We start from the raw sequence: 72,089 nt of genomic DNA, 5'->3' as shown, positions 1-72,089 counted from the left end.
TGGTACAAGAATTGCCTAAAAACACCATGGAGATGAAACATAATAAACAAGGTTAAAATTCGAATAACCAAACACCGAGCTGACAGTATTTTAGCAGCATTTACACCACATTCTTTAAAATACAGCACAGTGGTTCCTCACTGTAAGAAATTTCTACCAAACAATGATTCATGATGCCACTGGGATAAATCGCTGTTTAAGATCTTTGTTCACAGTTAAAACTCTCTGTCTGAAGTATAAAGCTTCCATAGCATGCGAATGAGTCCCCAGGACCATCTTCTCCATTTTAAAGGATTTCCTCTCTATTATGGCTCTTTTTAGCCATTTTTCTGAGAAAGTTAAGCCTTTTGAGTTGGGCAGTCCCTGTCTAGGAGAGGGTTTCAGTTTCAAGGACATTGTCAGAGGCAGAATTTAAAAAATATTAAATGCCTCCCAGTTTCAGGGTAATGAAAGGAGGCCAACATTAGGCTCCCCAAAGGGGAAATGCAAGCAGAATCTGGTGAAGAGTCTTGAACCTCTGGCTTATCAACAGGCATGTAATTTCCTATTATCCACTGTATGGACCATGTCTTGCACAGTTAGCAGGCCAAAAATGTGTAAACAGGGAACATGGGTTGGGGAGATTATTGCAGGGAGCTATTGAGGAAGCTATGACATTGTGGTGAGGGCCTGGGAAGAAGCTGAGAGTAATGTGGATATGCAGGGACTGTGGAAATCTGTGGAATAACTAGTGGCATAAGGGAACAATGTTGTAGGGGATATAAGTCACGATTTCATACGTGTACAAGGGTCCGCTTGGGCAGATCAGTTGAGAGGCCCTGCAAGCCCTGGCAGTTTCCCTAGATCTTTCTTGGATTTCAGCTTCATTCTGAATCAACAGAAAACTAACTTTATATTTCTGTCTGATTTCAACTCCTTTGCTAACTGTGTATGTAAGACTCCTCGCTGAATACAGCCTTGTCTGAAGTGGAATATGGCAGTGACTGTGTGCTTTAGTAGGAGGTGTGAAGAATAATTTTGACATTCAAGACTATTGGAAACAGTATGTAATTCATTGCCTTGAGATGGAACATGGCCATAGTTAACAACCTGAATTTGAGAAAAGAACTGCAGAATCTCAGTTTTAAATCCCTTTTGGAAGGTAGCATCTCTAGTCACACACTGCTTCAGCACCAATATAGGTCGGTTGCAGAAGAAGCAGTGCTATTTTTTAAACAACCAACGTTTACATTCCCAGAGATGTTGTATGATTTATACTGGCAAGAAATCTCAGCTGCCTCAGAAGATCTGCCCCTTCCTGTATTCTTCTTTCTGTTCTCTGGAGGTCTCCCAGATAAATATTGAGCAGGTCAGACCTGCTTAGTGTAGAAGATCTGATGAAATCATGCCCTGAGGTGTTGTGACTACTATTTTTGTATTTGCTTGAATTGGCAGTGCCTGAAGGTACAGTTGACAGATTTCAGAATGTGAAAATGATTAATCTGGGGGGAATGCCCTGAAACACTGCCACTTTATGGCAGATCTAAAGTAACTTGGATTCCAGCAACCCTTTAAAGAGTTATTTAAAAAGAAAACCCGTATGAGCTACCCAGTGAGTAACATTCCAGGAATCACAGAGGCACAGACCCAGGCTGTCCCAGACAATCTTTCCTTTTTCTCTAGGCCGTGTTTTCTCTAAGCACTAGCTTAAGGAAGCCATCATCCTACAGCCATACCACAGCACAGACCGATTGAAATCAGGCATAAGTACAGCAGAATGAGGGAAGCCTGAAGGAGGTGTGATGAGAGCTTTATTAGAGAGGACATATGGCTTTTAAAGAAAGGGTCTTTGGCAGCCAGCTGGAGGTGGCATAACTATTCGTCAGGAAAACAACAGCAGCTACAAAGATCTTCTTCCTCCCCTGCTGGCTGAATAGATTTGTTGCAGCCATTCAATGGGCAACTGGTTTTAACCTACCCTCCATAAACAGCATTTGATGTTAAGCTGATTTAGGAGGAAGCTCTTAGTGTAAAAGAAATCCATAGATACACAGAAACACACACACACATTCAACTCAGCCTTTCCTTGCAGCCCCTGCTTTCAGCTAGCTCTTTGCTATAACCCCGTAAGACAGTACCTGTGAACACAGAGCACACATATGCATGTATGTAGACCCATGTGTTCATGTACATATGTAGCTACACCACAGATTCTGAAATAGCATAATTTTTCATGCAAATATTCTTTCAGCTTCATTAGCTGAGAGTCTTCAGCCTGTTTTTACACCAGATTGCGTTTCACTTTTTACATTTATCCTTGTATCCATGAGGTGTGTCATCAGAATTCTTTGCCCTCATCCATACAGGTAAGGTCTGATGACCCTCATCAACAGCAGGGGCACAGTGGCACCATATTGAGTAGGGAACTATGTGCAGCCAAGAAAAGTAGACTTAACTCCACGTTATCTGTTAAGTGGCACTGATACCAATACATGTGTTGGATATAGGTTTTTTTATCTGTGGGTGAAAGCAACTTGCAAAGCAGGTATCCTTAATTCCTTTGTACAGGTGTTAAAACTGTTGCAAATCGAGTGATTTACTCTGGTTCATGATGTAAACCATTAACAAAGCCAGCACCCAGATCTCCCAGGTCCTGATCCATTAAACAGAGTAATGTTTAACATAAAGAGCATCTGTACAAACTGCCACAGCTTCTGCAGAGTCAGTCCTAGACAAGTGAGCTTTTTCTCGGTTCAGAGACAAGGCAGTGGGATGAAATTAAGGCTATTCATTCCTCCTCTGTATTTATTTATCACATGAGATTGTTCCCCACTTCATATCAAGAGCAGATACTGAACAGCACAGTAGTGGTGGAGTTCACAGGTCGGAGAACTGCAGGCAGATTCATTCCAACTCTCACCCAGCCTAAAGGTTTTTCTATAAACACTGCTTGTTGGTCCGTCCCTTCTGTGGAAAAACTCACAGGAGATGCTCTGAGAGGGTGGATCCATGAGCAATCCTTGGCAGAGTTTCTTCCTGATCTTTTGCTCAGGAATGAGGGATTTTGCCCATCATGGAGCAGCCTGTAAATCCCTCATGGCAGATTCTTAGGGATCTCCGGGCATCCAGAGGCATCTGTGTTTCCCAAGGCCGCTTGCATGAATGCCTTGTGCAGCTGCTAGGTTCTGGGATCCAGGTTCGGCTCCAGAGCACTGTCCATATTAATAACATTAGTTTATTTATTTCATTGGTGCATTCTTTATCAGTCCGCAGCATGGAAAGATATATTCAGCCCCTTGGGAAAGCTTTTGATGGATTAAGCAATGAAAATGAACAGGGAGAAAACTGTTAAAGAGCAAAGGAGTTAGATATAGGTGTATGATGCTGATGACAGTCATCTATTTCTGACCACATCTGCTGGAGAAACATATAACCTGCACCTTTTCATAGGCCTTGCCAGAACAGCGATGACTGCAAAATGGCCTGGAAACACTTTTCGGGAGATAAACAATGGAAATGACCTAAAATTAAAAATAACCCTAAAGGCAAAAAATCAGAAACAACTTCGAAACAAAGGAAGGGTGGAGTAAGCAACCCTTTTGGAGAGATTTATACTCTGCTTCGTGCTGCTTATAGAACCCAGAAATGCCAGTGAATGTTGCATCAGAAATCTGTAAGCTATATGCCTATAGCTGTTATATACAGCATTCTAAACATTATAGAAATTAGTGAACCTATTATAAAATTTGCAACAGTTAAAATTAGATTTGGAGAGATTTATCTTTTTGCCATTGTTTCAGCATATGACATGACATGAAAGGAGGAGGTTTTGTTGCAAACAGTATTTTAACCACAAAAAGCTATTTTGCAGTAGAAAATGTACTTCCAAGATTTAATTCAATACTGAGTGTTACACAAATCATATGAAAAACAGTCTCACTGTGGTAACAGCAGAATTAAGCACAGGTGGCCAAAGTATTTTGACTCTTGGACTGAATTTTGAATTTCTGATACACACTGCTGCTTCGCAGTTATGTTGGTAGCAATGCAACTAAATGCTTTCTTGTAAATCTTTAAATGACATATGACAGAAAACAAGCAAAACATTTTAAATTTAAAAAAAAGAGATATAAGTCAAAGCTTCAGGCATAATTTTGCAAGCTATATATCGAAAAGCATCTTTATTCACAAGTATTCTACTGACATCAGGAAAACCGCACACAACTTGATTAATTTTTAATGCAGAAAGTCTGTAGGATCTGAGTGTTACAAGTAAACAGTTCAGAGCTTATAATAATCCAACTTTTCACTAGCTTCCCTTCTGCCTTACTCCTTACAACAGATCTAAACAACACATACTTTCTCAAAAAGACTTCTATGTGATTGGCAGGCCTGGTAGGAGCTTCTGTCGAATGCTGTGCTCACTAGCTAATTGCATCTCCTGGTTCTATGAGCCTCATCATCTCATAAACTTTAGGAAAAGTGCTTAAATTGTCAGATTTGCTCGTAAATACAACAGAGAAATTACGAAGGACTGAGTTTAATGGAGTGATGGAAGAACATCAGCTCCAGGCTAAAAGTGTTTAGTAGGAGTGGGCCTGATGTCTCCAGAAAATCCATCAAATTCTGTTAGCTACAGTGACCTTCAAGGAAATTCAGTAGGAGGCGGCTGCACAGGCAGTGTGTGTGGCCTTGTGTAGTCTACAGGAAAAAGAGAGATTTCATTACAGAAAGCTTATCCTTTCTAATAACACCTCATTTTCTTCCCACCGATAAGATAGCAACAGCCATTGGCTTTGTGATCCATCTGTCTTTCTAACACTCTCTATCCAAAGTAAGGGTGGAAGTGTGCTGAGAGTCAATCTCTGTGGGTGCAAACCTGGAAACCGTCATGTTCTCTGAATTGGTTGCTAGCAGAGCTGAGGAAAAAGCCCGGAGTCCTAGATGTGCATGTACAGTTACATTTGAATTAAGACTAATTCAAACTTTAAGTGAAAATTAATTAACCTGCTTCACCCTAGTGCACAGTTTTTAAGAAAAAGAACAAGATTACATCCCAAAAGCGTGTTTCTTTTTTCTCACTCTTACAGCACCCTCAGGATTTGTAATGGCATACTTAAGTCCCATAGAAGATTCAAAAGGGTAAACTGGAGAGCAAACAGGAAAGAACTGAAATCAACCCCAGGATAAAAGGAGTTGTTCTGAGGGGGAAGCTGGAGGAAAAGTACGGTAAGAACAGTATGAAGCATGGGAAGCATGGACCATGAGAAGGGGTCTTCCAAGGTGGAACTGGGTGGGGAGCCTGTGGACCCAAGTCTTCCAAACCTCTTTCAGACCCAGATGAGGCTGGGTTCAGTGGTGTCGTTCGTAATAAAATGCAGGGAAAGAGCGTTTATGCTTCTGCTGAGGGCAGCTGTGAGATCGTTTCTCGTTTGTGCTGGGAGATGACTAGATACAGTTCTATTTTCGGTGCTATACCCCTGGCTGGGCTTACTGGCTGTGGGATGTGAACGGGGCCTGGCAAACTCCCTCCTGGATGGGTGAGAACTCGACCAGATGAAACGCTCATGGGCGAGATGACTCACACTACCTCATTCCTTCACTATTACGCAACTTGCTTTTTTTCCCAGAGTAAGGTTTTCTTCCACATTCTTTCTGTGATCCTTTTTTTCTTCCCTTCAGTAAAAGCGCCTGCCTTTGTCATGATTTCACCCTGAAATGGGCAGGGAATTCACTAATCCAACCTGGCAGGGTGTCAAAGGTCCGTTTTCTCAAGGGGAACAGGAAAAGGTAATAATGGTTTGAGGAACTGGAAAACAAGTATGTCCGATGTAGACTACAATTGTTTCATCTAAGTGCACGAAAACAATGAGCTTTGAGCCCCGAGGAAACGGCGTGTGGCTCCAGCGGGACCAAAAATAGCCCGGGCGTGAATTTCTCCATTGTTAACCGCAGAATGGAAAAATAGGCTGTCTTTACCAGGCGGCGCTGGCGGCGAGGGGATGGGGGAGCGCCGGCAGCGCCGCAGGCAGGCAGCGTGCGGAGGCTCGGCCGTGCCGCCGGCCGGGGGGGGGGGGGCGCCCAGCGGCCTCACAGCGCCCGGCGGCGCGGCCCCCGGCACCCCCGGCGGCACCGCCCGCGGCAGGCGGCGGGGCCCCGGCCGCCCCCCCGCCGCCGCGCCACCGCTGCCGCCCGGGCTTCACTGAGAGCCGCCTGAGGGAGGCGGGATTTTCACCCTCCTTGAGTCAAAGGTGTCGTCCTTCTGCTGTGTTAATTGGGAGCGATGAGAGTATCAGTGCCAATTAGTTACGGCTCCTGCTGGTGAGGTGGTCTCGAGTCTCCTCCACCGGTAAGAATGACCAAAAACAGGTGCAGGAGGGTTACTGTAAATGTCACGTTATGGCCTGTATCTCCGGAGCGGGTCTGCGGAGAAGAGGGACTGCCCAGGGCTGACGCCGCCGCCGCTCCTCAGCGTGGGTGACATTCCCCTGGCACACCCGTGGGGAGACCTGCCTCCTTAGGGATCCTCCTCCCCGGACAGCTCAGGAGCTTGTTAACCTTTCCTTTTTATTATCCACGTAAAGAAATTCTGGCACAGTATTGACATTTTAAGGATGGATACCTTCTACTAGGGTTAAGCTGGCAAAACAATTCGTACACTAAAATTGGACAGAAAGGAAGCATATTTCTCTGCTGGTAGTGAAGCAGCTATGCTATACCAGGAAGGATGAGAGAACTGTGTGAAAATGGGGAAATGAACTTTTTGTAGCCATCAAAATAGTCTCACCATAGCATATTTTACATACGCATGCAAAATAATATAGGCAAATAGGATGCTAGGTTTTCCTGAAGCTTGTTAGAAAATGGTGGGTTCCATTCAGTGTCTCAGTTCCAGCGGGTACCTGTCTGCAGTCCCGGGGACGTGTTTGCTTGTGTTACAGGCTTCAGTCCTTTTAGACTCCCGTAGGAGCACCATGGAGTCTAACGAGAGTAGATACTGTTGTGGAGTAATGGAAAGGCTCTGCTGGCATGAATATGAGGTGAACACTTAACGAGCACTAAAGCTGTGAGTGAATTATGTAGCTCATTCTATTGAGTGCCCGTTCATCATTACCCTGTTCTCCGTTAGCTTGGCACGTTACAGGAAAATAGATATAAAAAATCCCTGAGAACTGCAAAACCTTTTATTGTGACTCTTTTTCAAATCCCCTCTTCCTGTAAAGCCAAGTGTCTTGCTTGTTTTGAATACAAGGGTCAAAGCTGACTTCAAGAAAGATCTGATTATTACCTGTCTGTCCATAAACATTGTAGGTAGACTCTTACCTGAGACCTTTTGGGATCAAAGCCAAGACTCTGCGCTTCCCAGTGACACAAAATTTCAGATTCTACCAGCAGTGAAGAGGGAAGACTTATGCTTAAGCCATATATATGTGCAGAAAGCCTGTCATTTATGCACTAACAAATCTTACTCTTACAGGCACTTTCAGCAGCGTAATTTGGAGGGAAATCACCACACCATCAGAAAAAAGGAGGCATGTATCCTTCAGAAGTTAATTATGTTTAATGTTACTTTTGAAAACTGCTTAGGTACCAATTAGAGTCAAAGACACTCAACAGTCTGCAGTCTGGGACTGATCTGTGTAGGCTCACTCCATGAATCATGCTTCTCTCATTCTACAAAACCTTCAGCCGTGCAGTGAACGGTACAGTGCCTTGACGGTGTGCAGGACTAGAGCCCACCAATTAAGACTGCCAATTAGGGAAAGAAAAAAAAGTAAATAGATAATGCAAATTACTTCTAGAGTGTAAAGGCAGACTCCTTGAGATGGTTTCAACAGTGTAACATGAAATCCCTGCTCAATGGGTTGACGTCTCTGGCTGTCTCTGGATCCAGTGCTGCCAGTACTGAGAGGTGACATCACAATAAAAACATCATGTGTCTCTCTGCCTACACTTAACTAAAAAATCAAAACAGAATTAGGTCCATTTCCGTGTAAGTACAAGGAAATCCCCTTCCAGTTGCCTTATGAAATATCAAATGAATACAGTATCGTATTTGAGCTTAGTCACCAGGCAAAGAGTAGACGCTATATAGGAAAATCAAGACAGAAAATTTTCCTGTAAAGTGTCATACATTTTTTGAAAGAGGCTTCTCTAACTAATTCTGCTAAGGATTTAAACTGTGATTGCAAATAAAAGGAGACAGCAGGCAAATGTTGCCTATTCCCTCAAGACAACACGGAAAAAAACAATTACTACTGCACTGACCTAGTTGGTCTTATTTTAAATTGAGGTTTATTACTCTGAATAGTAAGCTAACTTACTGAATACAAATTAGAGAAAAAAGACATCAGCCTCAATCAACAAAAGGATTATTTTACTCCAAATGAAAACACTATCTATTGTATGTCCATAACTTTGTAATGCAGGAGATTTAGTAGAGTTATGATTTGGGTATAAAGCTATGATTTGGATATGAATGCTGGTATCTAATGGATGTTGTATGCCTCTGTATGTTGTAATTCTAATGCATCATTACAGTTAGGAATAAAGTTTGCATCCATCACCTGTGGTTTGAGTTCAGATGCAGGATTCTTAATTTTTGTGTTGTGTTTCTGGAGGTATTCAAGGGTGGCTTCAGCAACCTGAAAACAGGGCCCAAACGCTTTGTTTGACAATCTTAAAGCCTAAACAAAACCGCAGTCCAGCTAATATCTTGATTTCCATCTTGTTGTTATTTCCAGACAAAACCTCATTGCCATCACAAACAAGGGAGACTTGGTCGTTCCTTGGGCAGAAGCCTTGAAGGGAAGTCGAGGTGCTGCGGGCAGTGCAGAACACTCGGAGTGAGCACTGCACCAGGTGCTGGCTGTGGCACTGAAGGGTACTGTGCTGCTGCTTAGTTTTTCACACGAAACATAAAAAGGAAAATGGAGGCCACCAGCACCTGCTAAGATTCAGAAACCCAAAAGGTTTGCTGTGGTGTCTTTGCTGAACTCTGGTGGGAGCGTTTGCATTGCACTAATGTCAGTTCCTCTATTCGAATAGTTAAATTTTTGGTCCACACACTTGAAAAACTGTGGCACAATGTTGCCAGTCTGGCTGTGGGGTTCTGGTGTTCCTCTACAGGAGCAGCAACTCAACCAATGACAAATTAAACAAGAGCTATAAATGTGGCTTAGATTGAGATAATACACAGTATGCAAAGGGTAGTCATTACTAAGCCAAAGTTAAACATTATTTCTGTTAGCTGTATATCTTTTAGTGTAGGCAGAAAGGTGATTTGAAAGTCTTCCTCTGTTTTATTTTTCTTACAGAGATGCTGATAAATGTATGAATGCTTCATGTTACATGTGAAATTATACTGTGACCTGTAATAATAGTCATGTAATCATTGATATATTTTATTATCAAAACAAATTCAAACTAAATTTAAAAGCCAAGTCTGTCTGTAAAATCTACTGGAAGCTCCCAGATTTTGGCCCAGAATTTCCACTCTCCGGTGTTTTTAGTCTTCTTTTATTTTCCAGGTCATCTGTTCTATGGAGAAAGAAGATACAGCCATCTGGGAGATTAGCATGTATATTTTATGAAGCAGAGTAGAGCTCTCTCTTTTACTGACTCAGATGCTAAAGACCCAGATTCGCAGCCTGCCTCCTAGCTAGCACAGCACAGTTCATAAAGCTTCTGTTGCCCGTGGCTTATCCCTCTCCCCTGCATGAACAAATCTACACTAAAGTGATGTTGGCAAAGCAGTACTGTTCTGAAGTGGGGAAAAAAAACACAGTCCAGCTTTACAGCCATGCAGAGAGGCCATTTATAATGGCAGAAGAATCCATTTGTCAGTAAAGCTTACGTTGTTTGAGGAGAGATTATCAGCAATTGATGAAATGAATCTGTCTACTGGCATGAGGTGCATCTCCAGAGTGGTGTGTATGGTTATATCTGTGGATATAACCGTGGAATACAGCTGAGATATAACCTCTGACATGTAGAAAAGCCAAATGAGAGCATTAGTGCTGGGTTAATTTAAGATGCAATATAAATTACCACAGGATATAAAAAGAGTGAGCTGCACTAAGCAGATGTGCCAAGGAGCTTCTCCTTAATCTTTTATACTTTCTTGCTGTGTTGGTAGAGATGTGTGCTCATCATAGCTATAGTTGGAAGTACAGTGGTTTTCTAGTACTGCGGTGTAGTTGGACTGTGCTGGTACTTCTTCTGCTTTCTGGACATTCCTCTTCCTTTTCTTTTTTTGTAGCATTCTGTTGTTTTCCCCTCACAGACCACAGAGACGAGGAGCCTAGAGTGCCAATATTTTGATATCCAGTGTAGATTTATAACTACGGACTGGCACAGCGGTAACATGTTGTTATAGAGCTGCTGAGTCCAGTGAAGACAGAGGAAAGGCGTCCACTAAAAGAGAGAGTATGTGTAGTAATCTGTACAAGCGTCTAGAAAAGACAGGGCAAAAGCTGAGATGATCATCCTAAATTTATATGAATAATGGAATCAAATAAGCATAGTACTTTCCATAGCTCCTTAAAACAAGGGCTGGGGATAGACTGGCCTTTGTGTTTATCTTCTAATAATTTGTTGTTTTTGTAAAATGTAGATGCAACAATGAACCTGAATTAAAATCCTTGGTCCACAGTTCCCAGTTTGGAGGAATTTTGAACTACATTCCGAGTATCAGCTGCATTTTGCAGATTAGACTCTCCTTTTTAAACATATTACAACAAAATCTATATCCAAACTTTGGGAAGCACTGTGTATGTATTCAGATAGAGACTTTGAGAACTGGATCTGTTTTATCTAGAATCTAATTCCTATTATTCAGATCTGCTGAATAATAATGGGAATATACAGAGTCTTACTAGAAAATGCATAAGAAAAAAAACCTCCAGTGTAGCATTTAGGCTATATATTCACCAGAAAGGCATACACCACTTCAAAAATCTTTCTGTATCTTGCAAACGCTAAAATGTCATCTTTCAAAGACTGCATGCAGACAGTGTTTAATGTTCTGTTCTTCTGCCTGTTGCCAGTTACTGAAATGAACTTAACATTTACTGACTCTTCTGTTTACCTTGATCCTAAGAACAGCCTTCCCAGTCTGGTCAAATCTTTTCATTCAGAAACCAGTCTCTGACACGGCTGGTGAAAGACGCCAAGAGAAGTCTGTGAGAATGGCAACATCCTATCATGGCTCTTCAGAGCATTTCCCTGGACGCACCGGGCCTCCTCAGCCAGGCACACCGTCTCTGTAGAAACAAACACATCATCCATGAAAAAAAGGGGAGGGGAAAAAAAAAAAGCAAGGTGTCTTTGAGAAGCAAAGCTGACTGTGTACTTCAATATCAAGGCGTTCCACAAGATGGCAGGGTTCTGTCTTGGCAGGTCACTGCAGCAGGCAACCTGAGCCTCTACACAAGTCATTTTTCTCCTCTCATAGTTTTCGCTATCAGTAATGTAACACTGTACTTCAAATCTTTTAGTGTTCTATAGCAGTGATCAAAAAAGTGTCAAACAGCTGAAGGACAGGAGACCTCTTTTTTCTTATGGCTCACTAAAATATTTATATTACAACTTCTAAAGCATAATATTCACCTAAAGCATAATAATTGCCCACTGTGTGAACTAAAGAAATAATTTTTTCCCTAAATAAAATTGGACAGAAAAGTATTGCATGCAGCTGAGGATGTTTTAACTAGGGACATGAACATCAGTCCTTCAGATTCCATCTCAATCATCTATTACTTGAACTCCAAAAATTATGAATGCAGCTATTTGTTACCCCTAGTCTTCGTGATCAAGACAAGGTAACCTAACTCTGGGCTGTTGCAGAAGGGGCCAGGGCTGCTGTCCTTTTCACTTGTCCTGTCCTGCTTCCTTACGTTGAGCTGGCTTTAATGACTGTGCGTACAGTCCTAACGCAAGTCAGATCGACCTAAAAAGCTGATTGAAAACTAGCCGCTTTTACTTGGTGGCTTAGCTTTCAATTAGATAAATGAGCTGAATTGACTCTACAGCCGTGCGGTCACTACTGCTGCAATCAGGAAAGCAGGTCAAGCATGTGATAAGGGGCAGGAAAGTCCCTTTCAGCAACAGAGTAATATTGGATAAGCTTATGCTAATTGTGAAAACACACCCTTAAATAACAAAATAGTGGAGAGGATGCATCTTCAGCTTCACCCTCACTGGGAGAAGGAGATGGAGATACAGGAGAAAATCTGAAGCTCATTTCTTAGACAAGTTCAATTTGAAAACTAGTGCTGCAGCATGTCCAAATCTTGCATACGTCACATTGAAATGTTAGTTCGGACCTCAACTATATATATTTTGCTCCTTGTTTGTAATATAAGGATATTAATATGACAGCTGTTTCTAGGCAAGGTGTTTTTGGTTTCTGTCAGAAATAAAGGCTGTGAAGTTTGTGAAAAAAGAAATGAACTAGAAAAATTTCAGTTTCCTGCAGGGTTCTCTGCAATACTTGTTACTAAGTTTCAGTTGGGTGGAGGTGTTTTCCCAGAAAAAAGACAAGCAAATTCAAATGTTTTACCAACAACAATAAGGATTTTGAACGACCTCTTTAACTCAGAGCAGACTATTCTTAAGGTCTTCTTCATTCTTTTTAAAGCCAAAACCCTGGTGCTTCCTAAGTGCAGCAGCATAGTGCTAACAGAGGGATAGATAAATAGATAGGCAAAGCCCCACTGCACAAAATTTAAAACTATTAGCAGTTACTCTGTACATAAAACAAAGCAAATGCCTCACTAGGGAATGGAGAATTTTTAAACATTTCACCTTGCAGAGAAGAATTGTGTAACTCCACTTACAAAACACTAAAGAAAAACTAAGCCCAAGATCTTATGTAAGTGGGAAGACACCATGTGTGGTCAGGGTACCTGGGATTCTCATTCCGCATCAGCGGGCTTTGTTACGATGAAGCATGAACAGAGATTTTAATTTCCAGTTTTACCACTGAAAACCAAGTGAGGATCTTAAAGAAAGCTGGAGTGAAATTGAAAGACAATCTCCATTTTGTATCAGTAAGCACACACGGATTCTGTTCGCACGGTCTGGTATCTTCCCAAGCTGCAAAAATGTTGGTCGCAGGGAGAAGGAATTTGTATTCTCAGAATCAGGAAGGCATGCACTGATTACAAGAGTGAGAAATAAATTCCGTTGTTTAATTTTTAATACAGGCATTCAGCAGGGATGCATCCGTGTTAACCTTGTACGAAACTCAGGTAACACCTGTGTTAAGTACAGGCTGACTGGATGGAGTAACTCAAAAGACAGACTTCCCTGGCCCCTGCTTTGATTTGGAGTATGGCCTAAGCCCCCGTTCAGGCCACCACACCAGAGCTGTGACGGTCCCTCAGGGTGCAGGAGGGGCAGCGGGGCGGGGCAGCGTGCTGCGCGGGGCGCTCCGGTGGCCCCGGAAGGGCGGAAAGCACGCCAGGACAGGCTACACAAGGCCCTCACCCTAAATCCCAACCGCCGGCACCCACAGGAGACCCGGCCTGGCTCAGCATCCCTCGGGAGGCCCGGGCGGGACCTCGGCACCCGGGAGCGGAGACAGGGCATCGACAGGCGGGCAGCGGCCGCGCCAAGGGACGGCGATTGTTAAGGAGAAAGCAGCGATGCTTCCCCTGGGACCGCTGAGCCGCTGCCGGTGGCGGTGGCAGGCCCGGCTCGGCCTGCCCTCAGGTGCGCCGCCTCAGCGCAGGAGGCGGCGCCCGCCCCGCCGCTAGCCAGCAGCGCCCCGCACCGCCCAGCCCTCCGGCCGCCGGCAGGCGAAGGTCGTCCCGCCCACCCATTCGCCCCGCCCTCGACCCTCTCCCGTGTCATGCCCCTTTCCCCAGCCAATGAGAAGCGGCGGGGAAGGCGGAGCTTGGAGCGCTTAACTGACAAGCGCCGCGAGGCCCAATGGGAAGCGAAAGCTGACGAGACGGGGGCCAATTGGGGGGACACCGGTGAGTGCGAGACTCCGCGGCGAGAGGCTGGGTGGGGAGGGGGCGTGGCCAAGAGGGCGAGGACCCTCAATCAGGTGAGGGCGGCGTTGACGGGCGGTAGCGGCGGCCAATGGCGATGAGGAGGCGGAGCCTCCCCCCCTCCCGCCGCCGAAGCTGCCAGAGAGTCAGGTGGCTCCGGGATGCGCGGCCGCGGCGGCAGGCGGAGGCGGGCGAGGAGGAGGAGGGGGGGGATGCGGCGGCGGCTCGGCGGCACGCGCTGCCTGCCCTCGCCTCTTCCCGCGCTGGGCTGAGGCGGCCCCGCGCCGGGCCCCCCCACCGGCGGCGGCACCTGCTGCCGGCGGGCGCCGGGCCGCATGAACAATAGGCGGCGGTACCGGCTCCGCCGCCCCCCGCAGCGCCCGGCTGCCGCGGGCGCCTCCCCCTATGGAGCAGCCTCGCCATGGAGCCCCTCACAGAGCTCAGCCAGGAGGGCGCGGGCGGCGGGGAGCCGCCGGGCGGCGGGCCGCTCTGGACCGCCGTCTTCGAGTACGAGGCGTGCGGCGAGGACGAGCTGAGCCTGCGGCCGGGGGACGTGGTGCAGGTGCTGTCCCGGGACTCGCACGTGTCCGGCGACGAGGGCTGGTGGACGGGCAAGATCGACCAGCGCGTCGGCATCTTCCCCAGCAACTACGTGAGCAGCGGCGTGCAGGGGGGCGGCCCGGAGCTGCGGGCCCGCTACCCGCCGCCCCCCGCCATACAGCGTAAGGCGGCCCGGGCCCGGGGCGGGGGGGCTCGGCGCGGCCCCTCGCCGCCGGCGGCGGGAGGGAGTCGGGAAGAGGGGGAGCAGCCCGGGCCCGGCCCTCCCCTGGGCCCTGGGGGGGGCTGGGGCCGCCGGCGGTGCGGGGGGAACTGGACCGGCGGGAGCCGGGACTGCCGGGATGGCGTGGGGGGAGCCCCGGCCCGGCCCTCCCCAGAGCCCTGAGGGGAGGCGGGACCGCCGCCGGCGCGGGGGGAGGACCGGCTGGGCCCGGCCCGGCCCTTCCGTTAGCCCTGACGGCGGCCGGGACCGCCGCGGCGGGGGGAGGCCCAGCCCGGTGGGGAGCGGCTGTGGGAGGCCGCGGGGCCCGGCCGGCGGCGGAGGGGGCAGGGGCGAGCGGGCCCCGCGGTGGGCCTTGGCGCGGGAGCGGAGGGGGCTGCGGCGGCCCGGCCCCTCACGCCCCGCGGCTGCCCCAGGCCGGCGGCCCCGCTCGGCTGGGCTGGGGCAGCCCCGGCGCTGTTCTCCGGTGCGGCTCGCTTTCCCACCCGCAGCCGCATTCCTGCTGCTCCAGTGCCCTTCTGTCTTCCAGGCTAGCGCTCCTCTCCGGGGAGGCCGAACCTAGCTCAGCGTGTTGGCGTTTCAGCGACGCCAGGAGCTGTTTACCATTGTTAAGTCCCGTGTTTCCAGGGGCTGACAAATTTTCACCAAACGGCTGAAGCTTGGTGGCTAGGCAGTGGTGGAGTCACCGGGGGCTCTGCGACTCTCCCTTTAAAAATACCCTTAAGGAGAGGTTGCTGGATAGGAAGCAGTTGCTTTCTGCGGTGTTGGTTCACTGCTAATACGTGTTCAGTGTCTTCCTTTCTCCTAACAGAAAGTTTATTACTTCTGACTTAAAAATTCCTGAGTTGACTTGTCTTACCAGGTTTCTCCTTAGCCTTCTTACAAATTATGTTCTAAAATACCTGTGAATGAGTTTTATCCGAGTTTGGATATCTAGGCCTACCTGAGGGTTGCTTGACTAAGTTGTGATACTGAAGGCACGAAGGGATTGGTTTGTTTCTCTGAACTTCAGTGCAGTTTGAAGCCTTTGTTGGAGCCAGAGAATAGGGCCGTTTCATCTCTACATTTTTTTTAGCCACTATGTACAATTGTGGAAAGAGAAACAGTGTGGAATGACTGTTTCTAGATTCTGTTTTTCTATCACTATTGACAATTCAGGCAAGAGTAAAGCTTTTTTTGGAGGGGCAGAGAAAAATCTTCAGGCTAGCAGGCTTTTCTAGAAAGTAAAAAGAGTAAAAAAATGCTTTGTCCTATCTAGGACGTATCTCCAAGGAATACAACTACAGCTTTTTTCTTATTCTATGTTCCGCTTGAAAGCATTTAGGTAAAAACTCAGTAATTCGTAGTATTGCCCTTGGGATTGTGAAGGGAATAGATTGGGCAGTGGTGGTGCTTTCTGTCATGCTGGAACAGTACAGGTAAATTATTTTTTTCCTCATGCAGAAAACACTGTGAATGCTTATTAGGTTTTGCCTTGGAGATGGTTAGGAGAACCATTTCTACAGAACTTCTTAAAGCCTCAGCTCCCCTCCTGTTTTGACTGTTCAAGTGCAGGCTTTGTAACTATGGATTCTAATGCCTTATTGTACTTTCTGTGCTTTGATAGTTTAGGAACAGTTGTGGAGTTGCACCTTCCCCCTTTATCCTTGTCTTACCCTTCTAGTGCCACAACAGGACTACACTACTTATGTTCTCTCAAGTCATCAACCATATGTTCATGACAGGGTAGAATTTATTGCCCTCCAGTAAGTTTTTAATATGTTAAAGGAGTATGTTTCTTTTTCGTAAAGAAAAATGCAGTTTGGACAGGGTGTAAAGTTGGTTGCTGTTGAATTGGATTTTCAAGTTTAATGTTTGAAATACCTTTGCAGGGAAATTATACCCACTTTTAGAGCTGGTGATGTTAGTTTGGTAGCTGTTAGGAGTAACAGTCTACTCTTAACTTGCTTATTGGACTATGAAGTATTAAAGTTTTGCAGGAGTAATGCAAGGTGTCGTTCCAGACGCGCATCTCTGTGCAGAAGCTATCTTTAGTTGCTTTCATCAAGTTTAGCTTCATATTTGGTGAAAGTTTTGAAGTCCTAGAGATGCTGCTTCCACTGAGAGCTGTAATAGTCAGTATAACTAGTAATTGCACGCTGTCTTTCAGCCATCCATGTAGTGTGCTTGAATCTTACCTCAGTGGGGGTACCATGAATGATAAAAGTAGCCTATTGAGGCTGTCAGCAGTGGGCCAATTTGAAGGACCTTTGTCTGCGCTATGGGCTCTTACACACTACAGACTGAGGTAAATAGCTTAATCATATGGTATAATAAATGCTGATTAAACAGCAACTACTTTGCAGTTGTTAATGTGGCCACTGATTCTTGGTGTACAGGCTCTGTAATTCCTTATCGGTCCTCAGAGGAATGGTAGTACTTCAGTTCTTAAATTCTAAGGCAAAGAATTCATGTTAAACATTCCCATTCCCTTACAGTCCAGTACAGTATATCTGCCAAATTAAACCGGAGTTTGGAAAAGGGGTTAGTGTGTTTAGAAAGGTGAAGAAAAACAAATATTTTATGCACTAATGTAGCTGTATAACTAAGTCTGTGAAAGCGAAGAAACTAATTCAACACAAAATACCTTTAAAAACATCCAAATGAAACTTTTCTAAAGGTGAGTTGTTTTTTTTCTGATTGAGCTGGCCAGTCTGCCTCAAGGAAACATACATTTTCAAAGTAAAGCAAATAAAAGAAAACTTTCTTTGCAAAATAACCTGCAGTGTAACACATTAAGTTTCATCTGGAAGCATAAATCTCACCATTTTACATCCCAGACTTGTTCTCGTTCGTTTGTGCATCCCGCAGAGATGTGGGTTCTTTCTGCCGTGAAACGGGTGACAGCGTACAGAAGGAGTTTCGCTTTCTACGCCTTCGCGTCTCCTTTGCCCCTCTCCTCCTCCTGCCCGCCACCTTCCTGTCGCGCTCCTTTTCTGCGCCAGCAGCTGGGCGAAGCGGGGCGGGCGGGGGGCGGGCGGGCAGGGGCGGCCCGCGGGCCGGCCCGCCGCCGCCGGAGCTGTCCCTTCAGCACCGCCGGAGCCGCCCGCCGCCGCCCCTCCTCGCCCCCGCCGAGCTGCGGGCCAGCTCGCTCAGCGTGTCTTTACCGCCTGCTGAATCCGTGAAATGCCCGAGGAGAACGCTGGTGGTGAATACCACCCGAATGTTGCCTGTCGGGAGTTCGGGGGACGGTCTGTCGGTCTTGCTTTGTGGCTTACGTGTTTGTTTTCTGGCTTTTAATTGACCCTGTCCCTAGGAGCAGGTTATGTGAGCATTCTAGCAGTGCTGAAATTCTGCTGACTGAAGGTGATAGGACTCAGCATCTGATGCCTTTAGCTCTTTTATCAGTGGGAATGACTAGAGCAGCTCCTTTTGTATATCCTCAGTGACAGAATAGTCTTATATCTGTAGTTATTGTCATTACAGTCTTGTCCTAAAATTTCAGTGTTTCTGGTCAGAATCTACTCCTCGGTCTTTTCTAGTAATCTGTAGCTCATGAGCATTTGAACACCATGTCTGCTACTGTAGAAGTGAAACCTTCTTTGTTGTGTAAATCCTTGAAGTTCCGAGCATTTCCAAAAAGATGTACTCACAGTAACAGACAAATAAATACTTTTTTGTGTTCTGCACCAGAAAGGGCCTTTCCTCCTTTTGGAAGACTTTCCTGGTCAGTTTTCTGTCTTGTTTCCCATTAATCTTTTGTTCACGGAACACTAGGAAAAAGAACACAGGCATCCTTATTACACTAATGAAGGATTTGGATGTATTGGCTGTAATGCATTTGAAGGTTGATGATATAATCCCTATATGTAGTCAATTCCTGGTTCATAGGTTTGACTGACTTACAAAAGTAAGCCAGACTTCTTAAAATCGTGTTCATGGAAGACAGAGCTCAGTCAAAAGAAAAAAATATCTGTAATTGTGGACAGCAGAGTTTGTATTAACTCCATACAGTTTTGTGACAACATCTTGTACTATAGGGTTATACTTAGGAAAGACATTTGATTGGAATAACTAAAATATTAAGCAGAATGTAACCTGTTCTCTTGCCTTATATGACAACATAATTTCTTTTAAAAACAGTGGAGAGGTTTATATATACAATCAATAACTACACAACCCAGTAATATAGTACAGTACTCTGAATTAATACCTACATCAAGTAAGTCCATTACAGACTTAAATTCCTTTCTACCAGACAAAGCAGGGGATCCATGTCAGATTTGGCATTTCAAATGCAGGAAAGTATTAAAAGTCTTGGTGACTTTCTGCTTAAATCCTTGCATTATGGTATTTTTCCTTTAAAACTTTTAGAAATTTCTTTGACTGTAATTGGTAACCACCAAAATATCAGACTAGCATCAATGGTATCTCACCAGTGGCCTACCGCTACTGTAAATTCAGCCGTGTCAGCATGTTTTCATTGGTCAGTATGTGGGTTTTCCATTCTACATTAGTCAGTATTTGATGGGTTCTTTTGTCCATCTGTGAGCATAAACTATGTTTAGTGTACAGTTGTACAGGATACATTTTCTCACATCTTTTGCTCCAGATGCAATTTATATGCTGAATTAAGACATCTGCATCTGTAGATTTTTCTTAAACAACACCAAGTAGCCACCAGTTACTGTGGCAGCCTGTGAAGTGTAGCTGTGAGGGCATGGGAATGGAAAATGTTGATTCTGTTATTTCATATAATTTCTGCAATAAAAATGCCATATGCATTAATCAAAAAATGTTTTTCTTATTGCTAGCTCTGCATACTCTGTATGTGGTCTGATCCATCTGTTTGTCACACCGTCATCAGTAGTGTCAGAATTGGTTAGCAGATCTCTTCTGGAGAATGAATCTGCAAAGCTTGTAGAGATGTGGAAGAATAAGTATGATTTGGGAAGGACTAAATATCGTTGGTGGCAGTTGAATAGGAGGCGTTCAAATAAGGGACAAATGCAAGAGCAGATGTGTTTTGTGTTGAATTTTAGCCGTGTCACATTAAGTGCTGTAGTGAAGTCATTGAAGGTGGGTGTGTTTTTTGGAATCTTGTACTGTCGTTGAGGGCAGGAAATGAGGGTTGATCCTTAAGGCCATGTCAGTGTTATAAGGGTGTAAGTGTGTTCAGAGGTGGCTATTTTATTAAGTGTGTCATTCCACCACCGTTAGGTCAAATTCATCACCATTCACAGTGAGTACTTCATACAGGTTTTGTGATACTGCAAGGTCTGTTTTACCATGCTATTTGGCAATGAAGGATTGTCAGAAGGGGCTACTGCTTTCATTTGTAGTGTTTTGGAGTGAAAATTGGTCCTTCCTCCAAGGGTAAGGGTGAACTTGGGCAACATGAACCTTCAGCTGATGTACAGGCTGCGTAGTTGCAAAATGTTTACATCTTTTTTCTTTTTTCCCCTCTTTCCCTAGTCCTGGAGATCGACTTCTCAGAGCTTGTTCTGGAGGAAATCATTGGCATAGGGGGCTTCGGAAAAGTGTATCGAGCTGTATGGATAGGAGATGAGGTTGCTGTCAAGGCAGCTCGCTATGACCCTGATGAGGACATCAGCCAGACCATTGAGAATGTCCGCCAAGAGGCCAAGCTCTTTGCAATGTTAAAGCATCCCAACATCATTGCCCTCAGGGGTGTGTGTTTGAAGGAACCTAATCTTTGCTTGATCATGGAGTTTGCCCGTGGAGGATCGCTGAATAGAGTGTTGTCTGGTAAAAGGATACCTCCTGACATATTAGTGAACTGGGCAGTACAGATTGCGAGGGGAATGAACTACCTGCACGAGGAAGCAATTGTTCCCATAATTCACCGTGACCTGAAGTCCAGCAACAGTAAGTGCTACACAGTGAACAGCCAGGGAGCTGGGATAGGGGTTTGGAAAGAAACTGTACAAAGAAAAGAGGGCTGTAATGTTAACATAGCAATCCTTTCTTGTGAACCACTGTATCCTCTAATCCAATCCCAGAGGGGGTTATTTTTCTACAATATGGTGCCATAGACCACAGGAAACATGTAAATGCTTTCACTTTGTAGAAGCAATTTAAATGATTGGATGCAAAAGCAACTGTAAATGGAGCATGCTTCTGTAGTAGTTCATGTATATATGTATATATATATACATATATAGTGTCTCAGTTTATTGGCGTTTCAGCAGGCTCCTGTATGTTGGAAAGTCTTGTTGAACTTGAAATGTGTATTCTCCTTCCACTTTTTGGAAAGATAAATGCTCCTTTGGAAAGATAAATTCTCCAAAGCTTTCTTTTTAATTGCTAGATTTTGCTATATAGATGAGATGCAAGCCTGTTTTCCTTATGGGAGATTTAACCCATCCCTGCTGAATTGGATCTCTCTATCCCTCGTAGAGCTAGTGTTGACAGAAACATTAACTCAGGTAAATCAAATGTCCCAGTGGGTTCCCTTGTATACCCAGGACTTCAGCTGATGTTTGTGGTGCTGTACATGGGATGCAGCAGACCCATTAGAGCATGGGGACTGAACTTTGGTAGTTACGATTCTGGAAATCATGGTGAATAGCTACTCTGTAATACTAATAGCATTATTGTCTGCCGCTTGGGTATTGTTTTTGTAGTGTATCTATTTTCCCAAACTTAAAATTGCCTTGAAGTCAAACGCAAGCATAGAACATTATTTAGGAGTGTGGGAGCAAACTGCTGCAGTGGTTTAAAGATCATCATCTCCTTTCCTGATGCCTGCATGCAGCTGTTTGGCCTTTCTCTCTGCTTGTCTATGTCTAGATGGCAAGAGCAAGCACGTACCTTCATGTTGGCTGCAGTGGTTTAGATAGGTGTGTTAGTACGAACTCATTTTCGTTTATGGCTTGAGCTAATAAGAAGTGCTATGAACTGGGTGGCTGGGATGCAGGCACATGTTCTCTTTTGAGGGCAGTAACATCTAGCAAAGAGGTCTGACAGATGGGAATTGTAATATCTTAAATAGATTCACTAGAGCTAGCATTAACCCTTACAATGCAGTAAATTTCCAGGCCTTGTGGAATCTTCCTATGGCTTTTTGGCCTCAAATCTTGTGGCAGTATACTTACATAGCTTGCTGTGGAGGAAAGAAAAAAAGTATTATTAACTCTTGTTAGAGAGTTTGAAAATAGGAACTATGAGAGCTTTCAAATCAGTTTCTATAATATTAATCTTATACTATTAAAGTTTCCCTTCTTGTTAGAGTAAGGCAATCCTAATGTCTATAAAGATTTTTCTAATATCTAAACCTTCCCCTTCCCTTACAGATGGCAGTATATATGGGCATATTGATAAATGCTGTAAAATGAAGGATTGATTGGCTTGGTTAATGGATGACTGGCTTCATCTGTGAACAAGAAATAGCCGCCTTTAAGTGTTGGGCCTTTTCTCCTTACCTAAGAAAATATTTACTTGCTTATTTTGCTAACAGGCCATTAAGACTACTGCTTAATGCTATCTGAATATTTTTGAGGTTTAGAATGAAAGTTATTTCTAAGATAAAAAGCTGTTAGCTCCTGGTATTTCACTGTTCTATTCAGACTAGGGACTGCTAGTTGTAGAAAGGAAACGTATCAGCCAGAGAACCAGCCTAACTAGGACGCTAGTGCACAGTGTCATCAACCAAACACAGATATGGATGCTAGAAAACATCTGTACTGTCAGCAGCAAGAATAAATGTCTCTTGTCACAGTGAATCAGCAGTACGTAATTGTGTTGCACTGTAAAGTTGAAGGTTTTTGTAAATATATTACTTGAATTTTCCTTATTTGTGAGGAAGCAATAGTAAAGGAAGAGGAAGAACGAATGGGAATGCCTGTGGAAGGATTCAAAGATGGCCTATGTTTGGAGGAGAGAGGCAGAGAATTTACATGGTCTGGACCAAAGAAACCATCAGATTTAGTACAGAAATGATCGATATAGGAAAATTCTAGCCCAGCTAAGTCAACAGAAAGCAGTATTACGCTTGGGAAACTAAATACGTGTAGAGGCTGGTACTGAAAGGAAGGACTTCATATACTTTAAGGAAAACTCACTGTTTTGTAGCTCTGTTTTGAAATAAGATGAATTAGTAACTTCAGGTATGGGCTTGACATACTATAACAGCTGTTTAGTTTGGCAATATAGAGTTCTCCATTCTGTGCTGTGTGATGAAAGAGAAATTTTTAAAAATGTGTACTATTTTAAACATTTGAAAGTATGTGTTCTTTTCTGGGTGTATCTATAAAGCAAGTATCATAAATATTAGATTATGACAATGGTGTAGCTTTTTTGGGGGCGAGGGACTGTTGGTCTTTTCTGTTTGGTTTGTTGTTGTTTTTTTTTTTCCCCCCAAAGTGTATATTACCTATAAATGCAGGTAGACTTAACTCATGGTTATCTGCAGGATAAACAACTTTGGACTGCCCAAGTCACATCTTCCCTGAATACCCTGTCACTGCAGTGCTGGTATCCCCTTTCCATTATACCTAATAAGCATCTTGGAAATTTCTCTGCTCTGTTTTCTGTGGAAAGCTTTTTAAAAATTCTGTAAAGATTAGTGGACTCAGTATGTTATTGCATCCTGATTTATATATGGTTTGCATTTTCTGTGTTTTTCTGATGTACTTAGTTTTCTCCATTACAATGGATAATCAAGAACAGGTTATTAGCTTTGTCCCTGTAGAATTACAAGCTTGTAGCATTTTCTTTGCACAAGTTACCACCCACCAACTGATAGGCAGTAATGTGTCTCTGGAGAAGGAACAGCTTCTGCTTGCGAGAACTTGGAAAAGATTCTTGCTGTTCTTTCATGTACTAAACATCTACAAGTACTGCAGAGCTGTCATAGGAGCATCAGCTGTATTGATCTACTGATTGGTACTGTCTACGTTTAGTAATAAATAGTGATTCTCATACATCTCATCTTGCCTTCAAGAACCAGCTGGGACTTGTACTATCCATCTGAAGCTGCAGGATGAGTTAGTTTGGGAGTTAGGGAACAAGATGGGGGAGTGGGAAGGAACAGAGTTGCCTTATTTAAAACTAAATTTTCTACTAAAATAGAAGAAAATCGGAGAATGCCTTGCTTTCAGATGTCTGTCTATATTTAGGCAGATACAGAATGCCTAAGGACAGTACTTCATGATGAACCTTTTAAGAAGGTCACGTTACATTTTGAACAGTCAAATAAGTCAAGTGGGAGCCTTAATGCAAGTCTGAGAAATTACCCAATTATATATGTATAAGGGTTTGGAAAAAAATCCTTTTTAATCTAAACTATTGAAGCTTTGTGGACTCAAGTAGTAGGTACCAAAACAATGCTCAGAATAGTTATCAACATTTCTGATGGCATAGTAAAGAACATAAGGTTTTGGTTGCTTTGGGAGGTAACTTTGTCTTGTATAGGGACTGAACTTCAGGGGATTATCTGAAGATTCCAGGAGGTGTCTGTTTCTTGAGATTCTCCTCATCAAAAAGCACTTTCCAAACCATTGTCCACCTTTTTGGTTAAAAGAAGGAAAACACATTTTTTTTCTGTTCCATCATTTTTCTTCATTTTTTTCTCCTTTTCATTATCATAGCTTTACATTTAATGCTAATACATTTAGAGTGTAGGAAAAGTGCCCTGTATGTTTTAAGTACTGTGTGTGTTTGAGGCAGATTTTTATCATAAACCTTGGAGATTCTGAGGGCTGCCTGTTTCATTGCTTTGGGAATGCTATCAGGAAATGAGTACATAAAGATCTTTACAGAACAAATTGCACACCTGTGATTTATTTTTAGAGACCCTGAAATTCTTTTGCTGAGTGTCAGTTCACTTGGCAGTGAGTCTGGGTGGCATTACCAACTCGTGTGTCAGTCGTATAACTACACAAGATAAAGAAGATAACCCAGGAAAGCTATTTTGTTCTGTGTGAGGAGATAAGTATTTCTCTCTTCTGGGCATTTGATTCATGAGATTCAATTTATTCCATATGAAAATTAATCTTATTAATCTGACAGAATCCTCTCTGGCTTCTTTTTCTTCTCTTCGTCTGGTGATATTACTAACCTTTACCTCTTCAGCTGCATGTTGGTGCTCCACTGAGTGTATGTAACAGAATTGGCAGTAGGCCTCTCCTGATGTGAAGGCTCGTAAATAATCTAAATGCTAAGCTATAGAAAAAAAGCAACTAGGAATGCCCACTGAAGTCAACATCACTGTGTTTAGCACAGCTCTTAGTTTCCCTTTTTCTTATCTGTGATTTGAGTCTCGTTTCTGGCGAGAGGAAGGTGCTTGGCATATAATGCTTAGGATTAAAAAGGGGAGTCCTGTTGGTTTTAGTGAAGTATTGTAAATAATGAAGCTGGTCCTGTTTGTTTCTGTTTGTCAATGTTAGATATGCCAGCATTGCTATAGGAATAATGCCAGTTAACTAATGCTGCAGAGAACCAGCAAAAGCATATTTGCTCTTTTTTTTTTGACTGGCTCAGCAAAATACGTTTGTTATTTGCACTACATTGAAAGATTTTGCTGAGGGTGTTCATGACACTTAGCAAAGTGCTTTATAAAAGTCACCATGTTTGTGTTCCACAAAGTGGCACAGAAGATTAACAGCGAAGTGATATGGCCAAGGTCAAAGGAAGAGGTAAGGACAGAGCTCAAAATAAACCCCAACAATTCTGATTCAGTCAAGTCAGTAGTTCTTCCCTTCTAGTTCTTTGAAGGTGTTCATCTCTCCTACTTTTTGGACGACCAAAGTAAGCTTGTGGTATCCTGAGATTCAAAGCTCGAGCTTTCTAAAGAATTCCAAATTCTGCGATAGCTTTGCTTATTTCTTTTATGCAGTTGGTAAACTTTTTTCTGTTCATAAAGATGTTAATAGAGCTGACTTTCACATGGTCTCTGGACAGTTGCTCCTAGGACTTAAAATATTCCTTGTTCTTTATTTTTTTTAAAAGTACGGGCAGACTTTAGAAGCGTGGATTCCTTGTGACTAGTTCAAATCCAACCCATGGACAACAGGATTTGAATGTTACTTAGCAATCTTGATAACATGTGATTAGTTATCTCATTCCTTGTTGCAGTATTCACATCCCAATCCTTTCATAATTGACACTCTTCTGTTGGTCTTTTCTGAGAAGGAAAAGTACTTAATGTAAACCTCTTCCTCTGTCTGGCAGTGTCATAGAGGAGAGCTCTTCCAGGGTCTGCTTAAAGTATGTTGGCAGAGCAATTTGAAAGTCTGCACTATGATTGCTGCTTCTGATACATCGGTGTAATTTGCTGACTAACTCTCCAATGTTGTACCTTCTATCAGAATGGATTTCCTTTGTCAGTGCAATTAAATGAGTGTGAGTAATGCTTCGTGTAAAGTATAGTGAAACTAATTCAGTTGTATCTGAATGCTTTACACCTGGTGAATTACTGATCTGGCCTTAGTTGGGTGGTCCCTTGCCCTGTAAGATGGAAGTGATAAAAATGTTACGTTTGGGGGGGGGGGGGGAGGGGGCAATAGCAGCTGGGAGATTAATTTTATGCACATGTTCTCCAGTTCAGGAATCATTAAACCTCTTTTTTTATTTAATTTTTTTTTTTTAGATTTAAAAAGTGTATACAGTAGAAATCAAGCCTTTTGAACAGCCTGAATATATTCCTAAGGGTAATTAAAAGTGACTTTTCAGGTTCTACCCTTAAGCAATTTTCTGATTCTATGGACATGCTGTATGATACTGCTAATGGTGCATAACTCCTAGTTCTGGTTACTCTGCTTATTTTTCTGTGTCCCCAGAGTATCAGCCTTTGTGCTGATATCCTGGTCACTTGTATTGTGGTTAAAAAAAATTCCAAATAACTGTGATTTTTTTGCATGTGGCAATATGATGATGAAATTCATGCCAGTAATACTACAACTTTTTGTTGAACATAATGAAAAAAATATTTTAATTTCACGTGTTATTAGTTCAGAAGATGTAAGTTATACCTGAAAGTGATGCTAATTTTTAAGCTGTTGAGACACCAGGAATTCACAGAAGTAGGGTGACAGTTTACTTTGGGGTTTTTTTTCTTAGCTTGTCTAAGTTAGTGCAACTACTTTCCTGTCTGAGAGGTTTGACAGATGCTTTCATGTTGCAGTCTTTATTTTCAGTATGTTTTAGTAGATTTCTGAGTTCCAAAATGAAAATACATCTCTTGTAAATGGTTTGTTTTAGTTGAATGTGAGTTCATGTCTTCACTGTTAATTGCAAGTCAAAAATAGAAAGACTTTATGGAATAAGTTTGATGTCCACAAGAGCACTTTAGTATTCTCCTGCCCACACCAAGTAGCAAAAGAGCAATTTCACAAATGGAATCCCTTATCTTTCTAGACAAGAATGGAAAAAGTTCGTCTCATTTTTAAGAAGTGAAATTGTGTCTATTACTTCTAAAGACCTAGCTAATACCCTTTATATGTCTTTGTGCCATTGCATATACTTTTCTTCAGGGTTCTTTCTGCTCCTAAGAAAAAAAATAACCAAGGGTTATGACACTAAGCACTTCCTCCAAATTGTGCATATGGCACCATAGAACAGATACGAGCAGACCTGAGCACCATCATGCAGGAGGTGTACCTAGGTATCTGTGTGCCGTTCCCATGAACTCACTGTCTGACCATCTGTGACAAAGCTGGGATAAATCTGTGTTTTTCTGAAATTTCTAAGTAGCAAGTCAAGAGTGAGAATAGCCTTGTTGCAGCATTTCCAGGAAGCTAGAATAACTTTTTTGGCTCCACTTTTTTTTTTTTTGATGTTGCTCCCATGTCAAAAAACTTAATTTGAATTTTGAGAGATTTCTGTCAGCAGCTTCACTTTTGTCTTTCTCATCAAACAATTCCTTTCAGAATTTCAACATATCTGAAGCAAACAAACTCACTCTTGAAGCATCAGAAATTAAGCACAGTCTTCCTTTTTGAAGTGATGAATCATCACTCAAGGTGATTCCTTAATTTTAAGTAATATCCCATTTTGAAGATGGTGCATATTCCCTTATGACAAGACAAGGAGACCCTTAAGCTGTTGGAAAGAATACAGGGTATAGCATGTGATTTTAAGTAGCTGCTTTTTGGTGCATGTTTACTTTCTGATTCTAGGATAGTTTCAGTTAGATTGGTGTGCCTTCCATTTCCAAAAGGTTGCCGAAGTTGACGGGCATATCTGATAATTGCTTCTTAATTGTCCGACTGCTAATGGAAAGGTAAATTCAGCCTTTGTCAAACCTGAACTTTTTCCAGATATGAAAAAAAAAGTAACAGAACCTCATGCACTAAGAAGAGAAACAATCGCAATGTATAAGATTTATAATTATGTTGTTGGGTTTTATCAGTGTTTCTTAACATCAGGGAGAAGAGGGCTTACTCGCATAATAATAAATCTTGGGGTCCCAGCCTGTAGAAGAGTCGTTGTGGTGGTAATGGCAGCATGGTGCAACATCGTTCAGGGTTCCCTTCAGAAGGAAGTAGTCAGAGGATAGACAGCCCTCCTATAAGCTGTTTGTGTTACTACCACACACAGCCCTTCCACTCCACTTTCTAAAAGCTTTGTTATATTACTCAAGCTTTTATTATAACACCATTTTTTATTAAAAACAAAAATACCTTCCCAAAACACCAAACTTTTCTCTAATGCACATACAGATTCCAAATTACTTCTGAAATCCTGTATGTGCTTTAAATGCTGTACTACTTAAGTGCCGGATGATTTTTAGAGCTACAAGCCAAGCTCCTAGTTAGCTGTACAACATCTTCCTCTGATGCTTCGTCAAACAGGCTTCTGAAATTTGCTTTGGCTGTTGAGAAATATTAAGATTTGTGGTTTGTGTTACAACTGGAAACCTTCATTTAAAATGCAAGCATGGCTTCAACCTTGCTGATTTATAGACTTATTGTTTAGATGTGTAGCAAATGATAGCCATTGTGCCAATAGCTCCATTTACTAGTTACATGTAAATACTTCTGCCACTAAAATTTTGCTTATCGCAACAGTTGTTATGCTTAAATTGGGGATTCCTGGGAGGTTCTTGGGGTACTATAAAGAAGTGCTAGTATGGATAATTGCTCTAAAGATGGTATGTGTAAGGGCAGTGGGATGTACATTGAACCAGGCCTTGTGGTCCACCTGCCACAAAAATATTACAGGATTTGCTATTGTTTCTCCTTTTTGAGTATGTGCCTAGGAAAAGATGTTAGAGAGAATAGCCTCTAGTTGTCTTCCAGTTTCCATTGTGAAAGGATCCTGAAAATAAGAAAAATTCCATAACTTTGATCATTAATATAACTTGATATGCCTAATTCTACTTGTTGAAGTGTTGTAGATCTTCTTTTGGATTTATTGATTTTTTCTTTTTTTTTTTTTGTTTTGTTTGATGTAATCAGTTGCGTAGTGTGTGGCTTCATTATGATTATGGTTATCTGGTAACTGGGGGATATTCCTAATGCTTCATCAGGGTACTGTGTAGTCACTTATATTCTTTGAACACGGAGTAAGCTGGGGTCAGAGAACTAACAGAAATCTAACACATCAAAAAGTGACCAGCTTTCTGATGGCTTTACTGCATGAGCTATTATCTTGCATGGACTTTCATGTGCAATAGTGCAGGACTACCCTCTTTCTCAGCAGCTGGCAACTTATTCTGCTCAGCTTAAGGTAAAACTCTGCAGTATTCGAGAAAGTCTGAATTTCACTCTTGTCAGCTGTAGCTTGGTGTTGATTGTGCATCTCAGAGCTTTTTAAGATTTGTTCTGATGAACAGAAATACACCTCTCTTCCTCTTAAGGTTTTTTAATTAAATCTTATTTAAAAAAAAAAACAAACCCACAAACAAGCCACCAAAAAAAACAGCTTCTGGTGTGGTTTGTGCTGCTGCCTATGAAGTTTTTATGTCTTCCTTACCTTCTAGATTGTGGACTACCATCCTATTCCAGGAATGAATGGTACTTGGTGTTATTGACTGTTTGGTAGAGATGTCTTAATTGAAGCCAAAGCAAAACAGTTCTGTGCTACTTTTTTATCATGAATTTCAAGTTTCTGTTTGCCTGGACATGGTTCCCATGGAACCAACATTATTATTAAATCTCTTTTCAGATAGTCTCTTGAGCAACAATTAATGAATGTCATTCATGTGTTTCTACTCTTCCCTTTCCTTTTTTTTGTTGTTGCCTAATACAGTTCTTGATTTGTTGCAAACTTTCAAAGTTATGTGATTTGGCGAAGCACTGTGTTGGGTACAGATGTAATTATATTTTTTCCTTGGGGCATTTAGCTGATTACAAAGAGTACAATAATCCATGCCTGAGCTAGAAGGTTGTTCCACTGTAAGCAGTATGGTAGGATTTAGTCTGAAACCAGCTGAAGAGCTCCATTTTCCCAGGAAACTCACTTGAGTGTTCTCCAGAAGCATTCAAAGTGTTTTGTACCAGATCACTAAAATGATAAGACTTTGTTCAGCTTGGCTAGGTGAAAGGATCGATTCTAAATATATCGTGGCTCTGGAGGCCTTTCCTATCCCCTCCCCCATTATCCATTAGCTCTTTAGAGTTACTGTACTGCACGGCTTAAAGTGCAAGAACTGCTGTGCTGTCACATCCATCACCTCCTCTAGGTTGATAGAAGAGGACAGTTGGCCAGCTTTATGGATTTGCTGAACCCTCATGCGTACCCAATAATTAAAAAGCTTTTGCTTCCAAGGTATATATTTTCTTAAAAATGTGTTGTTGCTGGATGGCTAGTAATAAAAGAGAGAAAATATTTGCTTATTACTAGAGGCAATATTTGTATTCTTTGTTTTTTCTTCAAAGATGTGAAATTTTGAGTGAGTCTTAAATTTTGTGCTCTACAGGATCTTATGCAACACTTAGTCTTCTGCACCACAAACAAATATTAGAATAAAGATGCAGTCCTACTGAAATGAATGGCAGAGTACCCAACAGAAGGTAGGTAAAGGCTGCATGCGGAAAGCCCGGACCTCAGTCCATGTGCAGATCTGTTAATCACTTTAAGTACTTTGAATGCAGGATCAAGAGCAGATTGCTCATTATCTGGATACTTGTGAAGCAAAGCTGTGCAGGCTGACTATGAAAGGTAGAGCTAAAATTGCAAATTAGATTTTGGCAAACCACTATAATATGAGGTCTCGTTTTGGAGTGAGTTTTTGAAATCCTTTCCCAAAAGCTTAGTTCTGTCCTCAAGGCAGTATGCCAGTGTACTGCCAATAGGACTTAATAATTAAAAAAAGGAACACCTGGCAAGCTCAGTCCTTTGTCCCCTTTGCAATAACACTGCTTTTTTGACTTGTTAGGCAAACTGCAGACTTACTAACTAGTTTTTGGCTCTCTGAGACCATGACTCTCAGACAATGCAGCAGCATGAAGCAATATATTAAGGCTATCTTTTTATCTAATGTACAGTATTTCCCACCACCAGCATCTGAGCTGAAGTGTATCTTGGGAAGTTTTGCTTATTCGTGGGAGGGGAAAATGGGATTGGAACAATCATAGTAAGTTCAGTGAAGCCATCTTCTATGCAAGAGCATTTTTGTTTATCTATGGGTACTTACCTCCTTCAAATAAGGACTATTCAAAAACTATAGGACTATGGTTAATATTTGGTATTACTATAGTACCTTCTAAATAAGAACGCTGAAGGTTTCAGAATGCATTGCGTTTCTTCAGACTACAGTGGAAGAAGTTTTTGTTCATTTTTCAGATAAAAGCAAGTATAAAAAGTAGTAATTGGCCCATGCAAGAGGCGAAAGATGCTTATCTCATTTTTCTGAATTAGTCTCTATTTTAAAAAAATAAATCCACATGTGCATGAATTTCACAGCCTCCCAATAGTTGAAAGTGTTTGGACTGGAAATAGGTCTAGAAGGCAGTCAAAGGGATTTGGGCAAAGCAAAGATTATACCTAGATTGTGGGGGGATGAGTACAAAAAATACTATAAACTGAAATTGGCTGTCCCAATTGTGAAATTCCAGGGGGTGTGTGTCAAGGAAGAAATTAAAATGTAAGTGTAGTATTAATATTTTAGTGTTCATGGACCCTCTGGCTAGGAGTAGAAGTTCTCAGAAAGTGCCTTCAGAGTTGTCCTAGCTTGGATAACTTCATTCTGTGGTCTGAAAAACAAACCCTTAGAAAACACATGGGGTTGAGTGAGAAGATTCTTTGTTCAAGACAAGGGTTCCTGTAACAGATTGGCTCGGTTTTGGACATGTTCTATCATGGGTGGGTGAGAGAGTCTGGATCCTGTGATATTAATCACACTTTTTTCCTCTCTGGCACACCTTCAGCTTCAGTAAGCCTTTAGCTGACTTCTGAAACTTGTGTAAAGCAATTTTTTGATAAATTTGGAATTGTTTTGAAATGGAAATATTCTGTTTCCTTCAACTCTTGCACTTGAGACTTTTGCTGTATTGCTGGCAGGGAGGAGTTTAATGGTAGTACCTCCTCATACAGGTCTGGATTGCTCTTAAATCCTCCCATAGAAAAGACTTGCAGCTTTTAGAATTGAAACCCTGTTCATGTTTTGCCTTTAAGGGTCTTGGAGTGAAAAAGCCTCGGTTTCCATAAAGGTTTTACTCTTTTCTTTCTGTAAAGCTCTTGCACTTGGGGTTTGGTGGGCTCGGTATCTGATAAATCTCCTTACAGTACTTGAATTATCTAAATGGAGGAAGTGGATGGGCTGACACTCATCCATTATCTGACAAAGCTTTTGCCATTTTGCATTTTGGTAAATGAAGCCACAGCAAGCTGTTCTGTTTGCAGGATGGAGGAAGAAATAAAATATGTCCAATACTCCCACCCACAATGAGTACTCAGCTGCAGCAACGGTCTTTGACACTTCAGCTATGACAGGGTAAGCATTAGTTCCCTTCTTTGTAGCTGCCTGTTGACCTTGCTGCTGTTGAAAACAGTGATCATTCAGTAACAGATGAGCAAAGGCCTATGGGGAAAAAAATCTGGTACTAGGCTGTTGTATCTGTAGGTGGTTGAGTTGCTCTGGAGTGATTTTCAAAAACACCCAATTGCAGCAAAAATGCATGGTATTATTCCTGGAAAGAAAAGGTAAGTTAGAGTAGTGTCATTTGGTGTGAGTTTGAGTTCCTTTGCCATTTTTCAGCCTTTGAGGTCTTAAGTAGCAGTCTTCTCATTTCTCTTCGTTCTAACAAAATAAAAATAGATATGGTGAAGCATTGGGACTACAGGAGAAATTTAGTTGAGAGTCCAGATAAGAATATGTGGGAGTCTGGGGAAGAAACTTCAGTAAGTCTGTGCAGGTAGTTGGATGGCTAGTTTATGATTTAAATATTAGAATTAAATGTTTCTACATCAAGTAAAATAACAAAGATGGCATATTTATCCTATTTATAGTCTTTCCTCTTGTCACTCTCACCCACCCATTGCTGTTGCTGCCACATAGCCTTAAGACTGTGTAAACACTTTGATGTGGCTCTAAGGAGACTGAGTACCGCACAAAATAATGAGTAGGGGCTCTTGGGAATGGGTGTGAATGGGATGTGCTTGCAGACTACATCCTTTTGCTGGAGTTTTTCCTCATGTCTTGATATGACTGCTTTCCTCATTCCTGGAATCTTGGATGGCAAAGCATTTGACCCACAGCAGTGCTAACATTGGTGAAGACTGAGACAGAACTACTGGAGTGCACTGACACTTATAGGTATTCAGATATTTCCACTACCTTGGGCTTTTTCAGGCCTTTTCAAGTCTACGTCATCAAGTTCCTGTGTCTGTTTGGTCTTTTGCAGTCAGGGCCTCACCTGGGACCTCCACCACCCCCTCTGTCTCTGGGAGCTCCCTTTAAGCTGACACTAACATGAAATGCCTACATAATCAGATTTTCTTATGTTTCTGGCAAACAAGCTTCTGATACTTTCTGCAGATTGTTCTCCCAACCTGTTTCAAAACACCACTATCCACTCTAGCAGGCTAGAAACACTGTCAGTGGTAGAAGTCTCTGAAGAATTGATAGAGCTTCAAAATACAACAAATACAATACATGAGTTAATGTTGCTTTATCACTAGGTGGTAGCCCTGTTGTTTCATGGTTTGCCTAGAACTGTAGTATTTAAATAAAAGAATGGCAGGTGTTCTGGCACTAAAATACTGACTATATTGTCTCAGTTGGGGAAAAGTTATATGGAAGTTAAATGTGAAGGCAGCAATCACCCATCAAGTCAGATATCTATCCCAGTGTACCACACACAACAAATCCAGCTTTTTTTCCCCTGCAGTAGGGATCCTTGTCTTCTAGCCTGCTCCCTTATGTGTTTCTTCCTGTATGCTTTCCGTTCTCATTGCACTCAGTCCCTCTCTTAATTCTTTTTTATTCCTCCTTTCACTTAATGATTGTAACCATTTCCATCAGGCTTGATGTTCATTAGCTAATAGATTTCTGTTCTTGTGTGCCAGGCTTACTGAGTAACATCATGCATAGGTAAATGACTTGGATTGAATGGTAAGCTGGACCATACAAGAGACTGTCTTGAAAGAAATTGCAAAAGAAATCCATGTTTCTTAATACACACACACACACTCTGGTCTGGGAAAGAGAGCATGAAGTTGCTGATACAGCTGTTGTCATGAAATACGGGGGTTGATGGGCAGTTTGGTGGTTAACTATTGTGGTGGTACTGCAAGTTGATCTTGCTTTCCTTGGTATTCCGTCATTATCAATTTTTGCCTTTTAAGTCAGGAAGTTCTTTATTTTCTTGGTGTGCTGTGTGCTAAATAAATTGGGAATACAATAGCAGAGTAGTTGGGGAAGCTGAAGCCAGTACAGCCAGAAAATTTTGGTATGCCTGGCTGTTCATGCTATTTTGTGCAGTAGACAGCAGCCCTGTTCCTCTATCTTCATATATAAAAATGGGCTATTTTTGCTGTGGGTGATCATGTTGTAGTAGTTCCTCCCTGAATGTTGTTCAGCTTCTGAAGTGATGAATCAGCTTTTAGCACAAGCAAAGCAAAGGAGTATTCTGTTCAGCACTACACTATGCAGATAAACCTAATCCATTGTCTAGGCTGAGAAACCAGAAAAAGGCAATTATATGACCGTATTTTGCTGTGTTGTCACTTCATTTTGACAGTGAAATGAAATGAGGAGGCACTTCCTACCAGTTCTTTGATGTTACTAGCAACTGGATCAGCATGGGTTAAAATGTTTTTTTCTCCCTGCTTGCTCTTTCCCACTACTTTGGCTCACTGGAGACTAAGAATGCTGTCCTAACTGTCCAAAAGTGTAGCTGAAAACTAAAAAAACCTTCCCAAAACAAACAAGCAAAAAATCTGACAGTGTTACTGCCTTCCAGGGGAAGTTTGTGTTTGTGAGAGGAGGTTACAACACGTTTTCTGGCTCTGCTGGTGTAATATGAGCAGAACAGAGGATTAAAACAGCAGCTGTTAATTTTGTTGCCAAAAAAATTTTTCTTAATTTCCCTTGTGAAAACTTTCCTTCTGTGAAAGTAATCTACCTCTTTAAACTATCTTTTCACATATACTGGAGGTAGTATGGTGCTGAATGAAAAATAGGATGTATATTACTGAGATTTTATAAAGTGTCCAACTTAAAACTGAAATAAAGCTTTATCATGTTTGTTTTAGTGATCGGATTGAAAGATTAAGTGCAGATGGTTTATCTGTTTATGTAGGGTAGAGGAGTGTGTTTGGAAGAAGAGTAAATGGGTTTGAGAAGAAGACAAATAAAGGAAAGGGATAGAAATGTGTATATTCTGGCAGAAGGAAAGAGGTCCAGACAAATTAGTGCTTCTAGTGTGATTGGAAAGAGGAAAAAACATGTTGTAATAGAAATAAGATGGGTTAAGCAGAATGAAAAATATATCAACAATGCCGTTATTTGCATTGGAACACTATAATGAAGTTGAGACTATTCCCAGCACAAAGTTTGCTCAGCAGTTTTAAACTTCTTCCTGCAATGGCTAAGAAGCAGGAGTGATACTGACATATTAGATGTGGTTTACCCAGCCCTCTTAGGGCTTATTAAAATGCAGGTACAAGTAGGTCAAAGGAATATACAGCTTTATACCCCTATCTTTACCTTATCATGGTGTATTTGTATATCTAATCTCATGTCTTTCTGGTAGGTGCATGAGTAATGAAAATACAGCTGTTTAATATCTGGAAACAAGGTCCTCCTTGCAGTAAGGCTTTGTGTGTTTGACAAAGATGTTCACCATTGACTTTTCAATTGATTCAGTGATCATTAAGGTGAGTGGTGCAAGATGCAATGAATTATGACCTCCAGCTGCCTTTGCGGGCCAGGGGACAGTTTTATTTAAGGCTGATTTAACAGTAGTACCAGTCTGACTTACATTAGCTGTCCTACTAATAGAACAATATCTTTCTGAAAACTTAATTTAAAAAAAGTTCAGAACACTGAGATAATCTTGCAAATGAGTAAATTGTTTTTCACGAGATGGCTCTCTAACATCTGGTGTGTGGGGGAACTTCTCTAATTGAAATGGTTTACTTATAGCAGACCACAGAGATTCATGTGGTTTGAGTTTGGGCACTTAGCACAGATGTATCTTTAGTCAAGAGAGGCTCCTGCAGAGTGTAATTCAGAGCATGTATGTTAGACTTAATGCTTGGAATCCCCTTCTGGAGAGGCTTTGACTTTTCTGATTATCCTTGGAGCCTAGAAAGACTGCCTTCTGAGATGCTGTGAGTTTGTTTCATCCAAGCCAGCTTTCATTGTAATGATCCATGAGGATGGAGGAGGGGGAAGGGGAAGAAATTCACCTTTTCAACATGTGAGGCTGTGGTTGGTATGCATCTATTTCATGCATGCAAGACAGAGTTTCATCTCTATAGAAGTGTTTATCACTTGCCTCCAGGGCAGCCCTTCTGTAGTTTTATCTTATAGTTTATGGTAGAGTTGAAACTTGGCTAGCATTTCACAGAATGACAGGGGTTGGAAGGGACCTCTGGAGATCATCTAGTCCAACCCCCCTGCCAGAGCAGGTTCACCTAGAGCAGATTGCACAGGAATGCATCCAGGCGAGTTTCGAGTATCTCCAGAGAAGGAGACTCCACAACCTCTCTGGGCACCTTGTTCCAGTGCTCTGCCACCCTGAAAGTAAAGAAGTTCCTCCTCATGTTTAGATGGAACTTCCTATGATAAGATTGTGCCCGTTACCTCTCGTCCTGTCACTGGGCACCACTGAAAAAAGACTGGCCCCATCCTCCTGGCACCCACCCCTTAAGTATTTATAAGCATTGGTAAGATCCCCCCTCAATCTTCTCTTCTCTAGACTAAAAAGACCCAAGTACCTCAGCCTTTCCTCATAAGAAAGATGTTCCAGTCCCCTAATCATCTTTGTAGCCTTTGCTGTACCCTCTCCAGCAGCTCTCTGTCCTTCTTGAACCGGGGAGCCCAGAACTGGACACAGTACTCTATACGCGGCCTCACCAGGGCAGAGTAGAGGGGGAGGATAACCTCTCTCGACCTGCTTGCCACACTCTCCTTGATGCACCCCAGGAGGGGGTGGAGCAGGAGGGAGAGCTGACTCAGTGTCAGATACCATTGTGTCAGTCATACATCAGTGGGTCTGTTTCTGTGAGGTCTATTTTCAGTACAGATCTTTGTTTAAACAACAAAAGCATCTGAGTTGGCCCTGGCTCTAGAAAAAAACCCCCTCATTCTTCTTGATGTCACTGATATACAGCTGTGACTCATGAAACTCAGAATCATCCCCTTTGGGATCTGTTATCACCGGGATCTGTGTACTTCTAAAGACTTGATTACTTTCAATAAAACTGACATTGGATTCTGTCAAAAGCCTGTGAGCTATTAATATGCATACAGAATGATACTTAAACTAGCTTCATCTGACCTCAAGAAGTTGATTTCCATTGCTTCCAACTCCGCTAGAAAAGCTGCTAGCTCAAATCACAAACAAGAATAAGAGGATCTTGGGTACCTCATCAGTTCTTTCCTCCCCCCTTACTAACTAAGAAACCATCTTTAAATGGTACCAGCATTGGCTGAGTTAACTCCCCATGATTCTTTGTACAGATTGAGACTGGAATGAGAAACTCCAATTGTATCAGGAAAGTCTCTAATGACATTTCTGTTTCAGCATCTGGTATTGCCTACTAACTGAAGAGTATTAGACCTGGTGAAAGATCTGGTTAATGGCCAACATTCAATGATCTGCAGAATGTACTGATGCTCTTTGTAAAGTTTATCAGTCTGCTTTGGCTCTGGCCTCTGAACTATTGCTTCAATAGTCAAAACAACTAAATCAAACCATATCTTAAGCAACTGGACTTGTTCTTGTGGAAATTATACTCTTCCATATTACTGTGATTCTGAAGGGGTAAATGCCAGGACTAGTTGACTAAGGATGATTCTCTGAAAATATGGATCTTGATTGCTGAGTTCACTCAAGGCAACAAAGACAAATTGAAGAACACAATTAAGAAAAGCTGTTTAGTAGCTGGGGTGGTCTTACAGGCCTGGGTGCTGCAGTTAGTACTGTGAGCATGATGGTAATTGTCCATGAAGTATTGAAGTCCCAAGTATAGGGTATTCTAAATCTTCAGAGAGTAGGCTACCAACTGCCACCTGTAGCTCTGAACTACACAGAGACAACTGAAAATGCTGTAAAGTTAGTGATGAAAGCAAGCCATGCAGTGCTGCCTTTCCTCTTTGTTTCTGCAGCTTGTTTTGTCCTGAGCAGTTGTTCGTTTACTTGCTGTGATGTCAGACAGTATGACTAAGGACTGCACTAGACTGAGTCTTGTCAAATGATCTTTGAATTCTGCCTTATATTATTCTGCTAGTTAGTTTGTCTCGTTATCAGACCCGTAAGTGTTGGCTTACTGCCTTTGGTTACCTAAGGCGCCCCTTTGGTTATATGGTGCCTACACCTTTCTCTGTCCTTCAGGAAACTTTCTCACAAGAGTCTGATATGAAAATATCCTTGATGCTTCTTGTAACGCACCAAAGATGTTCTCAAGAAATATAGAAGAACCTCAATAGATATTTTCATTTCAAAGAAAAAAAACCCTGGTCTTTATCATAACCTAGGCAAGAGGAGGCCCAGTGTTTAATTTCTACCTTTGTATCTCTCTAAGCTCAGACCTAACGTGTCTTGATTGACTCTTGTCTTTCAACACTTGCAGTCTGCCTAGTTCCCAAGAAATTAAATAGTGGGGTTGAATCATTACCAGTAATGATTCTTGAGAGTCCTTGTGGTAATCAAGTTCTTAATAAAGTCTTCGTAGTTGAAATTACACATCTAAATCATATCTACCTGTATCTGGATGACTGCCTGATGCAGGGAAGGTCTTGCTAGGAGGTACCAAAGCCTATTGGGATCAGATTTCTTTCCTATTGCCTCAGCTGTGACACCTTGAGATACGGGAGAGCTGTCTGGCTGGACAGAATTCATCTGAGCTGTAATTAATTTCTTACTGTCAAATGCTGATTTTTTTCCAGAGGACAAGTTCCAAGCCTTTCAGGAATATATGAAAATATATGTGAGCACTTCTGGATTATTACTCCTGTAAGCACACATGTTCATGATACCCTTCACCTAAAGTTGCTAACAATTTTTAATGCTGGTTTTAGCCACCATGCTTTGCTTCGCACTTGCAGTATGCAAAACCCATGGTATTGGTGATTTGCTATATTATGTTGTTCAGCTGTAGCAGTTGGATCCTCAAGGCTGTCTGAATGTGCTTGTAATACCTAGTTTGCTTCACTGGTCCCTTTAGCACATTGCTAGTTGGCTCCTACCCATGCTACTTAAGATCAGCTTTTAGCCTGTGTTACAGAGGAAAAAGATGGGTTTGAGTTGTTAGGAGCAGTAGTACACGGCATACCTTCATCTACAACTTGGCTGGCTCTATGCATGCACATAGGAAGAGATTTCTTGCATGGGCCCTGCTGGAACGGGGAAACGGTGATCCACCGCTAACAAGCTGACACACATTCTGCATGTTCCTGCTGATTCGGCTGTCATTCTTCCACGGTTGCCTGAAAACTAGGCCCAGTATTTTTGCTGCCAAACAATTTCTCTTTTTAAGGCTGGGAATGTGGAAGATTTTCAATTCAATTTTCTACCTTTTTTTTAAACCTCTTTACCTCATGCAGATCTTTTAAATCAACAGACCAGAATGAGAAGATTTACTGCCTTGGTAGATTAGCTGTGTTTTTTGTGTAGGTGCTCTATATTTGTGTCTAAATTTTTTTTTTGTTAGGCTGATGATCTGGCCACTGTTAGCTCTGTCCTGAGTGATCAAATCTGTTCAAAGGTGGAAAGGTATGTTAAGTCTACAAGTGTGGGAAGTATGTTGCTTATTTGTGTTTCATATTGTGGTAGACTAATACGAGTGCAGAAAAAATAGTATTAAACAAGAGGCAATAACTGGTTGTAGATAAAGTTCACAAGCAAATGAGACCATGTTGATTAGCATGAGTAAAATGCATTTGCAGTGTCCTAGCAACCTGGCTTGTGTTCTCCATGAAAGAGATTTTTAAGGAGGAAACTGAAAGGAATTCATATTTCACCTATTTACAAGATTCTTCATTAAAATCTGAGCAAATGCACGAGGGAGAATCAATGTTTCTGCTTTGAAAATCTGACAGATGGGCTAGGGAGAATTCTAGCAGTTGCAAGCGAGCCTCTTGATACTGACCAAGATAAGGAGAACTGAAAGAGATGCTGGAGAGAGATAGGATGCTTAAAATGAATTTTTACAATTTTGGGTTGCAGTATTATTATCCCAAGCAGTTGTTACAAGGAAATAGGAGGGGAGCGAAGGATGTAACTAAGGAATCAAGGACTTGCAATAAATCCATCTCTTTCATTGTCCTTCTCTGTGGTCTTTTGTCATGGTAATTTATCTTACTTAGCCTACATCTGACAAAAGATCAAGTTCATGGATACAAAGGATCTGTGTAAGTACTAATTATTTTGTTAGAACTTAATACAAATCAAGGTAATTAGATTTCAATAACCACTTGCCCGGAAGGTACGTACAACCCAACTGTGATATCTGGCGCTCTGTCTTGCTATTGAGCTCATTCAGGCAGAGTATGATCTACCTTGTGAACAACAAATTCGCTTGTTGCTCATTGTGCTTATGGAGGGAAGCAAAACCACCCCAAACCCATGCGTTCTTGTTTCAAAGTTTTACTTTACCTTTACAACTTCACTGTATATCTATATATTACTGCATTTAAATTTTAAATTAGATTTTTATTATTCTACCAGCTCTTTAGGCAGAGTGGATGCATGCTAGAAGAAGAAACTTGGTACATATATTCTAGGAAGTTTTTCATTCTTGCAATTGATGAGCGACTTGTTAGCAATTTCCTTAGCGGTTCTTCATCTGCTAGAAAGAAGGAAAAAAGTTAGGCTTACTAGAAGAAGAGGCACAAAGGAAGCCACCGTCTGTACCGTTGGTTTTTGTGCTGGTTCTGTTCTACACTGAAGTGTGGTTCTAAAAATACATACACTTTTGCCCAAATGAAGACAATAGTAACTCTAGGCCTCAAACTCCTCCTTCCTCTGCAATTAGGAAAATGGAGCATTCAGTAATGTTAGAAAGGAATTTTGCAGAAGCAGCAAGAACCGAGAGCTTAACCATATGCCTAGTTCATTCACAACTTGAGTGGGCCCGCAAAAATCTTTAGTGTAGTATTTTGTGAATTCTGAAGCCTTGTAGAAAGGGTAGCTGATTTTTTTTTTTTAAATTTTCAGAGGACAGACAGTTCGTTTAACTTCAATAAAAGTAAATCCAGTATTTTAACATTTAGATGTATATTACTTTATTATGCAGAAGGGTTCAAATAACACTTTTGGCTTTTATTTCACGGGAAATCCCATTTTGATTATTGGAGGGAAGTATGAGAATGGATGTAAACCCCCCCCCCCAAAAAAAAAAAAGAAGCTGTGTTAGCTTGACACTGATACTTGAGTGTTTTCATGGACTGCTAAAAATGGTCCTGAAGATTACTTTTATATGTACTGTAGTTCTTTGCAGTGCTTTTGCCTTTTATAGGTTTAGTTATGATCCATGATTGTTTGGTTGTGGGTTTTTTTCTTTGCAATTCACACACACGTACATAAAAGGCGAAAAACCCCCTCTTGTTTTCTAAGAACCTGTGTCTGTAATGACATTAAAAGCAGAGTAGCTGCATAATGATGGTGTATTAGTGGCTTGATGCCTTTTACCGTGAGGTCACTGGACTAATGGTAATACAAGTATTTTTTCTTTGTGGCGCTTTACAAAGTGGCTGAAAAATCATTTCACAGGCGTGTGGCTATGTTAGTTGTGGAAATTTAGTGGCCTATTACATTCTGTTGCTTGATGTTACATTGCTGGCGCAACTTGTGTGGTCGCTTTACATTAAGATAAAGAAAGAGGATAGTGAGGTGCTGCTAAAGCAGAGTGGATACTTTTGGCTTCTGGTTTATACTAATTTTACAGTGGTGTGACAGTACCGCTTTCTGGGAGGAGTATGTGCCTTATACCAAAGCATTCTTGAGTTCTGCCTCAAGGTTTTCTTAAAGTTCTTGGGTGTAGACTTCTTTTGCCACTGAAACATGGTAGAAACTTTGGCAGCTCAACTGAAAAAAAAGTTTCATAAAGACGGGGGAGGGAATCTAAACATGGTGGTGTGTATGAAGTCTTGAATTGGGCATGTTATTACTGATCATCAATCTTGTTTTTTAATTGTGATGTTAAAAAACCCAAACAACTGTGTATGTAGAGCTTCCACTCCTAACACATATACGTGAAGGGTATATCCAGCCTGTGTATGTATCTGGATTTAAAAAAAAGTCCTTTAAGCAGTTCAAGAAAAAGATGCTATTACTGGCTTGCTTAGAGAGGATTAATTAGGAAATGTCTTCCCTTATCTGGATTTCTAGAAGTTACAGTGGTTCACTTCCTCTTAGCAGAGAATTACTATACAGAATGACACTAGGCACTGTATTAAATAATAATGTTATTATCTATTTTTCTCTGGGGCTTGGTATTTTGGTTAAATTTGAAGTTATTTGCTGGACAGCTGTCCGCTTGTCAGATGAAGGGGTCAGCTTGAAATAACTTGTAACAGGGTGTGTTATGTTTCAATAACTAAAAGTCAGGGAGAATCTTGAAATTTGGGAGATCTCCAGGAGGATCTTTTTTGTATAAATTCTAGCTTTACTCTGCATACCTTTTATTCCCCCTCTCCCTTTTCTCCAGTACTGATACTCGAAAAGGTGGAAAATGGAGATCTGAGCAACAAGATATTGAAGATCACGGATTTCGGCTTGGCCAGGGAATGGCATAAAACTACCAAAATGAGCGCAGCTGGGACATATGCCTGGATGGCTCCTGAGGTCATCCGCTCCTCCATGTTCTCCAAAGGCAGCGATGTGTGGAGGTATTGGTTTGGCATTAAGTGATTGGGTACTAAAGAGTAACTAGACCTGCCAGGAAACCTCTTTTATGTTTAAGAATGAGTAATGGTGAACCAAATATTAAAATTTTGGTCTTAAGAAAACTTTATCCGCCAGCTTTCCATCTATCAGACTCTCAGACTACTTTGTATTATTTGTAAACTTTGGTTTTTTTACTGTAGAAAGTGGTGCACCAGCTCCTGCATGCTTCTCAATTTTTGTTGTTCTATAAATTTACGTTCAGATTATCCTAGGATTCATAATCCCAATTCCCTCTGCTTTATCTAAACCAAACCTTTTGTGCTTATTTGGCTATTGGCTGACATAATCAAAGGCCATAAAGCAATCTGTGAAGCCCTTGAAATTACTACTTTTTTACTGTTTTACCAACAGGAAGATCTTTTTATGTTTTGGTAGTAATCTATCACTTATATGTACACAAACACTCTGTACCTAATCAAATTCCCCATGCAGTTTCAGCCTGAATACAATGTTTTTCACTTTCATAATAATCTTACGAATTATTTTCACCCTTCCAGTCTTTCACATAAAATAATAGATCTCTTCTCTAGGTCCATCTGAGTGTGTAATCCATAACTAGTAATTTGCATGTATATATTGTTTTTTCATTCATGCACTGGGCTTTTTGAGAATAGGAGCTACTTTGGCAGGGAGGAAGGTAAGAGTTGGCCCATAGACTTCCAGAAATTGAGTTTGAATATGACAATTAAGTGAATTGGTAAATCCAGAATTCAGTAAATAGCTCTAGGACAGTGACTTTTCTGGATGCTGTGTGACATAGAATTAGTACTGAATATCTGAAACAGATGAAGTAGACGGAATTTTGTTTTTCCTGTGGGGAGAGAGGTAGTGAAATGTCAGGGTGACTTTGTCTTTAGAGCAGTAAGATTCTGTTGCTGGCCAGTAATGCTCCCACACAAGGGTGTGCATGCTGTGTAATCTGTCAGGATAAAGAAATATCCCAGCTGGCAGAATTGTCTGGCTGTTATGGCAGAGATTTGGTGTGGGGATTTTCATTTTCCTTATCCAGTTTTGCTGACTAGATAAGGTATTGCCTTGTGATAAGTCTGTGAACTTATATTTTACACACTAATGGTGTGGATAAAATTCTGACTCTGTAATTAATGTGGTAGCCTCTGTAGTTAATCTGAGATGAATTGAGCAAGAACCAGGCTTTTAATCTGAGTGAAGTCTGGCAGAAATGAAAACCTCAAGGCTGTGCACCTTTTCTGTGCACATGATGACAGTACTGGTTTGTACACAGCTTGTCAGGCTCAAACCTCAATTTGCTCTTCTCTGAAACAGTGCCAGGGCCTTTAAGGGTAATCTGGGGGACAGGGAGAAGGGAAGGAGGAAAAAATTTTCCTGTGATTGTAACTTTGCTAATCCAGGCACACTGTGAACAGATCAGTAGATGTTCTGTACCAGTACGACCTCATTTTAAAAAAGGTAAGACTTAATAGGTCAGTTGGTGATTTTTTTTTTTTTGTGAAGGTAGCTCAAGTGCCTCTATACCTGTGCAAAAATATCAGTTTGGTCATTGACTTAAGGACTGTGAATCGCTTCAGGACTTCAGGATTGTAAATAAATGATTTGCTGGTTTTTCAGAATACTGTGCTTCTATTTTTAAGATTCCTTCGTCACTTCCTCTTTTTATAGTTACTGGTCTTCCCTTGCAAACAGGTTGAGTTCCTCTCAGTGCTCTTCCTTAAACAGAGGGTCATCACCATTAAGAAAGCTGTCATACTGTCTCTGAATAAGCCTTCTCTCTCTGGTGGCCAAAACCTTGAGTCATAGTTGAATAAGCTGAAAAGAACATGGTGTTTGAGGCACGTATGCAGAGGACAAATACTTGCCAGTGCGGTCACTACTAGTGTGTCAGTGATTGTAAGCACTGGATTTTACAAAAGCAGTCATGGACATGTGTAATAAATCCTGTCCCCACCCAAGGATGGGTGAAATTCTTAACAGGATGAGCTTCTTTTTTATCCTATTAGACTTGCCCCTCCTCTTGTCCACTTCAACCTCTTGGTTAATTACTGGAGTCGAGGGAGTTTTTTGCCTGACAACCTTCCAGTTAGCCTGTGCAGCATCAACAAAATTGGCTGTCTCTGTCTCTAACATTCACAAACCCTTTTATTTCCACACCTTTTCTTTAAAGCTTATTAGAATAATACTGCTGGCTCAGTTGTTGCCCAGCCCTTTAACAAGAATCTTGTTCTGCTTGTGTTCTCGCTGCACAAACAGGTGAAGAAGATGCTTGCCAAGACTGAAATTTCCTGAGTCAGTCTTACCTCATTATAAATAACTGCTTCATGCAATTCCTTTCAAAACATGTATCAAGCTCCATTTAAACCCAATCCATTTTTTTGGTCCCACTCTAAAAGAGGGTTGGCAAAGAACTTACAAGGCTGAGGAATGCTCCCACACACTGGTATCTATCACCAGGGTCTGGGCCACTGTAAAGCTTGTTGATAATGACAGTACTTAGCAACAAATTTTCACTAGCAAGATGTACTATGAATTCTGCTGTGCTGCACTTGCAAGCTTTAGATATACAGCAGAAACCTTGTGCTTATATTGCACAGAGGACAAAGAAGCTGTGGTTTTATTGAAATATGTCAGTTCCTGTGAATCTGTTTAAGTGTTTGAGAGGAGAGTTACATACTTGTTTTGGATTTACAGGGGTAAAGTTGAAGCACAGATACTGCGGCTTATCCAGTACTGTACAGCAAGCTAATGTTAGTAGGCATATAATTCAGATTTCCCTGTTATTTTAACTGCTTTAATGTATTTCTTGTTTGCCGCACGCTTCATTTTTGACTTGTGCTGCTTAAAAGACAATCATGTTGTCAGTATGGTTGGTATGTGGAATATAAGCTTCATCTGAGTTCCCTGTGTTCCTCAGTTTAGATACTTTTAAGATGTATCTACTCCGAGGTCAGTGAAATAATTAGGAATTTAATTTTCATTTAGGAATGGAATACCAGAACTACCTAAAACCATCTGATTAGCAGATCAGGATGTTTCAGGCATTCAGCGGTGGGTGTAGGAACTTCAGTCATTAGAATATTTCATTTGAATCAAGTGTTGGGAAGCACTTCCATCCACAGCTGACTGCTTGCAGGCTTCTGTAGTCTTCTGCGTGTAATGAAGCACTGGCAAGACTTCAGTACCTTGCAGATAAGTGTTGACTAGCAATATTAGTAGAAGCTCACGTGGGAGAAGTGTACACAACTGACTGTTGTGAAATAAGCAGGAAATGTCATCTCTGGAACTGCCAGTCCGATAACATGCAAAATGCTAACTGTTAATAGCCATTAAATGATAATGAAGTTTTTTTCTTAACAAAAGTAATATTCTAGTTTCTGTTGTTGCTGGGATCTCCTTGTTGGGCTGATAGTTCCTTTCTTATGTAAAGTGCTGAACCTAGGGAGATGGGTAAGAGGAAGCCATGGTACAAATGCCATTGAACAATAACAGTGAGAAGAAATTACTGTTTTTTCTTCTAAGTTCACAGACTTACAAGGGAGGTGGCCAAATCACATGGGAAATCCTGCAGACCTCCAGCCTCCCTCTCCTTGAAAATCCAGTATGTAGGTTTTAACCTGATGTTAAATGGCTTAAGGGATTACTGGATCACTGGGAGATGGTTAATTATTCGTACAAGTGTCAGTTGACTTGGATGCATGGTCTGTGTCACATGGTTCATTTCATGATTAAAGTCCAAAAATTACTACTGAGTGCTGGAAAAATAAATGAGCTTGATCAGTTTTTCTTCCTCCCTGTTGAGAATGAGGAGAGGCCCTTGATTCTTTCTTCCTCTACCTTTTTTGTACAAATCTCTTCTGTCTCTCGCTTTTTCCTTTGTAATTACCAATCCCCTGCTTGAAAGTTAATGCAAAACACTCTGTTCAGCACCTTTCTTGCTGTTTAATCAGTTGGGATGACTGTTGTTCAAATGACACAAAGCAGTGTTTCCCTAGTTCTGTGGAAGCAGTTATTCTCCGCAATGAACTATTGGTACGTGAGGAAGAAGTGGCATTTGGTTTTTGTCAGAAACAAAGTGATCTTTCCTGCAATATATACATCTAGTGTCACGTTAGAAGAAACACTATTCTGTCCATTCCTTTGTCTTTTACAAATTAACCTGCAGAAGAAATGCTTTGAGCACATCAATAGTGCTTCCCTAACCATTCCATTAAGAGTGGGAAAAGAGGGCAAGTCTGTTTCCCAGCACTAGTGGTAAAGTCATAACACAACTTCTTGGTAGTTTTTCCTACCTTTTGATATCAACACTCGCATCCAAACTGAAGAGTAACATGAACGATCGATCAGATTTAGACAGGCCAAATATATATTCAGTCCAGTATTCATTTTCTTTGAGTGTCTTATGAATCCTAGGAGGCCAAAAAGAAAATGGGAAATCCTTAAACTCCTGTTCATGTTTTTCAAATGAGGCTCTTGAGACAGTAAGAAATTGAGAACCTTGATGGCATTAAATAATCAATTATAATTATCATTATAATACCAAGAGTATGAGTTACATAGGCAAAATGCAAAAGATTGTATAGGTGAAAAAAATACGATATTTTGCTTAATAAAGTAAAGTAGCTGTGTTAGCAGCAAAGGTGGAATCTGTATTCTAAATAGGAATAGTATTAAGACTGTCCAACTGAGGTGGCAGCAGTTACAATGGATGTTAAAGACTTGGTGGGGTGGGGGGAAGATTGCAAGAGTGCAGGTTGTGATAATGAAAATTTTGATTACTCCCAAATGGATAGGGCAATTGTTGCTTTGAAACAAGAGTTTAATCTTTTAGCTTCACAAATTACTGTTTCGTGGAGCAGCTATTCAGGGAGCTCTTAGGAAGAGAAGTAGTTTTTCATTTGGTCTTCAGGTGTGCTTAGGAGGCCTTCAGAATTGTACAATATGACCATGGTCAAAATATATGTATACTTAGATTCAATATCTTTGCAAGAGCATTTAAGAGAAATTAGTCCATTCAGTAGTGTTTAATCTCACGGAGATTAACGACAACATTGAGGAATTTTGTGTAAAAACAACAAAAGGGGAATGTGCAACATGGATATCTTTTAAGGACACTATGTTAATGCTCAGAGTGAATGCATAGAAAAGACTTTAAATGAACGAAGAAGACGATGTAGAAGAGACTACTGGAAGACATCCTTCAAAAGGTTGAACCTGTATCCAAATGAAGAAAATTAGGCATGGCAAGTTGACCATAAAACACTCAAGATTAAAAGCGTTTTGAGGAGAGTCTTGTGAAAAGCTTAAAACCAAATAAATTGCTTTCAAATGCAGCACAGGTGGGAATCCTGCAGGAGAACATATGGCCCAGAGATGACCAAGATGTAAGAGTGCAAATAAGATAAGGCTATAGCAGAAAAAACTTAGTGACTGGTGTCTGCTAGAATGGAGCAAAGAGAGGCTTTTTAAGCTGAAAATTTCTCTTTAAGGGAGCCGAGCTGGAGGACATCTGATACTGAAGTACTGTCCACAGAGGTGTTAAAACTGACTGATAGAATGAACAGTAACAAATTGCTGGGATTTACAGTAGCACCCAAGATTTCTACAGCAACATGAGAGAGCCAGCTGAGTTAATAGCTGTGCTGTGTAATCTGTTGCTTAAAGCTGCCTTAATACCAGAGAAATAGAAGGCCGCAAACATGATGACAGGTCTTAAAAGAGCTTCCTGAGGATCAGCAAGTCTGATTTTCAGTTCTACTAAATGGTAGAAACAGCACTAAAGAGTGGGGAGCTGGTGAGCATGTGAGCATATGAGCATATCTGGGGAAGAGTCAGCGTTTGTAGAAGGAAATCATATCTTGTGAAAAAAAGAAAATTCTTGAAGGAGTTACTGAGTATGTGGACAATTGGTAAGATTGCTTATACCATATCTGGATTTGTAAAAACTTTCAACAAAATCTTTCGTCAAAAGCTTTTAAAGAAAGTAAATTGATGTGGGAAAAGAGGGCAAGTCTGTTTCCCATCACTTAGTCAATTCTTAATTACTAAATGAATAAATCAGTTTTCTTGGTGGGGAATTGTGTTCAACATAATCATAAGTGATTTGAAAAAGCAATAAATGGTTAGGTAACATTTGTTGATGATACCAAGTTTTTCAGGGTAAGAAAAATTAATCTACTGCAGAGAGCTGAGGAAAAGTTTTACTATACTGAATGACAAAATAGATGAAATGGTAATAAATACAAAGTAGTACCCATGTGAGAATTTCACATGTACAATGATGGGCTCTGAATTTTACTATTATGATTCAGTAAACAGATACTGGCGTTACTGTGGGTAACCCAGCTCATTTTGTAAGGAGTCAGAAAGGCAAGCAGCAAATTAAAATTTAATAGTAAAGAAATAAAGAATAAAACAGGAAATACTGTGCTTGTCTCCATATCTTTAAAACTTTATGTGATTTTGGTCATTCCAACATAAAAGGTTTAAATGGAATGAGATGGTACAGAAGATCTCAAGGTCAAGGGAAGATATGAAGTGACTTCTGTTCAGGAGAGTAACTAGATTAGGATTTAGCTAGATTAGGATTTTGGGGGCTGGAAAGAAGATGATTTAGGCAGGATGTAGTGGGAGCCTATGAAATCATGGATGGCATGGAAGGAGCTAATAGGGAACATATGTTCACACATAATGGATGGTAAATGGGCTCAGAAAAGAATAAGACAGATCAATGGAAGAAAAAACTGTCTGGTCACTAAGTATGAAGAAGCTGTCTCTGGCTCAGGTTTGCTAGAAGCAGATAGAATCTTCTGAGGATATGTTGTTTGTCATATACCTGGGGGGAGAACAGTCCTGGAACTATTTCCGTAACTTCATAGTTAATATTTCATAGAACATCTTAGGAACAACTTAATTCTGAAGAAGTATTTTTCACTTATTTTTAAAAATCACAACCCTCCTTCACATTTTTGAGAGTTTCACTGGGTTCTGGTTTGAAATTTGCTAAATTAGAAGATTTATGTTAATGTTTTTCAGATTGTTCCCAGAGAGAAAAACGATATTTGCCTAAAGGGTGAAAATGGCATCTTATTTTAATCTTATTAAAAAAGCAGGTAATATAAGGCACTTCACCAGCTTGGCAGCCATGATGAGCTTGTCCAGAAAACTGCAATTTCTTCAGTGTACCACACTCATCCTGATAGATTCAGGTACTTTGTTGTTGCTTAACAAAGAAAGTGTTAAAGTCAAACGCCTATTCTCTTTTCTGTTTTCTTCCTGGTAGTTACGGCGTGCTGCTTTGGGAATTGCTAACAGGAGAAGTACCCTTCCGAGGAATTGATGGTCTTGCAGTAGCATATGGTGTTGCCATGAATAAACTTGCCCTTCCAATCCCTTCCACGTGTCCAGAGCCTTTTGCCAAACTCATGGAAGGTAAGCCAGCTGTGGTGTGAGTATGGTTTGTGCTGTTTCTAGAGTGCTGTTGAGCATTGCCTCCTTGCGTGGGTTTTGATACCTAAGAGCACAGATTTCTCAAATGGTGCAAGTTATTATGGGAGCTAGGCTTGCTGGTAGTGTGCTGGGACAGTTACTCTATTGCAAGAGTAGTATGTGAAAGAAATTTCCCTGCCACTTTTTATCAGCTGGCTTTATAGGAAAATGGGGGCTATTGCTGCCATCATCTAGCTCGTTGTTTTCTAGTAGTGAAGACTCACCAACGCCAAAACTTCACATATTTTGTTCTAGTTTGAAGTCTTCAAATGGTTTTGAAATTCATAGCTTGAACATCTTGCTAGGCAGTGTCAGATTGATTTGGAATGAAACTTCATCCTACTGACATTTCAGGGAGAGGGTTTAAATGTGGCTTTGACATTTGAAAACAACCCAATTTTCAGCAGAATGATGTGATTTTCTGCTTTGTGTGTGGAAATAGTTCATGCCCAAGGTGGGCTACATATGGATGAAAGAAATATAGGAGTTCGTCATCAGAGCTGCTGTAGTTATTAGAAAGGATTCCATGAGGTAGCTTTTGGGGTGTACCTGTGTGCCCTGCTCTGCTGGCTATTGCAACTACTTACATATCTCCTGAGCTTCAGTTGTTCTTCCCTCCCTCTCTCACAGTAGTAGCTTTAGTGGTTTTTTCAGTGCCCCTATTCCCAATGATTTCCAGGTGTTTATATGTAATAAACATTTTTATACCTATCTGGCAGAACGAAAAACTGAGGTAAAGAGAAACCAAACTCTTTTTTTTATAGTCTTAGTGAGCAAAGAATGAGTCTGAACATTCTGTGGCCTCTGGTGGTGTTTTTAGCCCCAAGAAAGGAATTTGCTTTGTGCAAGAAAATGTTTCTGATGGATTGCTCTGCTTTTAGAATACTTTTGCATTTCTCTGGTCTTTTCTGTAGGTTACAGGCTTCAGTTAAGTTAAAGTAGAAAACTTCACGTACTGTTGTGCTAAAAAAGAAATATTCTACTGGATAGTAAACAGCAGCAAGAGTTGCAGGTATAGTAGCTTGGAAGCAATGTAAAGCAAGAAACTGCATCTGAAAGAGTTAATGGAACTACCAGCCCAGTGTTGTGCCAGGGCACTTTATTTTGACATGATTCCCTAAAACAAGGACCCTGGATTTCTTAAATATAAGTGAGGTATCTGCTTCGGGTGTTAAAAATAATGCCCTCTATTGGGAAATTCAGGTAGAGGCATATGGCCTGTGCTTGAACCCAGCAGCGTGGGGGTGAGCACCCACATAACTTTGGAACGCTTGGCTTCTCCATGTGCAGGGGGGAGAAGAGAACAAGAAAACAATTACTTTCTGCACCTTCACCAAAACTGTTTTCAAACAGGCTGTTTCCCATCTCGAATGAACTCTTGTTCCCCTAATGCTGCTTTTACTTTTGAATTACTGCCCTGGTGGTCTTCACTGAGACAACAAAGCTGAACTCTCCCTCTTCACAGAAAAGACTTGTATGTTACAACTGTCCTCATTAGTGCAAATAATGGCAGATCCAGGCCTGGGAAAATAAAAGCCATGGGCCACCTGCATAGTTATCCTGTTCACTCATTCATGCATTTGGCTGGCTGCAGCATTTTGTTTTACTTCGGGTCATGTTTGCTTTGCCGTGCTTAAGACTTGGGGTAAAGAGGCAGGGATTACGGCACTGACAGTTCAGCTGTATCACCCGTTGCTACTAATTGGTCAGCAGCAGGGGACCTTCAGAGCACTCTTAACATCCTCAGTTCTCTATTTTGATAAGAGAAGCAATTTGAAATCCATAAACGCAAATGTGTTCCAGCTTACGCCTCCTGGAACCTGATCAGATGCTTAAATAGCAGCATCTTGATACCAGCAGTTTTGAAACCAAAGATCCCAAATGCAAAATCTCAGTGATGCTTAAATCAAAGAAGAAACCTACAAAACCAAGCCTCAGCAGTTGCACAGATTTTGTGAAGTGTCATTTATTTTTAATTACAGCTGCGCCTTGCTGTATTTCAGTCTACAAAGTTGATGAATGAATGTCTTCTAGGATATAACCAAAATTTTTTAAAGAATGTTTCCTTTTTTCCAACTGTAAGGTCTAGGAAACTTTAGAACATTTTTATAACCCTTGCCTCATGCTGCAGTAATGTGTGTCTTAAATCTAGTGACCACTTACAGCAATGATACTATGAGCATATTGAGAGAAACCTATGTGTTAGTTTCTTCCATTCATGCACAAAAGCTGTATTCCTTAGAAATATACTTGAATGCTAAGTTTTTCTGGGTGGTTCTCAAATTTTGGCATGCAGGAACCTAGCAGTACTCAAGAGAATAAGGATACTTGTTGAACAAGAACCTGTGTAAGTGCCAGTATGGGACAATATAGAATGAGAAAGTGATGTTTTCTGCTGGAGTAGAAATAAGGGTGAAGAAAGATGGAGGACTGAATGAGTAAGAATTTCCTATTCAAAAGTGTTGCGAAGTCAAACATTTTGACTTAATGGCTTTCTAAAAACATGCTAATGATTTAGTGGCTTGAGATGTTACTTTATACCATTTTCTATTTCTGTTTTCAATGTTCAATTCCCATCATTGTAAAAGGAGTACCTTTTTGTACTATTGCTAGTTGAGTTGCCTCATGTGGTAAGATAGGTACCTTAAATTCTGCATTTTTAGAGCTCTGTAATTGGGTAAGTCTTTGCATTAGATTGTAAATGAACAAGCTTGTTTATCTGTGGTTTCTCTTAAAAGCAAAAGAAAAAAGCCTGATCCAACAATTTTCTCTCAAATAATAAAAAAAACCCCTTAAAAATAAGAAAACTCCAAATGCACTATTTGATGTCATTATTTGCTCGAATCTCTTATTTTCACTCAAGTTATGCCCAGTCTGCTTTGCAGGAGAGATTTTCAGTTCTGTGGAAGACATACTCTGATAGATATCCTTCTGCAGTATGGCTGTTAACTCTGCAGTGTAAATGTGATAAAAGAACTGTTTGCAAGGGTCTTGCGTAGTATCTCCACTCTGAGCGCATACAATTTAAAGCAAAATATTTAAGGAAATTATTTATTATTTTTTAATATACGCTTGAAAATGTAACTTTCTGTAAAGTTAGTAAACCTCTATTTTACTTGGCATATTATTGCAATAGAACCTAGAGACCAGGTAGTTCAAGATCTTAAGTGATGTTGGATGTTGTATAAGCATGAAAGCGTGAATTCCACACTTGACTTATGATTGCGCTGTAGTCAATGCAAGTGAGAAACGAGAGAGATGGGGTAACACAGATAGTGTGCATGCCACTCTTAGCCACTGGGGATCAGTAAAGTACTACTCAGCCTCTCAAACCTCCATACTAAGAGATACTTAACAGTTGCTTGTCTTTGTCCTATTCTAGATTGTTGGAACCCTGACCCACACTCACGACCTTCCTTTGCCAGTATCCTAGACCATCTCACTGCCATAGAAGAGTCTGGTTTCTTTGAAATGCCCAAAGATTCCTTCCACTCCCTGCAGGAAGACTGGAAACAAGAGATCCAAGAGATGTTTGATCAGCTCAGAGCCAAAGAAAAGGTAAGTAGAGAAAAACACTCCATGCTTGTGCTGTCTGCATTATAATTTTCCCATTTCATAATTCAAACAGGGATCATTTGTTTAGTGCATCCCAGAGTTAATTTTGTATGTGCTTTACTGGAGCTTCTAATAATTTCCCAAATCAGTGGCAGGTTATGATGCACACAAGGGCAGAATCATGAGTAAAATAAATATCCACATCCTGAGCTGCTACTCTTTCTAATATTGTAGTGAGCCTCCATTATACACTGTGCAATCTGCTATGATGAGTTGTCTTAATTGTTTAATGCATCTGATAACTATTTCACTGTTAGCATCTTAATTGAGAAGCCCAATGATAACTGCTAACAGTAAAAGTAGGAGGGGTAGTTTCAGCATACATACTGTAGCAAACATCGCAGCTTTGGTTCTGTCAGGTTTGTGTTTTGCAGGTTTTGAGCACAGCCAAAGTGGATAGACTATAATAAACATGAGTGCTACCAGCGGAAGGGTCCAGTAACTGTTATAATTGAAGTCCATCTGGGTAAATAGCAGGAAAGAAAAATGCTAGCAGGAATAAAAGGAATTGTGACCATCAGCCTCAAAGAGTAGAAGTGAAAAAGCTGAAGTTTTCTTCAAGCATACTTGCAGAAAGCACAGCTTGCTGCATCTGTGTTAAGGTCCTTACAGAGACTGTCTTTACAGCTGGTGGTATGAAATACTGCAGTGGCATCACTAAAGTAATAATATTTTTCTAAGTTCACAGTCTCTTACCTAAAAATAAATTCGTAATAAGCAGCCAACTTGGTTTGGGCTCAGAAATTGGGTTTAGGAGGCAGAGAGAAAGAACAGGAAACCTTGGGGCAGGGGAGAGAAATCCTATAACAATACTTAAAACATTTCTATTCACATGTTATAGTAGTTTTGGGGAAAAATAAAATAGCTAATAGGCATTTCTCTGCTGCTGTTGTCCCATGGTGTAACGGTGTTGGAACAGTTTTTGAAAACCAGAAAGTTCAACAGGCAAACAGAGGACCAAACAGTAGTAGCTAGACTGCCCTCAGGTTTTGAGTACTGTGTTCCTTTGTAGCAATGGTTTAGTGGTGGACTTGGCAGTGCTAGGGTAACAGTTGGACTTGATGATCTTAAAGGTCTTTTCCAACCTATAAAAAAAATCAAAAAATCTAAAAAATCAAATGGGGAAAGAGAATTTCATATCCTGTTCACCTCATGAGTAAAATGTACCAAACCTCTGTGGTGAAGGGACAGGTAACAATGATAATATTAAAAAAAAAAAAATATATATATATATTAAAAAAAAAAATCTAAACTAAAATCTGTCTGATAATCTATATGAAGTTTAACTTGAGTTCTTCAGTTTTTACTTTCTGCAGTGGAATTAGCCAGCTGAAGATAATTATTATGAGTCCTGAATTCTTCTGTCCTTGTGGTGAGAGGAGAGGAGTGCAGTGAGGAGACATTTTGAGATCTCAAGGACAATTTCAGCTGATTCATTTTGTCAATAAGGGAAAGATTGCAACGTTTGCCTTGTGCATCTTTTTGCTTAAGGAGCAGCCATGCTTGATGGAAAATTATGGGAATGACCTCCTGATGATGTTTTCTTCTTTCATTTTTATGTTAAAGCTGCGTTTTTTTGCTGGTTTATGATGCATGAGATGGCAAGGTTATTTTTTAAACAATTTTTAAACAATTTAAGTCAGTACTGAAGTTAACATAGGTACTTACTGAACCGGAAAGCAAGGATTAGTTCTTTTCAATGTTACGAATAAATCTTGCAAAATGGGTTCCTGTATGCATGGTACTCTCCAATGGCTCTTGTAAACATGTTCATGTTGGATATCCAGCATATTTTCTCATGACACTGAATTTAGGTTTCAGTGCTTTTTCACAGAATCACAGAATGGTTAAAGTTGGAGGGAACTCTGGCGGTCCTGTGGTCCAACTCCCCTACTCAAGCAGGGTCACCTACAGCCAGTTGCCCAGGACCATGTCCAGATGGCTTTTGAATATCTCCAAGGAGGGGGACTCCACAACTTCTCTGGGCAACCTGTGCCAGTGTTCAGTAACACTCACATTAAAAACTGTTCAAGGGGAATCTCCTGTGTTTCAATGTTTGCTCGTTGCCTCTTGTCCTGTCACTGGGCACTGCTGAAAAGAGCCTGGCTCTATCTTCTTTGTACCCTTCCTTCAGGTTTTTATATACACTGATAAGATCCCCCTTCGCCCCACCCAAGCCTTCTCTTTGCTAGGATTAAACAGTCCCATCTCTCTCAGCCCTTCCTCATAGGAGAGATGCTCCAGTCTCTTAATCATCTTCATGGCCCTTCATTGGACTCTCTCCAGTATGTCCATGTCTGTCTTGTACTGGAGAGCCCAGAACTGGACACAGGATTCCAGGTGTGGCCTTACAAGTGCCAACGTCCAAATTTTAATACCGATATGAAGGGCCTTGAATGGCAAGCACAGAAGTTTTGAGGATTGTTTTAGATTTTTGGCTTTCAGCAGAGCCTTTAAACAGTGGCTCTAGCAGTGCTGTGAGCACAAGTCATTGCTGCTGTACCTTCAGAATAGGTAATGTTAATCTTAACCCACAGGTCACAAGGTAGCTTTTCATTTCTCCTTTCTTATCTCCCTGCAGGAGCTGCGCACATGGGAAGAAGAGCTGACGCGTGCTGCTGTTGAACAGAAGAACCATGAGGAGTTGCTACGAAGGCGGGAACAGGAGCTGGCAGAACGTGAGATTGACATCCTAGAAAGGGAGCTCAACATCATCATCCACCAGCTGTGTCAGGAGAAGCCTCGGGTGAAGAAACGCATGGGGAAGTTCAAGAGGAACAGGCTCAAGTTAAAAGATGGCAATCATATCAGCCTGCCTTCAGGTTGGTGACATGTTAAGCTGTTTCAGGTGAAACAGGAGGAACAGGTGAACCTGTAGCTTTGGTAGCTCCTTTCTACTGGTATGTATGCATTAGAAAGTATTGGATGTACTTTGGGAAAACATGCCTCTTTGGGATCAAGAAACTAAATTTGATGCCTTTGTGGCTAGCATTCCCCAAAGTTCCAAGTGTGAAGGCCAGAAGTAAATTTGAGATGTTACATGTTCGTTAGTCAATGGCTGTGTATGGTTCATGGTAAAAATGTTGGTGTTGCAGTCCAACGTTCAGTTGATCGGTTTCAATGATCAGTTTAATAAAGGATGTACATAAAAAATAATGGAGGTTCTTGCTCTGGGAATATTTTACATAATGCTGCAGCAGAACCATAATCTACTGGATTTCTTGGTGCAGGAATCTAAAAATTATCAAAAATATATTGATAGCTGTGAGACTACAGCCCTACAGTGCTAGTTCATATGTGAACTCATATTAACACACAGGTGACCTCTAATACCACCCTTCTGGAAGAAATGTTAAATATTGATGAGGTGTCAGAGAAGTCACTCTTAAGAGTGAAGATGGTGATTTTCAGAAATACTGAATCCTTAGCATTTCTGCTGTGGATTCTGTATGGAGATTCAAATTTCTAAAAGAACAAAAGTGTGGGTTTTGTAAATTACCTAAGGCTCATCATTACCTCAAGCATGATGGCTTATGCTATATTCTTTGTTTTCTGAGAGAGATTGGCTGTTCAGAAGAGCAATGATAATAAAACGTACACGTTAACTATGCCTTTCTTTAGGTCTGTAGACACCTGTTGCTGGTGGTTTTGCTTAACTTAAGAAACTGAGAGATAAGGCGAAAGGAATTTATACAGGGATATACTTTGGTATAAACGTCTGTCAGAACATGGGGATCTATGTGTGTATATGTATGTATCTCACACATACACTAAGAAGATACATCTTCATGAGTGTGAGCACACATCTTTGATCTGAAGTAACTGCGTGTATGACAGGGGGATAGCAATTAGCTGTAAACCTTCATTTCTATGTAGATCCTGTAAATTGTGCTCTTTGAAAGTTACCATAAATTTTTATTTTTTTTTTATATTAAAAAAAGAATTTTAACTGTGTCTTTCTACTTTTGTTTTGGTTTTTTTCTTTTTCTTTTGGTAAACAGACTTCCAGCATAAATTCACTGTGCAGGCTTCTCCAACGATGGATAAAAGGAAAAGCTTGATCAGTAGCTGCTCCAGCCCTCCAGCAAGTCCTACCATTATTCCCAGACTCAGGGCCATACAGTGTAAGGAGCTCAATGTAGTACTGAATTTGAGAAATGTGCAGTCTGTCAGCGTGGTTAAGATGCCGAGATTCCACATCTAGGACAGGACTGTAAAAAAAAAAAAAAAAAAAAAAAAAAAAAAAAAGAAGTTCCTGAAATGTTTGCCTTGTGCCCTGCATTTAGAGGGACAAATGTAGTGTGTTGGTGATGGAGGGGGAGTATCACCTTCTTTGGAGTCCGAACCTTACTTACCCAAGTTCTTGAAATATTGCTGTTTGATTTGATAGAAAATACATTCCCTAGGTGTACAGGTAAATTTTTAAAAATACTAATTTGCAGAATAGATCTGTGAAACACTATTGAAGTGGATTAAGTTACTGTTAGAAGGAAAGAAAGACAAGGGCGCTTGTCATGAAAATACTGTTCCCATAATAACAGAACTAGGCAGACAAGCATGTATTAGAAGTATGAAAGAGATTTTAACTAATGTGTAGTGTTTGTATTGGATATCATGACACTTGTGTGTCTGGTATCAAACTGGTTGTTCTAAAAGAGAAACCAGTGATGGAATAAAGCTGTAAAGCCTATCTATACTAATTTTGAAGGGATCTGGTTGTAAACGGTCAGAATTATGGGGAAGAAGGCTGAATGGATGTTTTCATTGCTATTCCTGTTCCAGCCTATGTTTTATTCTTTATGTTGATGTGGAGCCAATTCTTTAATTTGTTTATCTGTTTTTCTTTCCCATTTTCCACTGTTCTTCCCACTTGTGAAGTGACTCCTGCTGAAAGCAGTAAAACGTGGGGACGAAGCTCAGTCCTTCCAAAGGAGGAAGGAGAGGAAGAAGAGAAGAGAGGACAGAAGAAAAAGGGACGCACTTGGGGGCCAAGCTCACTTTGTCACAAGGAGCTAGGTGCAGGAGAAGATGGGTAAGAGAAGGCCTGGAACCAGCCTGGTTTCCAGGTTCTAAAACTGGTTATGAGCTGGCTCAGAGGAGATTGCCTGTCCTCTTGCAAACACTTTTCTGCTTCCAAACTTATTTGTTGTACTAGAGATGTTAGAGATTCAGAACAGATTACAAAACTGCATTGCATTCAGTCCATTGCTAGAGGTCCAACACTGACTGACTGCTTTCACTGCCTGCTACCTTCTTATGTGCATTTTTAAGCAGTAGAACTTCTTAGCTGTGCAAAACTCTTTCTCTAGTAGCTTTTCTTTGTTTTTAGGCTCAACTTTCTGTAGTTCCATATCATATCTGAAACTACTTCTCTTCTACAATTCTCAGCTGTGCTTTTTCTTGTCTTTAATACTATTATTTAAATTATCTGGTAGAGCCAGGCAAATATCTTCTCAGGTTTTTGAAAAGGACATGTACCTTGAGTGAATACATCCTGAAAGTGATTTTTGCAGACATACAGGTTGTACCTTTATTTCTATAGATTCTTGTTCTGTGGCTTCTTTTTTTGTGTGTGAGAATTATTTTTACCAGGACTCCAATGGATCATTGCTTAAATGCTGCTTTAAACATAGGAGTATTTTGATCTTCTAAGAGGTTTGAATGCCTTGTGATTTTTAGTGGAGTTTGAAGCTTTTTCCCCTGCTAAATTGATAGTTTGACTCTTGCCATATTTTTAGCAGGGAAAATAAAAAAACTGGTTAAATTTTATCTTTCATGTTATGTGCTCAGTTGTGAAATTCCTGGAAAACAGATGTTTACGTAATGCATCATTATTGCAGTCCCCTGTAAGAGGGCCTGGATCTAAGTGTTCTAATGACATTAAAATTTGTTCTTCCTCAAAGGTACTCTTGACATGTTAACAGTGCAATGTGGAGGAAGCTTCTTCGATTGCTGACTATGCTTTACCTATTCTATAGCTGAAGTATAGCATCATACAGAATTAAAACAGATGTCACACTTTACAATAATTAATTATATAAAAGGGCAGGAGATCACTGAAGCTGGTAGAAAAACACTTCTACCTTGAAATCATGTTCTTAGAATTCTGGGATTAAAGCTCTTCAGTTTTCTGTTCATTGCTGTGCAGTCTGAAGCACTGAATTACTTTTGGGCATAGACAGCTGGAAAGGAGTTGCTTGCTAACCATGGTTGCTCTTAAAACTATCCTGTTCTCTCTACAACTGGGATGTTCTATAGTATTCATCATCTTTTCCAGGGAGACTGAATATAGCTATGGCATTTTGCAAAGTAACTGAAACATGATAGTGTCGCTGAGGGGGCAGTACGGTTAACATACAATGAACTAGTGCTTCTTGCTGAGATCATGCCAGACTGCAGACTTTAAATTAAAGGGAGCAGAGTTTCAGTAAACATTAGTGACTCAAAAGATAGAGTGCTTGCTATTTTTAGTGTTTTTTAATTCTAACTTTAGAAGGTAGGGGGATAAAAATTGGGGTAAAGTGAAGAGCTAAACTTAGGATGGAAAAGTCCAGTTCAAGTCTTTTCCATGACACTGTTCTGGTAGTAGCAGTGCTGCTATTTCAGCTGCTTACATGACTCTGAGATCAAGAGAACTTGAATCTTCATCTCTTTCATCATTTTCCATGTGTTCTGCACAGGAGGTAATTCCAAATTTATGCAAGAATTACATTGTGGGAATTGCAGTGAAATTCTCTAGCATGAGTAAACTGACCTATAATTAACCTCAAGTAAAGGTGGTCATGAAAAGATCATGCAGTGATTATTCACCCTTCTGCATTTATCTTTGAGCATAAGGAATAGGCACAGCAGCAGAAAGTTGCTGTGCTGAATTGCAGAGACTGGATGAAGTTTTATGTTGGATTAGTGTTGTGACAGTTCGTTTGTGATCTTATGATATATTCTCAAGCATATATGGTGAAGTGTTACTTGTCCTTAAACTTGGCATTGATTAGTCTCAGACTGCTACTATGGCATGGGTGATCTTTACCTTGTGTAAGTTTTCACGCTGGTGGTGTTACTGATTTTACGGAAGGTGGCACTGGTTGTGGGGTAGTCATAGTCCTTTAGCAGTTATCTCTTAAAATCTTGCAAGCTAAATAGGGCTGAGCCTGGGAACAGACACTTTTTATTCATAACAGTATTGTATTAATGCCTCAACATGGTGTTACAGAATGGTATTAAGGTAGCGGAGATGCCATCTTACAGTTGTAGGGAAGTTTTTTGCAATTTCCCGAGCAAATGAGCCTTGTCACCTTATCACTCCTAAAGAGAGGTGCTTTGGACTTCCCAATAGAAAAAGGCAACAGAGAAGTAACTCAACCATAATACAACAAACAGAGTAATAACCTTCCTGTTATTTAATCCAAATAGATTACAGGTAAGAAGTTTTTAGGTTCCTGAATTGTCATGCCGGTGACTGAATTAGATAGTTTTGCCGCCAGTGCTTTCAGATCATTCCAGTTGCTCTTTCCTTGGAGCAATAACAGATAATACTGCTGTAATAGTAATGTACTCTTAAGTCAGCATGTTTTGAATTGTTTTCAAATGCACACTACTGTCTAATTAAGAGGATGTGCAGCTATGCTCTGCACAGGTCTTCAGGGTCTGCTTATAATTTGGGGAAGAGAGAGGAGAGGAGTGAAAAATAAAAGGGTAGGATGGAGATTTTATAACCTTGAGGCAAATGTAGCAGGCCTTGAAATTACTCTGGTAACTATTTATCTTTCTGTTCAGATTGAGCTGCACTTTGTCAGTAACAGCAAATCTTCAGTCTGTTTTTTGCAAGGGAAGATTGCTCTGAGAACTCATAAGGAAGCAAACTAAGTTGATGTGCCCTGCTGTACAATAAAGGGCAATTCCCAAGACCCTTTAGATAACTATGACTACAAAGTGAAGGCTAAACTGAAGATTACTGCTGCCTATCACTTACAACTTTGCTTTCTCTGCATATAGAGAACGGAGTATGTGTTTTCTCAGCTCCATGGAAATCTCCCCTTCCTCAGTAGTTGTCTACCCATATCGTAAGAGCTTTGACATTTACTTTTGGAGGTGATAACACTGCTAACATGGTTCGTTTTTCACTCACCAGCCTTCCCTTAATATGCTGCTCTATTTATAGTATTTATCCTAACTATGCATGTTGTACACATGGATAATTTAGATACAACATACATTATTTGCTGGGTTGTGTTACATAGCTGAGTATAGTATGGAGAGAGTAAATCAGAACAGACCCACACACTGAATTACATCTCTGTTGTAAAACCATGTGGTTGTCTGTCTTGACAAGTACGATTCAGCACTGTGCTGTCTGGATTCAAGTTCATAGCAGGGTACTGCATGTGCTAGAATGGTTAATGGGGGGAAAATGATGGACTTTCAAGATAATTGAGAACTGCACAGGATACTTTTAATGTAATGCCTATAGCATGCTCATCAACCAACTGAACATGTGCTGAATTAAGTTTAGACCTTGTAATCTTGTTATAGCAATGTAGTTTGTTGACAAGTAGGGCATCCCAATTAGGTAGAGAATAGAGGAAAAATACATACCAAGGTGAAAAACCCTGATATAATAAAACTTCGAAATTCTGCGATGGAAACCATCCTAGAAATGCGGAGTGATTCTGGTGGAAAATAAGAATCATGAGAGAACTTCTATATGCTCATATCCTTCTTTCTCTGTAAGGAAAGGACTATAATGAGAGATGTGTCTTATCAAAGAACAATGCAAGTTAGTAATGGAGCTGGAAGAGGTCTCATCTCCTAAGTTTTCTGTTCTTTCCATAACAAATTGATGCTATTGTGTGTCCAGTTGAGATCATCCAGACTATCCACAGATCTTTTTACTCCTTTCATTCAATTTCTGTCTATCCTAAGTGTATGTTAGCTTTCCACCAACACTACAATGTGTTTCATGTTGGAGTTTGGAGAAAGGCACCAGAAATCTCCCAGTTCAGACTATATTGATAACTGAACAATAAAACTTTGAGTGTTGATATGTCAGAAAGTTGTGCTGCTTATTAAAGTTGTTGCTGATGTCATGAAAGTACTGCAGGGAACAAATAGGATGATGGTAATGAATACCTATGAATAGGGACTACTACTAAGCTCAGATGCCTGGTGACATACCTTTAAACGTAGGTGACGTCAAAGTAGGGATTTGGGTTTGGGTTTTTCACTTGTTTGTTTTTGTGGGTTTGGGGTGTTTTTGTCTGTAAGTAAAAGAAACAATGACATTATTTATAATTTTAGTTACCTAGTCTTCCATAATCTAGAACTTATGTTTTTAACTGTCTGTATTTCAATGCATGTTTTCTTTAGAGCAGAAATATTGGGGTTTATAATATAGAGGCATTACTTTGCTGTTACAATGACTTTAGCATATTATTGTTCCAGTGAGTGATCTTTGATTTTCGTTCTTCACTTGTATTTCACATGCAAGTGTTTTTGGAGATATTCTTCCCCTCCTCCTGCTGAGCACTTTGTTTTTTACCTGCCATGGTATGTTTGCCTTGGTTTAAAAAGAAAACATTTCATCTGATTTTTGTAGTGGTGCTTTCTATTATTCTTCATTCATAGCTGTTGGTTATCAGCAGAGGTCTCTTGACTGCCACGGTGTAACAAATGAGGGAGGGCCTTTTTGACTTTTTTTGTATTTTAAGGTGCTATAAAGATGTTGCTAAATGTCTTGCCATGGGACGACTTCAAATCTATGTAATTAAGATGGATACATGCATACCCTAAGTAGAGCAATAGAGAATATGGAAGAGGGGAATGAAAATTGGTTGTGAGCATGGTACATTTTCTCCCATCTTTCTCCTATTTCAGTCTGAAAGCTCTGGTAGAAGGATACAAACAGTGGTCGTCCAGTGCACCAAACCTCGGGAAGATCCAGAGAACTGTGCCTGCTTTTCCAGGATTCACCAGCTTAGCGGAGATGGGTAAAGGAATTCCCTGGACTTTGTATTCTCATCCCCTCTTCCATTCCCATTTGAATGAACCTCTCCTTTTCTGACCTTCACCTGGTACCTTACAGCAATGTTTTCATTTTGGCAGTATCTGTTTTTCTTTTACCTTTTGTGAAGTAACTACTTTCTCCTTCTGGATTTTCTTTTTCTTCACCTCTCTGCTTGTGCTTCTTATCTGTTAAGCTAACAAGCTTCTCTTAATTCCCCTCTAGCTCCATGCTATCTCTCAGCTCCTTTCCTGTTAATGATATTTAGATGTGCAGCATGGTTACACCTTCACTTGCAAGGAGAGATCCTTATAATTTTCCTGCCTTTTGCTCCTCACTCCCAAACATATAAATTCACTCTAGAAGTAACTAAGATGTGTAGGTTGCTTTTGAAATGCTGTTCTGCAATTGATCCCAAAAAGATTAATGTGTCACTAATTTCTTTCGCTTTGATAGTGTTTCCAGTTACTTGTCTTACCCTATCTGCTTTGGAGACAATGGCCTATGAGTATTTGGCAGTTGGTGAATGATGCTTGTGATGAGGACAGTTGCATCTTCTGAGGAGAAGCTTATTTTCATGTTTATTTGTAAGACAGCAAAATTTGCCAGTGAAAATGTTACATCCATGCAAAGTGTGTTTTCATTTGCTTTCCAGATGATGAAGACAGTGAATGTCTTAATGGGGAGGGCAAAGTGCACCCTTCACCTGGGCACAATCAGTCATACCTCTGCATCCCATTTCAGAAGAATGAAGACTGGGATGGCCCTTCTAGTGATGCCAATGAGGAGTCCACCCCTGTGAACTCTGCTACTAGTACCCCACAGCTGACACCCACCAACAGCCTCAAACGTAGTGGCTCCCACCACAAGCGATGTGAGGTTGCATTGCTTGGCTGTGGAGCAGTGCTGGCTGCTGCAGGCCTGGGTTTTGATCTGTTAGAAGCAGGGAAGTGTCAGCTGCTGATTGAGGAGGAGCCAGAGGCGCCTAAGGAAGAGAAAAAGAAGCGTGACAGCATTTTCCAGCGAGCTGGACGCCCACGCAGGAGCACTAGTCCACCTTCCCGAAAGATCTTCAAGAAAGAGGATCCCATGTTGTTGCTAGGCGAGCCATCCACATCCCTCACCCTTCTTTCCCTGTCTTCCATTTCCGAATGTAATTCCACCCGGTCCCTGCTGCGCTCAGACAGTGATGAGATTGTGGTGTATGAAATGCCTGTGAGCCCAGTGACAGTCAAGGCTCCCTTGCCAGCCATTACCAACCCACTAGTCAATGTCCAGATCGAGAGGTTCAAGCAAGACCCCAACCAGTCCCTGACTCCCACACATGTGACGGTCTCTTCCCACACCCAGCAAAGCGGGCACAGGCGCACACCTTCTGATGGGGCCATCAAAGGGAGTGGACTAGTTGTCAATGGGTGCCCAACCAGTGGATGCCCTTCCAGTAGCTGTTTAACTGGAGCACTGGGAGCAGGTAGGTTTTCAGCCATCTTCCTTTTCCTCTTCAGATTAAAGACCCAAACAGTATAATTACTTGTTAGGCAGTAAACATGTTGCTTATACAGCATCCATTGTGATGGCCAGCCCACAAAAAGAGCTTATGGATGCTATCTTTACACAAATAATGAACAGAATAATGCAGTAATGGTCTCTGTTCCAGCATCTCTGCGCTAAGGAACTCTCTCTGCTCCCCTGTGCTGTGAGGCAGAGCGTAGTACTGTTTCTTAGACAAAGATGGTCCAAAGTACAAATATTGTGCATTTTTAACAGTTCCTTGGGATTCTATCTCCATTGCCTTTATACACTTGTTTGTATTGCTGTTACAATTTTGAAGTAAATTCTGATCTTTAACGCAGTGAAAACTGGATCTCTAAAGCAGTTTGGGGCTGTGCCACTGTTGCTCTTATACCTTTGCAAGCAAGAGGGATCTTCCTGGGTAGGTAGTGTTCTCACTGTTGCAGTCGTTGGGAGTGGCTGTGACTTGATAACTTAAAAAATGCTTTCCTCTTTTCTTGCCCTAGTAATTCAGAGGAAAAAAAGAAAGGACTAGAATAATAAATTAAAATCTGCTTTAATTAGACTTTTCCCAATGGTAAGGTTGTGAGGTTGTCTGTTGAATGGCAGTCTGCAGTAAAATGTGGGTTAATGCAGCTAACAATACTCATTAAAATTTTCTGTTGTGTTTATATAAAAAAAAAAAACAACACAAAAAACCCTGCCAAACAGCATCCCCCACCCCTAAAGGAAAACAAACCAGGAAGCATCCACAGTAGGTAGTGTTAAATGGCTCTTCCAGGAAGTCGGTCCTGCTTGCTGCAAACAGGTGTCACATACCCTGCTGTGCAAGTGTCTCCCTGATCCATTCAAGCTGTTAATGGGTAATGTGCCCTCCAAAGGAACTGGAGAGTCCTCGCCTCTGGTAGGAGGTCAAATCCATGCTTTCCAGTCTGAAAACTGAAGAAAGCAAATGAGGGAATGAACAAAACTTGCTGCTTGTGCTAGGTCAGTGAAACAGGTGTCTTGCAATATATGTTGAGAAAGGTAGGGATAAAGAAGCCAGTTATTGACTTCAGATTGGTGTAATCATGAAGATACAGAGTTTGTAGATTCTGGATGGAGGCTTTCTACTTTGAAAATTTTTTCACAGTGTACGTACAATAAGCTAAGATCTGTTGGAACCATTTAGCAGCGACATCTAACATGTTTCCCTCTTCTCTTACGTTCTCTGTTTTGGATAGGTGTATTAAAAACACCTAGTCCAAGTAGAGATCCCAATGAGGTCCCTCGCCTGCCAGACCCCAACCTTGTTTTTCCTCCAACCCCGAGACGATGGAATGCACAGCAGGACCCCACACTGGAAAGACCCAAGACATTGGAGTTCCTGCCCCGGCCACGTCCTGCAGCCAGTCGGCAGCGGCTTGATCCCTGGTGGTTTGTGTCACCCAGCAACGCCAAGGGTGAATCTTCTGCCAACAGTTCAAGTACTGATACTCCAAGCAATCTGGACTCTTGTTTTGCTAGTAGCAGCAGCACTGTAGAAGAGAGACCTGGACTGCCTGCACTGCTTCCTTTCCAGGTGGGTCTTCCTGTAGAGGAGCGGACACTGTTGGACATAGATGCTGAGGGGCAGAGCCAGGACAGCACCATTCCGCTATGCAGAAGTGAACTTAACACACACAAAGCTGCAGCATATGAACTCAAGCAAGAATTCTGGTCTTAGTATGAAATCCACTGGGGACAATGAGCCCCTCTAAATTCAATCCTACTTTTTGCACTGAGAATGCACTTTGAAGACAGATGAGATGGAGGGATGCTACAGAGATCATATGGTGCTGCCTCTGCTGAAGATATGTTGTTCGACTGCCTGATTTTTGTCTGCAGTTGGATGAAACTTGGCAACTCTGAGCTGCTGACTTTTGCTGTGGGGTTTTTCTGTAGTTTTCCCTGCCCTCTTATTGCAGTTTGATTCTGCAATGAGCTAAAATTATCATATCAAAGTCTTTGTTACTGACCTTGTAGGATTTGGCACTTGCAGTAAGTATATTGGTATCTATCCTGGTATTAATCAGTATTTTCAAAACTCAAATATTACACTACAGCAGACACCAGTGTTTGATGTTTTCCCAAGGAATCCAGGACAGAAACAAGTAAATATCTGGAGACTACCTTCTCTGAAATGTATTCACATCATTAGATAGGCCTGGGAATCATGGTACCCCCACTGAAGGAGCAGAAGTAGCGATCTTAGACTCATTTGTCCTCTTTTGCTCTTGTGATAGTGCAAGGTGGAACAGATTGTAGAGGAAGGGCATGGCTTCTCCACTGCTGGAGGTCTTTGAGAACAAACTAGACTGTTGGGAACGAGTAGGTGTAGTTGATCCTGGCTTCAAGGCAGGTTGGATGGACTTCAATGATCTCTTGAGGTCCCTCTCAGCCCTATTTTTCTATGACCCTGTGCTTTCAAAAAGATGAAGACATATGGTATGGCTGTTTACTCTATCTTGCTTTTTTGTTTCAAACTTTGGTTCCATCAGCTTCCTTTTCCCACTCCCTATATCCCAGGCTCGTAGTCAAGCTGCCTCAGCTTTGGGAAAGGAACTAGCAGGAACTCTTTAAAGCTGTGTTGGCTTGCAGAGAAGTAAGTTATGTGTCCCCTCACTCTTTATTTTCTTCCTTCTTTCTTACGCTTTTTAGGAGTGGCCCTTGAAACCCGAGACTGTCCTTATGCACACTGATAGGTTTAAGGCTCTTTTGAAATTGAGACTTGTTTGTAGTTGACTGTGCAAACAGGAATCAGAACATCTGGATTCTGTTTTATTTTGTCACTGACTCAGTGTGTGACCTTGGGCAAATAATGTAACCTCTGTGCCTGAATTTCCCCATCTGTAAATAATAGGAGTAATACCTACCTCACAGCGGGGAGGGGTTGGGACATAGGTATAAAGTCCTTTGAGATCTTTGAGTGAAAGACACTACTGACAAGTAAAACTTTATTCTTGTTCAAATATGTAGAAACTCCTAACTCTTGAGCAAGAACAGACCCCTGTCTTGAAGGACGAAGTCACACAAATAGGGTGTGCCTATGCTCACATCTTCTGTGCAGAGACTGCAAGTGTGTCTGTGCCTCTGCAGGTATATCTTATTGGCTTTAATGAGAGCTTCACTGTTCCCCAGTTTTGGCATTATAAATGAGGGATGTGGCCTTTATATGAGTGTAATAGGGTACTCTGCTTTATTGCAGGGTACAGCATATCTGTTCACTCTTTTTGTACAGATCTGTGCTCAGTTTGCTAATCTACTGACCATTTGGGTGCAAATAATTGATTTGACAGCGCTGCCAATGCAGTGCTCAACCTGTTAGGGCAGTCCAGTCCTGTTGTGAAGGCAGCGTAGCTGAATACTTTCTCGAAGCTGTAAACACAGACAACCTGTGTGTTTAGATGTTTGTAACCTGATGTTAAAAACCAGCATGTGTGGGTAAGTACTGTACTTAAGGTTTTTTAATTCTGTTTGAGGGCTAAAGCCAGCATGTTGCCATTAGTCAAGCACACCCTTTTTTTTTTTTTAAGCAATTACAGTATGTTTTCGTGTAGAAAGGTCACACATTTCTTATTTATCACATTTCATGAAACGTGTTTGATGGCAGAGTTACGTTCTGCTGCCTTCCCCATTGAATGCTCCGGAGCTAGCCTTAATGATGCTACACTAGCTGTTGAAGCTGGATAGACTGTTGACTCTGCAGGCAAGGTATTCTGACGTGGGGCTAAGATACTTCAAAAAGAAAACTTACATTTCTGACACTTTTGTTAAGTGTAGACCTTCAGTATTATTGATTTCTTAAGCATTCATCCTTTGCTTTTCGTTTCTGAAAACTCAGTTTGTGATCCAGAGACTAAAAAAAAGGTAAACCCCACCAAAACAAATGGTTCAATTCAGTTGTGCTATAGAAATAAACTCAAGGAAAGCCCAGACAGACGCTGTGTCAGAGGGACTTAAAAGCAGGAGATTAAAACTCTCTATTATTCATAGTCTCCCTTACCATTTTAAAAAGTCTGAAACAAAACTGGATCAGCTGTTCTGAGATGTAATGTTTTCTATCCAAAAAGTATAATTACAAATCTCGTAGGAGGTATCATCTGCTCTGCAAAGACATCACCTGGAATAGCTCCATTCAAACAGAAATCTTTAAAATAAATTTACTTGCTTGGAATGGGAGGTTACCTTTCTAGGTCACAGTGTTTTAACTCAGCCCACTAAACTTTCTGATAGTTGGCCAGTTGCTTTCACCAAGTGAACCGTAAAGTTTCTGTCAAGTTCCTGGCAGGCAAGACAGCTGTAAAGCCAAATTGTTCTGTCACCTCTCGCTTAGAAAAGTTGAGGATGAAGTATCAAAACGCCTTCCCCCTCTCTTCCTTTTAGATAATCACTTGGTGAAAGTGGTGTGTAGCTGACCTGTTAGAAGTATTTGGCTCCGAAGAGCATCTTCCCTAACATCAAAAGAACTGGGTAGGACAGATGACAAGGAGTCAAGGATCCAGATCAGGGTTTCCAACCTAGGTATTCTCTGTTACAAAGCTGCCAGAAAGACTAGGTAGAAGCATAATGTTTGGTGTTTGTTTTTTTTTTTTAAACACTCCTTGGATGCAATTACCTTCATTGAATCTAGCATGTGAAATAAAACGAGGTAGTCTTTGAGCATCAACCCCTAACTGTCTTCTAGTTGGGAGCCCTGGGGCTAACCTGAGGTATCAGGCAAGCGGAGGCTGTCATAAAACAAAGCTATTTGCTTTAGGAGGTGGTGGGGTATTCTCTGACAGGCAGAGGGGGCTCTCAAGGCAAAGAGTTGTCAGGCGTTTTACCTTATGCATCCCAAAAAGCTGTTGCAACTGGTGTCCTGAGGCCCAGAGGCTATGTGCATGTTTAAGCTAGCTCATAACCACTCTCTATATCCATCTATCCCATCCTGGCTTGATTTCTCTCCTTTCTTAATCTGTTGGGATTTTAACTTCCCAGTTGCGGGAGCTGAGGTGCTCCAAATCTCCAAAGGAGTGCTTCACTGTAGTCCACTAGATACTGAGAAGATATGAGCCTGTCAGCTCACAAATCTTTTTTTTTCTACTGTTTACTAGTATTCCCATTTGTCAGGGAGACAAAAGTTGCAGAATATTGTTGATTGACATACATTTCTAGCAGTGTTCTTGAGGAAGATGGTGAAAATCTTGCTATAAAAATAAACGTAATAAATGTATTGTTTCCTAAATATCTGAATAAGTTGCACTTTTTTTTTTTGCTGAGAAAATGAGAAAAAATAACATGAGAGCACAAAATCACTGAACAGTCTAAAACATAGTGACAAAAGAATGGGGTAAAATGTGCTAAAGTAATTACAGGGCTCACAAAGAGGAAGTGTCAAAATTTTTAACTGACAGTAATAGTACTAATATTGTTGCTGAGAGAATTTTTTCTGGTCTGGAAATATATATGTATTTTCTTTTAAATAGTCAGCTGGCAGTATGTATCACTAATTGATGTAACTGATGTGCTGATTCAGGAAATAGAAGAAAGTTTGCCAGCCCTTCAAAATATGCTATCCTTGTAGCCTGTTTTTTCCTGTAAAATTGAGGGAAAAGCACAGACATAGCAACCAGTGCAAAAAATGACAATTTTTTTTATAAATTTCTACTGCTGTCACAGAAATTGAGTGTGGGACAGGTGGAGAGAAGAAAGCTTTTGTGTCAAAACTAAGGTGGATTAGTTAGTGGATAACTAATAAGGTGGATAGTTATGGATTTGGTTTTTTTCTAATACTGTTGCTTCCTATGGACTGCACAATGCTCTGTTTTGCCAGTGAGTAGGTCTTATCTCCTTTCAATCCTTTTCAGAGGTGCAAATGTAACTTTTTATAGGTTTGGGGTTTTTTCCTTCAGATTGTTATTGCAATGGGTTGTTATTCAGTATGGGGCAGGGAACCTCAGTGAAAATATTCTTTTTGTAATGGTTTTCTAACAAAAATGAGTATTTTCAAAGTGAATTTTTCATTATTGATGTGGAAAGACCTGTTCTGGTTTGGCATGCTTTTATGAAGTATTTTTCTGTACCTCTAGGAATGGGAGTAGTTGCCTTCCTCTTCATAGCATGCTGTTACCTTAAGACTTTGTGGACAATACTGCATAGAGATGTTACTTCGATTTGTCGTGAAACTGGATACTTCTCATTCTGTTGAAGGTGAGGCAGTAATGGTCAAGTAAAGAAAGGTCTTT

General features: G+C 41.0%; 1 protein-coding gene across 1 annotated transcript; it reads left to right on the top strand.

Moving 5' to 3' along the window:
* Positions 1–14,400: 14,400 nt before the first annotated feature.
* MAP3K9 (mitogen-activated protein kinase kinase kinase 9) lies at positions 14,401–67,549 on the top strand. The gene is made up of 11 exons (XM_059819577.1): positions 14,401–14,701; positions 20,212–20,625; positions 43,021–43,201; positions 50,512–50,660; positions 54,100–54,275; positions 56,914–57,154; positions 58,334–58,456; positions 59,211–59,364; positions 64,206–64,318; positions 64,988–65,803; positions 67,068–67,549. Exons 1-11 carry the CDS (start codon positions 14,401–14,403, stop codon positions 67,547–67,549), a joined length of 3,150 nt encoding a protein of 1,049 aa, XP_059675560.1.
* The last annotated feature ends 4,540 nt before the right edge of the window (positions 67,550–72,089 follow it).

The sequence above is a fragment of the Gavia stellata genome, chromosome 7 (assembly GCF_030936135.1).
Source record: "Gavia stellata isolate bGavSte3 chromosome 7, bGavSte3.hap2, whole genome shotgun sequence".
Taxonomy (NCBI): Eukaryota; Metazoa; Chordata; class Aves; order Gaviiformes; family Gaviidae; genus Gavia; species Gavia stellata.
The sequence above is the reverse complement of the archived record's forward strand: the minus strand, read 5'-3'. Positions and strand labels throughout refer to the sequence as shown.

Coding starts and splice junctions, on each gene's coding strand:
- MAP3K9 (XM_059819577.1), top strand. CDS start 14,401: ATGGAGCCCCTCACAGAGCTCAGCCAGGAGGGCGCGGGCGGCGGGGAG. Junction 14,702..20,211: donor GCCGCCCCCCGCCATACAGC/GTAAGGCGGCCC, acceptor CTCTTTCCCTAG/TCCTGGAGATCGACTTCTCA. Junction 50,661..54,099: donor TTTTGCCAAACTCATGGAAG/GTAAGCCAGCTG, acceptor GTCCTATTCTAG/ATTGTTGGAACCCTGACCCA.